General features: G+C 46.6%; 1 protein-coding gene across 1 annotated transcript; it reads left to right on the top strand.

The window, feature by feature from the left end:
- The first annotated feature begins 29,102 nt into the window (after positions 1 to 29,102).
- On the top strand, positions 29,103 to 67,089 carry LOC138276138 (zinc finger protein 605-like). The gene is made up of 3 exons (XM_069219176.1): positions 29,103 to 29,272; positions 47,164 to 47,711; positions 64,072 to 67,089. Exons 1-3 carry the CDS (start codon positions 29,103 to 29,105, stop codon positions 64,890 to 64,892), a joined length of 1,539 nt encoding a protein of 512 aa, XP_069075277.1. The 3' UTR covers positions 64,893 to 67,089.
- The last annotated feature ends 5,000 nt before the right edge of the window (positions 67,090 to 72,089 follow it).

Genomic DNA, 72,089 nt, shown 5'->3' with positions numbered 1-72,089 from the left:
GTAGATTTATAGTATAAAGGTAGGGGGCCTCTATATTGTCTACACTTGTACATTTATAGTGTAAATGTAGCGGGGCTCTATATTGTCTACACTTGTATATTTATAGTATAAAGGTAGCGGGGCTCTATATTGTCTACACTTGTATATTGATAGTATAAAGATAGCGGCTGTGAGAAGGTAGCCTCTTTCAGTCTACACTTGTATATTTATAGTATAAAGGTAGCGGGCTCTATATTGTCTACCTTGTATATTTATAGTATAAAGGTAGCGGAGCTCTATATTGTCTACACTTGTATATTTATAGTATAAAGGTAGCAGGGTTCTATATTGTCTACACTTGTATATTTATGGTATAAAGGTAGCGGGGCTCTATATTGTCTACACTTGTACATTTATAGTATAAAGGTAGCGGGCTCTATATTGTCTACCTTGTATATTGATAGTATAAAGATAGCGGGGCTCTATATTGTCTACACTTGTATATTTATAGTATAAAGGTAGCGGGCTCTATATTGTCTACACTTCTATATTTATAGTATAAAGGTAGCGGGGCTCTATATTGTCTACACTTGTACATTTATAGTATAAAGGTAGCGGGCTCTATATTGTCTACACTTGAATTTTGAGTCACGTGTATTTATAGTATAAAGGTAGCGGGGCTCTATATTGTCTACACTTCTATATTTGTAGTATAAACATAGAGGGGCTCTATATTGTTTACACCTGTGTATTTATGGTATAAAGGTAGTGTGGCTCTATATTGTCTACAGCTGTATATTTATAGTATAAAGGTAGGGGGCCTCGATATTGTCTACACTTGTACATTTATAGTGTAAATGTAGCGGGCTCTATATTGTCTACACTTGTATATTTATAGTATGAAGGTAGCGGGGCTCTATATTGTCTACACTTGTATATTCATAGTATAAAGATAGCGGGCTCTATATTGTCTACACTTCTATATTTATAGTATAAAGGTAGCGGGGCTCTATATTGTCTACACTTCTATATTTATAGTATAAAGGTAGCGGGGCTCTATATTGTCTACACTTGAATTTTGAGTCATGTGTATTTATAGTATAAAGGTAGCAGGGCTCTATATTGTCTACACTTCTATATTTGTAGTATAAACATAGAGGGGCTCTATATTGTTTACACCTGTGTATTTATGGTATAAAGGCAGTGCGGCTCTATATTGTCTACAGCTGTATATTTATAGTATAAAGGTAGGGGGCCTCTATATTGTCTACACTTGTATATTTATAGTGTAAATGTAGCGGGCTCAATATTGTCTACACTTGTATATTTATAGTATGAAGGTAGCGGGGATCTATATTGTCTACAATTGTATATTCATAGTATAAAGATAGCGGGCTCTATATTGTCTACACTTCTATATTTATAGTATAAAGGTAGCGGGGCTCTATATTGTCTACACTTCTATATTTATAGTATAAAGGTAGCGCGGCTCTATATTGCCTATACTTGTATATTTATAGTATAAACATAGAGGGGCTCTATATTGTTTACACCTGTGTATTTATAGTATAAAGGCAGTGCGGCTCTATATTGTCTACAGCTGTATATTTATAGTATAAAGGTAGGGGGCCTCTATATTGTCTACACTTGTATATTTATAGTGTAAATGTAGCGGGCTCAATATTGTCTACACTTGTATATTTATAGTATGAAGGTAGCGGGGATCTATATTGTCTACAATTGTATATTCATAGTATAAAGATAGCGGGCTCTATATTGTCTACACTTCTATATTTATAGTATAAAGGTAGCGGGGCTCTATATTGTCTACACTTGTATATTCATAGTATAAAGGTAGCGGGGCTCTATATTGTCTACACTTGTATATTCATAGTATAAAGGTAGCGGGGCTCTATATTGTCTACACTTGTATATTTATAGTATAAACGTAGAAGGTCTCTATACTGTCTTCACTTGTATATTTATATATAAAGGTAGTGGGCTGTATATTGTCTACAATTGTATATTTATAGTATAAACATAGAGGGGCTGTATATTGTTTACACTTGGATATTTATAGTATAAACGTAGTGGGGCTCTATATTGTCTACACTTGTCTATTTATTTATAGTATAATGGTAGCGGGGCTCTATATTGTTTACACATATATTTATAGTATAAAGATAGCAGGGCTCTATATTGTCTACACCTGCATATTTATAGTATAAAGGTAGCTGGGCTCTATATTGTCTAGACTTGTATATTTATAGTATAAATGTAGAGGGGCTCTCTATTGTCTACACTTGTATATTTATAGTATAAAGGTAGCGGGCTCTATATTGTCTACACTTGTATATTTATAGTGTAAATGTAGGGGGCCTCTATATTGTCTGCGCTTGTATATTTATAGTATAAAGGTAAGGGGCGTCTATATTGTCTACACTTGTATATATATATAGTGTAAATGTAGCGGGGCTCTATGTCTACACTTGTATATTTATAGTATAAAGGTAGCGGGGCTCTATATTGTCTACACTTGTATATTTATAAAATAAAGGTAGCGGGCTCTATATTGTCTTCCTTGTATATTTATAGTATAAAGGTAGCGGGGCTCTATATTGTCTACACTTCTATATTTATAGTATAAAGGTAGCGGAGCTCTATATTGTCTACACTTGTATATTTATATATAAAGGTAGCGGGGCTGTATGTTGTCTACACTTGTATATTTATAGTCTAAACATAGAGGGGCTCTATATTGTTTACACTTGGATATTTATAGTAGAAAGGTAGCAGGACTCTATATTGTTTACGCATGTGTTTATAGTATAAGGGTAGCAGGGCTCTATATTGTCTACACTTCCATATTTATAGTAGAAAGGTAGCGGGGCTCTATATTGTCTAGACTTGTATATTTATAGTATAAAGGGAGTGGGCTCTATATTGTCTACACTTGTATATTTATAGTATAAACGTAGAGGGGCTCTATATTGTCTACACTTGTATATTTATAGTATAAAGGTAGCGGGTGTAGGAGGCTGGTCTGGCTTGTAGTGAGTACCAAGGGGTACTTACACCTTGCACCAGGCCCAGGTATCCCTTATTAGTGTATAGGGGTGTCTAGCAGCTTAGGCTGATAGAAAATGGTAGCTTAGCAGAGCAGCTTAGGCTGAACTAGGAGACGAGTGAAGCGCCTACAGTACCACTAGTGTCACTTGCACAATATCATAAGAAAACACAATACACAGATATACTAAAAATAAAGGCACTTTATTTTTATGACAATATGCCAAAGTATCTCAGTGAGTACCCTCAGTATGAGGATAGCAAATATACACAAGTTATATGTACACAATACCCAAAGTATGCAGTAATAGCAATAGAAAACAGTGCAAACAATGTATAGTCACAATAGAATGCAATGGGGGCACATAGGGATAGATGCAACACAAACCATATACTCTAGAAGTGGAATGCGAACCACGAATGGACCCCAAACCTATGTGACCTTGTAGAGGGTCGCTGGGACTGTAAGAAAACAGTGAGGGTTAGAAAAATAGCCCACCCCAAGACCCTGAAAAGTGGGTGCAAAGTGCACCTAAGTTCCCCAAAGAGCACAGAAGTCGTGATAGCGGAATTCTGCAGGAAAGACCAACACCAGCAATGCAACAACGATGGATTTCCAGACGAGAGTACCTGTGGAACAAGGGGACCAAGTCCAAAAGTCACGATCAAGTCGGGAGTGAGCAGATGCCCAGGAAATGCCAGCTGTAGGTGCAAAGAAGCTGCCACAGGATGGTAGAAGCTGAGGATTTTGCATGAACGACAAGGGCTAGAAACTTCCCCTTTGGAAGATGGATGTCCTACGCCGTGAAGAGTCGTGCAGAAGTCTTTTCCCGCAGAAAGACCGCAAACAAGCCTTGCTAGCTGCAAAGCACGAGGTTAGGGTTTTTGGATGCTGCTGTGGCCCAGGAGGGACCAGGATGTCGCCAATTGCGTGAGGGGACAGAGGGGGCATCCAGCAAGACAAGGAGCCCTCTCAGAAGCAGGCAGCACCCGCAGAAGTGCCGGAACAGGCACTTCGAAGTGGAGTGAAACGGTGCTCACCCGAAGTTGCACAAGAGAGTCCCACGCCGCCGGAGGACAACTCAGGAGGTCGTGCAATGCAGGTTAGAGTGCCGTGGACCCAGGCTTGGCTGTGCACAAAGGAAATCCTGGAAAAGTGCACAGGAGCCGGAGTAGCTGCAAAACACGCGGTTCCCAGCAATGCAGTCTGGCGTGGGGAGGCAAGGACTTACCTCCACCAAACTTGGACTGAAGAGTCACTGGACTGTGGGAGTCACTTGGACAGAGTTGCTGAGTTCAAGGAACCTCGCTCGTTGTGCTGAGAGGAGACCCAGAGGACCGGTGATGCAGTTCTTTGGTGCCTGCGGTTGCAGGGGGAAGATTCCGTCGACCCACGGGAGATTTCTTCTGAGCTTCTAGTGCAGAGAGGAGGCAGACTACCCCCACAACATGCACCACCAGGAAAACAGTCGAGAAGGCAGCCGGATCAGCGTTACAGTGTCGCAGTACTCGTCTTTGCTACTTTGTTGCAGTTTTGCAGGCTTCCATCGCGGTCGGCAGTCGATTCCTTGGCAGAAGGTGAAGAGAGAGATGCAGAGGAACTCTGATGAGCTCTTGCATTCGTTATCTAAGGAATTCCCCAAAGCAGAGACCCTAAATAGCCAGAAAATAGGGTTTGGCTACTTAGGAGAGACGATAGGCTAGCAACACCTGAAGGAGCCTATCAGAAGGAGTCTCTGATGTCACCTGCTGGCACTGGCCACTCAGAGCAGTCCAGTGTGCCAGCAGCACCTCTGTTTCCAAGATGGCAGAGGTCTGGAGCACACTGGAGGAGCTCTGGGCACCTCCCACGGGAGGTGCAGGTCAGGGGAGTGGTCACTCCCCTTTCCTTTGTCCGGTTTCGCGCCAGAGCAGGGCTGAGGGGTCCCTGAACCGGTGTAGACTGGCTTATGCAGAAATGGGCACCATCTGTGCCCATGAAAGCATTTCCAGAGGCTGGGGGAGGCTACTCCTCCCCTGCCTTAACAGCTTTTTCCAAAGGGAGAGGGTGTAACACCCTCTCTCTGAGGAAGTCCTTTGTTCTGCCTTCCTGGGCCAAGCCTGGCTGGACCCCAGGAGGGCAGAAACCTGTCTGAGGGGTTGGCAGCAGCTGCAGTGAAACCCCTGAAAAGGCAGTTTGGCAGTACCCGGGTCTGTGCTAGAGACCCGGGGAATCATGGGATTGTCTCCCCTATACCAGGATGGTATTGGGGGTGCAATTCCATGATCTTAGACATGTTACATGGCCATATTCGGAGTTACCATTGTGAAGCTACATATAGGTAGTGACCTATATGTAGTGCACACGTGTAATGGTGTCCCCGCACTCACAAAGTTCAGGGAATTGGCCCTGAACAATGTGGGGGCACCTTGGCTAGTGCCAGGGTGCCCTCACACTAAGTAACTTTGCACCTAACCTTTACCAGGTAAAGGTTAGACATATAGGTGACTTATAAGTTACTTAAGTGCAGTGTAAAATGGCTGTGAAATAACGTGGACGTTATTTCACTCAGGCTGCAGTGGCAGGCCTGTGTAAGAATTGTCAGAGCTCCCTATGGGTGGCAAAAGAAATGCTGCAGCCCATAGGGATCTCCTGGAACCCCAATACCCTGGGTACCTCAGTACCATATACTAGGGAATTATAAGGGTGTTCCCGTATGCCAATTGTGAATTGGAAAAATTGGTCACTAGCCTGTTAGTGACAATTTGGAAAGCAGAGAGAGCATAACCACTGAGGTTCTGGATAGCAGAGCCTCAGTGAGACAGTTAGGCACTACACAGGTAACACAGTCAGGCACACTTATGAGCACTGGGGCCCTGGGTTACCAGGGTCCCAGTGACACATACAACTAAAACAACATATATACAGTGAAATATGGGGGTAACATGCCAGGCAAGATCGTACTTTCCTACAGCGGGGCTCTATATTGTCTACACTTCTATATTTATAGTATAAAGGTAGCGGGGCTCTATATTGTCTACACTTGTATATTTATATTATAAGCGTAGAGGGGCTCTATATTGTTTACACCTGTGTATATACAGTAAAAAGTTAGCGGGGCTCTATATTGTTTACACTTCTATATTTATAGTATACACATAGAGGGGCTCTATATTGTTTACATCTGTGTATTTATAGTATAAAGGTAGCTCAGCTCTATATTGTCTATACTTGTATATTTATAGTATAAAGGGAGCGGGCTCTATATTGTCTACACTTGAATTTTGAGTCACGTGTATTTATAGTATAAAGGTAGCGGGGCTCTATATTGTCTACACCTGTATATTTAAAGTATAAAGGTAGCAGGGCTCTATATTGTCTACACTTCTGTATTTGTAGTATAAACACAGAGGCGCTCTATATTGTTTACACATGTGTATTTATAGTATAACGGTAGTGCAGCTCTATATTGTCTACACTTGTATATTTATAGTGTAAATGTAGTGGGGCTCTATATTGTCTACACTTGTATATTTATAGTATAAAGGTAGCGGGGCTCTATATTGTCTACACTTGTATATTTATAGTATAAAGGTAGCGGGCTATATATTGTCTACCTTGTATATATATAGTATAAAGGTAGCGGGCCTCTATATTGTCTACACTTGTATATTTATAGTATAAAGGTAGTGGGGCTCTATATTGTCTACACTTGTATATTGATAGTATAAAGATAGCGGGTGTGAGAAGGTAGCCTCTTTCAGTCTACACTTGTATATTTATAGTATAAAGGTAGCGGGCTCTATATTGTCTACCTTGTATATTTATAGTATAAAGGTAGCGGAGCTCTATATTGTCTACACTTGTATATTTATAGTATAAAGGTAGCAGGGCTCTATATTGTCTACACTTCTATATTTGTAGTATAAAGGTAGCGGGGCTCTATATTTATAGTATAAATGTAGCGGGCTCTATATTGTCTACACTTGTATATTTATAGTATAAAGGTAGCGGGCTATATATTGTCTACCTTGTATATATATAGTATAAAGGTAGCAGGGCTCTATATTGTCTACACTTGTATATTTATAGTATAAAGGTAGCGGGCTCTATATTGTCTACACTTGTATATTTATATATAAAGGTAGCGGAGCTGTATATTGTATACAGTTGTATATTTATAGTATAAACATAGAGTGGCTCTATATTGTTTACACTTGGATATTTACATTATAAACGTAGTGGGGCTCTATATTGTCTACACTTGTCTATAGTAGAAAGGTAGCGGGGCTCTATATTGTTTACACATGTATTTATAGTATAAGGGTAGCAGGGCTCTATATTGTCTACACTTGTATATTGACGGTATAAAGGTAGCTGGGTTCTATATTGTCTAGACTTGTATATTTATAGTATAAAGGTAGCAGGCTCTATATTGTCTACACTTGTATATTTATAGTATAAACATAGAGGGGCTCTATATTGTTTACATCTGTGTATTTATATTATAAAGTTATCGCAGCTCCATATTGTCTATACTTGTATATTTATAGTATAAAGGTAGCGGGCTTTATATTGTCTACACTTGTATATTTATAGTGTAAATGTAGCAGGGCTCTATATTGTTTACACGTGTATTTATAGTATAAAGGTAGCAGGGCTCTTTATTTTTTACACTTGGATATTTTCAGTATAAAGGTAGTGGGGCTCTATATTGTCTACACTTGGATATTTATAGTATAAAGGACAGGGGCTCTATATTGTCTACACTTGGATATTTATAGTATAAAGGAAGAGGGGCTCTATATTGTTCACACATGTGTATGTATGTTGTTAAGAGTCAGATCCATGTTGAATTGCCCCTGGTCTGACATGGTAAAAGGGGGAGAGTATTACTTGTGTTCCTGAAGAGGAGGGTGTAACTATGAATAGTGAAGTATGGAGGGATGGAGTCGGAAATGCCTTTTAGAAAGTCTTTGGCAGTCATTATGAACATGGCTGGAAAGACCGCCGACTGCCGTGGCGGCGGTGAACAGAATCCCAGTGGCGGCGAATGAAAACCCACTATATAATGATCGAAAAACCCAACCCCGCCAAAAATTCCCAGACCACCAATCCCCGCCAGGACCCTGTCGGCAAAGAATCCCGTCCAACCCCGCCACCGCCAAGCACACCCACATCCCACCCTCCAAATAATGATGCACAAATCACCTCGGCGGACAGTGGAGGCCGGACGACCATTGGTGGCTGCGACCGCCATGGACATCAAGGGGGCCCATCAGCAACCAGTGCACACATTGGCTAGGCTTAGCACCCACACACCTGACACACATCCAGAACACCATAAAACACCCCCAGACACACCCCACAATCCCTTGCAATGAAACCAGGACCAGAAGACGGAGAGCACCAGAGCCAGACAGAGAACGGCAGCAGACAGGACACGCATAGCGACCCACACAGGAGCACCCAAACCCCGTCCCCAGTCCCGACGCCATCCACCACCCTGACCATGTCCCCCCAAAAAATCCACGCTTCACCGAAAGGGAGCTAAGGACCATGGTGGATGAGATCCTTAAAGTGGAGCCACAAATATTCGGGTCCAAGGTGCAGCACACACCCATCGCTCGGAAAATGGAGCTGTGGCAGACAATTGTGAACAGGGTGAATGCAGTGGTACACCATCCACGCACCAGGGACGACATCCGCAAGAGATGGAACGACCTGCGGGCGAAGGTCCGGGCCATAGCATCCAGGCACCACATTGCAGAGCAGAAGACTGGGGGAGGACCGCCACAAACACCACCCGACTACACAGACTGGGAGGAGAAGGTACTTACCATACTGCACCCAGAGGGACTCACTGGAGGAATGGACTCGGATAAGTCATCTATAATTACCCCATATACACCATACCTGTAATGCATGCACCTCCCCACCCCACCCAGACCCACACCCCATCCAGCCATTACCCACCACATCCACCACCCTGCATCACCCACAGCTCACTACCAGGCCCACATCACTCCCGCTGTGCACAGCCACCCACCCCTGCACATACCCACAAGGGAATAATAACCCCCACCACAATGAAACCCCACCACTGCCACTAAATGCAATGCCCACCTCACAAAGGCACCCTGGAAGGCCACTGAAAGGCACACTAGCACACAATTGCACAGTTCAGTACACCTCAAGCCCTCATGCATATGTAACATACATTTCTATGTCCCCCAACAGGCACCACCACCCATGCAACCCTAATGGTGGGGGCAAGGAGTAGACAAAAGGAGAACCCCTAGGGGCAACCCCTATAAATTGGTTAACACTCAAAACACACACCCATTAAAAAAATACACTTGTCTTTGATAAAGGAAATTAAAAAAAAGGAAGTTTAATGCAAAAATCCCATAAAATACATTTCTATAATAATTACATATCACAATACAAATCTCTTTAGAAATATCTAGTTAGACACAATAAAAATATACACACCTATATAGACCTATAGTACGCTCTATCACCCTCCTAGTACGTCCATGGGCCTCATTGTATTTCCTCTCTGCATCCGTCCTGGGATTCCTCACTGGTGTCAGGAGCCAACACAAGTTTGGATAGCCAGAATCACCTAGAGAAATAGTCAATACAGAGTTGTCATTGGAATGTCCTTAGTCAGACAGGCTGTTTTTCTGCAATGTGTAAGTTAGTGTCAGGCAACCTTACCTATGATCCACCCTCTTTCCTCTTGTAGTGGTTCCATCTTCTGTGGCACACTACTGTTCCTCAAAACAAATGAATCATGGACAGAACCCGGAAACATGGCATTCACATGGGAAATGTACTGGTCTGCAGTACATACCAATTGGATGTTCATGGAGTGAAAGTTCTTCCTGTTTCTGTACACCTGTTCACTCACTCTTGGGGGGATGATAGCTATGTGGGTGCCATTGATGGTACCTATGACATGGGGAATGTTTGCAAAGGCATAGAAGTCAGACTTGATGGCATGGGGGTCAGCACTTTGGGGGAATTGCACATAGGATTGCAGATGTTGTACAAATGCATTCAGAAATCTTGTCAGTACCTGGATGAACATTGGCTGTGAGAAACCAGCACCCATGCCCACTGTCACTTGAAAAGAGCCAGTGGCCAGGAAATGGAGTGCGGAGAGCACTTGCACCTCAGTTGGAATGGCATGCTGATTACGATTTCCGGGAGTCAGTGCAGGATCCAGTAATGCACATAGGTCCTGAATAGTTGCACGTGTGAGTCTGTAGGTGATTATGATCTGACGCTCCACCATGGTCCCTATATCCACAAGTGGTCTGTACACTGATGGTGCCCTTCTTTGCCACAAGGGTCGGTACCTATGAGGGGTAAGAAAAAGGAGTGATGTGCACACATACACTGGCATATGTGCTACATACATTCACTGCATTCTTCATAGTAGTGTCTGTACAATAACTGCAACCTGACAGATGTACATGTGCATCATTAGGAGGGAACGGAGTAAATCATGTGTGATTATATACTCAATGGATAGAGGCCTAGGTGCTTCATATGGCTAGTAGGCCCAGCATTGTGAGTATTATGAATTTAAAGATGCGTAGGTGATGGCAAAATGTCTGACCAAAGTAGTTCTGCCCCTTTATTGTGGAAGTGACCTAATACCGCTAGCGTTTGACGTCACAGCGTACAGCGATGTTGACCGCTGATCTCACCCTCATTGGATAACATGGATGCCAATGGGGAATCCTGGCGTATCATGATCGCCGCCGGTGGTGACGGTTCACACCGCCGTGGAACACACGCGCGTTCGTCATCGTTTGATCACTTAACTCCCTCATCCTGTGCGGACAAGTATTCCAATCTGTGTACTGCTGTGGCCTGCCTCTGGCTATGGATGTTCCACGTGGTGCAGGGAAAAGGGCCCTGGGCTTCACCCAGGAAGAACTGGAGAAACAGGTGGAAGGGCTCCTGCCCCTGTACGGCAGACTCTACGGACAGCCAGAGGTACATGTGAGTCTGGGTTTGGGAGGACACTGTGTGAGTGATGGATGGAGTGGATTGCACAGATGTGTGCTCCTGTGAGCCAGGATGGGCCATGGTGCATGGAATGCTGCTTGCCACTGTCCTGCATGTCTGGGAGTACTGTCTGTCCTATGTCTGATAATCTGCCAGCTGTTGCCATCATGCAGGTGCCTGACCTCTGTGTTCCATTTCTGTCTCCTTACTAGGTCAGCACCCACCAGAAGAGGGCACATTAGCAAGCCATCGCCAAGGAGGTACGGACCCTAGGGGTCTACAACCGGAGGAGCACCCACTGTCGAAAGAGGTGGGAGGACCTGCGGCGCTGGGTGCGGAAGATCACTGAGGCCCAGCTGGGGAAGTCCTCCCAACGTGGAAGGGGTGCATGTCGAGCACTGACCCCCCTCATGCGAAGGATCCTAGCGGTGGCGTACCCAGACCTGGATGGACGCTTGAAGGCTGCACAGCAGTCACAAGGGAGTGAGTACTCACAGCCCATACTTCAGCCTGGAAGGATGAGTGTGTGTGCGATAGGGCTCATGGTGCTTAGAGCAGGGATTTTGACTGGTGTCCAGCTACTGTCTGCTCCCCAAAGGGTGTAGGGGTGTCCCTGTCAGGTTTCACCTTCCTTAGCTCCAATACAGTTACAGGCTATGGGTGTAGGTCAGTATACTGCTCAGTAGTCAGGGCCATGGCCATGGGCCTAGTGCACAGTGCTGCCTGTTGGGTGTGTCTGCTGGGTAGGTTTCAGCATTCAGCTACTTACAAGTGTCTCTCCTGTTTTGTCTCCCCATCCCTGTTCTCTTGTGTTGGTTTGGTACAGCATCAGCATCAGACAAGGGAGCTGAGGCACCGGCAAGGGGGGAGGCAGCGGCCCACGGATCCTCCAAGGCAGAGACAACGGACGCCCAGGGGACCAGTGGGTGGGAGGGCGAGGGGACTTCCACAGGGGAGGCTACTACCACAGGAGGTAGTGACTCTGAGACCTCCGATGGGGGTCCTCCGGCAGTGGCGGACACTAGTGAACAAACCACGACCGTGAGATCTTCCGCCACTCCCCATACTATCAGCGCCCTCCCTTCTGCTCCCCACTGAGTTGTCCGTGCCCGCCCGCCCACCCAGAAAGGTGGGCGTCTCCTTCACCCCAGGCACCTCCTCCCCTGCCCCAGTCAGCCCTGCTGCCCTCACAGGGGAGGCTATTGACCTCCTGAGAACCATCTCTGTAGGGCAGACAACTATTGTCAATAGCATCCAGGGGCTAGCATCAGAGCACTCCTGCACTCACCACAATAGCAGACAGCCATACATGCACCCCATACACCACACCTGCACTCACCACCTCCACTGTAATTGACACATGCAGCACACTCACCCGACTTGCAGACATCCACCCAACATATATCCACACTATCTGTCTGTCTTCTCCCACTGTGTCCACCCCCCACCTCCCAAAACACTCAAACGCACCAAGACACCCACCCATCAGACATCCACCACACCACAGCATACTGTCACCTGCACCCACTACACGCACACCTACACCCCATACATCAACTCCCTCTGCCTCCACTCCCACGCCCTCATCCACGCCCACCACAATTGCTCCAAAAAAAGTTTCCTCTCCCGTGCAGACCTGTTTGAACCCACTGGCCCACCCAGTCTTGTCCCGAAACGTGCCCACTTCCTTGCCCTTTCCGCTCCTTCCACATCGCAGCCCACCCCAGTCCAGCCTTCCCATTCCTGTGACCCTTCTCCAGTGAAGAAGAAGGCCCTCTCAGAGCCTAAGGCATCCTGCTTCACCTGAGCCAAACAGCCCCCACCCCCTTCAAAGGAGAAGCCCACCCCCCCTCCAACCTCCTCACGCAAGTCAAAGTCCCACCCCTGTCGTAAATCCCCACCCCCATCTCTCCTACCCCCTTCCGTGAGGTGCCTGGATCCCCATATGGTGCCCCGTTCAGTGGAGTACCCAGCACTTGTGGGAGTCAGGTATGGCCAGTTGTGGCCAAGGACAAATGACTTTTGATGGACTGACCATTGGCCCTGTTGGCACCATTTAGCTGACTGAGCTACATAATAAAGTTTCGGTGTGGCTTGTGTTTGGGCTGCATGCAGTTACACCCTGATGTTTGTTTAAATTATTTATGGGTATGGGGCTGTTGTATGTACTATGGCCAAGTTGCAGAGGCCTCGGTCGGGTACGTCCCTCTTTATGTGGGGTGTCTGACTTGTGCTGCTGGGAAGGGTTGGGGAGTGGGTGGAGTGGGTGGGTATGTAACTTTGCCCTTTCCTCCCTTGTGTCATAGGTTGTGGTACTTACCGTCGTCGTCTTCGTCTGAGGTCTCGGATGTATGGCAAGGAGCAAGGCTGGCATGATCTGCAGCTCTCTGTCCATGGCTGCCGCTGCACTTTTGGGGAACTCCGGTGTTTCCTTCTTTTTGTTTCTTATCTGCCTGGCTTTGTGTGGTGGTGGTTCCCGGCCCGGAACTGGCGTTGGAATGGTGGTTCATAATTTGATGGGTGGGTTGGGCCTTTCCGACGGCCTGTGGGCGGACTCTGCCGTAGTCAGGGGGACTCCTTTCCTGGCGATGGGTGTTGTGCGGGATGCGTGTGTTTCGTTTGGTTCATTATTTGGCGGTCCGGACCGCTCCTCTGTTGGCGGTTTCTACCGCCACCGCCGGCGGTGCGGAACGGACCGCCATGTTCATAATGAGGGCCTTTGTGACCTTTCTAGCATAAGGTTGCTGACTGGTCTTTAATGAGCTCTCCTGTTTGGTTAATGGTGGTGAATGGGGAGTCAGCAAAGGCAAACCCTAGTGAAAGAGAGGCTCTTGGGAGAGCTGGATTCTTTGTTATCCTTTGGGTGGTCTGTGCAGGAAGGCTGCAGAGATCCAGGCTCACAGGTTCACACTTACTGTGCTCATGTTAATATTCCCGCTTGGAGCCAGTGTCGTCATTACCTGCTGTGAGGAGTAATCACCCTGCACAAAAGACCTGGCTCGGCTGCAGGGATAAATGGACTATGAAAAGAAACCAGGCCAAACCTGTTGCTAAACCCATACAGTGAATTAGGAATCCCTGTCTCAAAATACCGCAGAAAATTGGGTCACAAACATATTGACTTTGTTCTAATTCAAGCTGTTTCACTGTCCGACAAGAAGAGCCGCTGTATTCCAAGATTAGTACAGCTGACTGCCAGTTTTCGGGAGGAGAGGGCTCATTGCCTGGTTTCTGCAAGTCTTTCGGGATGAAACTGTGGCTCTGGCAGTGACCCTGCAAGCTGCCTACCTCATGAGAGGGAAGAGGGGAGAGCCTTGTCCGGCAGGAGTCTACCTGCCCATTAAGGAGGACCAGCTGCAGAGCCCATTGTGAGGAGCGGCCCAGAAGGAACAGAGGAAATGTGGTAGAGTGACATGAAGACCTGTGAAGTGCCAGGGTGTGAGCAGAGGTTGTGGCTCAGCCTGTGCCCGTCTGTGGTTCATTACAGTGGTGCACGGGCCAAGCCATAGCTGAGCAAAGCCGGAGCCAAGCCAAGGGTCCAGCCCGGCTCTTGGAGCCCATGTACGAGCCGAGCCTTGAAAATACTGGCTCTGTAAATCACACAAGAAACATGCAAACTATTTTAAAAAGTCTCTTTAGTGAACTAAGAGTCAAGATTGTGATCATGTAAACTCTGTACATGGCCCAGATTGTTATACAGCAACATTACAGTCTACTAAATTAAACACAATAGATTTTAATAGAACTGGTACTCTTAAATCACAAATTCAAAAGTACTTTCATATGCAAAAACGAAGTAAGAAGATTTGGTAAAATAAAATATTTGCATGAGTTCACACAATGTAAGCGGTAAAGCTGTGATTTATCCAGGCATTCTGGTTTCACTTTGTACTGGTTTCACTTTTGTGAAATGTGAGGACTGTATTTTCTGGCACTAATGTTATGTGCGAGTGGAGCTGTATATAGGGCAAGACAAACAGTTAAAATATAATACGGAGACAGAATAAGTGAAAGAGAAAGAGAACTTAGCCCTACAGGAATACAGTGAGTAACTTGCATAAAATAAACCTTTACTGTGGGGCTGTGACCCTGGGACCAGAGGGGGGCAGATGCCAGATTTTATAGATCCCACGCAAAGCTCAGTTTATAATGAGTGAATGTGATGTAAAAGTGAGTGGGAGTCCATCTGTCCTTCCATTGTTAGGTTAAGGCCTTGTTTTACTTTGTTGTGCATTTTTTGCCTTTTTTATATAGCGCCAGCTCACACCGAAAGTATCAAAGCACTTTACATTACTGGTGATACAGGAGCAGCAGGTGCAGTGCACCGGGACACAAGTACTGCGATACTTACATGAGCAGCAGGTGCAGTGCACCGGGACACAAGTATTGGTGATACACGAGCAGCAGGTGCAGTGCACCAGGACTCAAGTCCTGGTGATAATTACATGAGCAGGAGGTGCAGTGCACCGGAACCAAGTACTGATGATACATGAGCGGCAGGTGCAGTGCACCGGGACACAAGTACTGGTGCTACTTACATGGGCAGCAGGTGCAGTGCACGGGGACACAAGTACTGGCGATGTTAACATGAGCAGCAGGTGCAGTGCACCAGGACACAAGTACTGGCGATGTTAACATGAGCAGCAGGTGCAGTACACCAGGACACAAGTACTGGTTATACATGACCAGCAGGTGCAGTGCATCGGGACACAAATGCGGGTGATAATTACATGAGCAGGAGGTGCAGTGCACCGGAACCAAGTAATGATGATACATAAGCGACAGGTGCAGTGCACTGGGACACAGGTACTGGTGATACATGAGCAGCATGTGCAGTGCACAGAGACACAAGTACTGATGATACTTACATGAGCAGCAGGTGCAGTGCACCAGGACAAAAGTACTGATGATCTTTACATGAGCAGAAGGTGAGTGCACGAGACACAAGTACTGGTGATACATGGGCAGCAGGTGCAGTGCACCGGGACACAACTACTGGTGCTACTTACGTGAGCAGCAGGGGCAGTGCACAGGGACACAAGTACTGGTGATACATGACCAGCAGGTGCAGTGCACCAGGACACAAGTACTGGCGATGTTAACATGAGCAGCATGTGCAGTGCACTGGGACACAAGTACTGGTGATACATGAGCATCATGTGCAGTGCACCTGGACACAAGTACTGGTGATACTTACATGAGCAGCAGGCACAGTGCACCGGGACACAAGTACTGGTGATACATGAGCAGCAGGTGCAGTGCACCGGGACACAAGTACTGGTGATACATGAGCAGCAGGTGCAGTGCACAGGGACACAAGTACTGGCAATGTTAACATGAGCAGCAGATGCAGTGCACCGGGACACAAGTACTGGTGATACACGAGCAGCAGGTGCAGTGCATCAGGGCACAAGTACTGGTGATACATGAGCAGCAGGTGCAGTGCACCAAGATACAAGTACTGGTGATACACGAGCAGCATGTGCAGTGCACCGGGACACAAGTACTGGTGATGTTAACATGAGCAGCATCTGCAGTGCACCGGGACACAGGTACTGGTGCTACTTACATGAGCAGTAGGTGCAGTGCATAGGGACACAAGTACTGGCGATGTTAACATGAGCAGCATCTGCAGTGCACCGGGACACAAGTACTGGTGCTACTTACATGAGCAGTATGTGCAGTGCACCGGGACACAAGTACTGGCGATGTTAACATGAGCAGCATGTGCAGTGCACCGGGACACAAGTACTGGTGCTACTTATATGAGCAGCAGGTGCAGTGCACTGGAACCAAGTACTGATGATACATGAGCGCAAGGTGCAGTGCACCGGGACACGAGTACTGTTGCGACTTACATGAGCAGCAGGTGCAGTGCACAGGGACACAAGTACTGGCGATGCTAACACGAGAAGTAGGTGCAGTGCACCGGGACACAAGTACTGGTGATACATGACCCGCATGTGCAGTGCACCGAGACACAAGTACCGGTGATACTTACATGAGCAGCAGGCGCAGTGCTCCGGGACACAACTAATGGTGATACATGAGCAGCATGTGCAGTGCACTGGGACACAAGTACTGGTGATACATGAGCAGCATGTGCAGTGCACCGGGACACAAGTACTGGTGCTACTTACATGAGCAGTAGGTGGAGTGCACCAGGGCACAAGTACTGGTGATATTTACATGAGCAGAAGGTGAGTGCACCGGGACACAAGTACTGGTGATACATGGGCAGCAGGTGCAGTGCACCGGGACACAAGTACTGGTGGTACTTACATGAGCAGCAGGTGCAGTGCACAGGGACACAAGTACTGGTGATGTTAACATGAGCAGCATGTGCAGTACACCGGGACACAAGTACTGGTGATACATGAGCAGCAGATGCAGTGCACTAGGACACAACTACTGGCGATGCTAACACTAGCAGTAGGTGCAGTGCACCAGGAGGCAAGTACTGGTGATACATGAGCAGCATGTGCAGTACACCGAGACACATTAGTACTGGGGATACCTACATGAGCAGCAGGTGCTGTGCACCGGGACACAAGTGCTGGTGATAATTACATGAGCAGCAGGTTCAGTGCACCGGGACACAAGTACTGGCGATGTTAACATGAGCAGCAGGTGCAGTGCACCAGAACCAAGTACTAATGATGCATGAGCGGCAGGTGCAGTGCACCAGGACACAAGTACTGGTGATACATGAGCAGCAGGTGCAGTGCACTGGGACACAAGTACTGGCGATGTTACCATGAGCAGCATGTGCAGTGCACCGGGACACAAGTACTGGTGCTACTTACATGAGCAGTATGTGCAGTGCACCGGGACACAAGTACTGGCGGTGTTAACATGAGCAGCATGTGCAGTGCACCGGGACACAAGTACTGGTGCTACTTATATGAGCAGCAGGTGCAGTGCACTGGAACCAAGTACTGATGATACATGAGCGCAAGATGCAGTGCACCGGGACACAAGTACTGTTGCTACTTACAGGAGCAGCAGGTACAGTGCACAGGGACACAAGTACTGGCGATGCTAACACGAGAAGTAGTTGCAGTGCACCAGAACACAAGTACTGGTGATACATGACCCGCATGTGCAGTGCACCAAGACACAAGTACCGGTGATACTTACATGAGTAGCAGGCGCAGTGCTCCGGGACACAACTACTGGTGATACATGAGCAGCATGTGCAGTGCACTGGGACACAAGTACTGGTGATACATGAGCAGCATGTGCAGTGCACCGGGACACAAGTACTGGTGCTACTTACATGAGCAGTATGTGGAGTGCACCAGGGCACAAGTACTGGTGATATTTACATGAGCAGAAGGTGAGTGCACCGGGACACAAGTACTGGTGATACATGGGCAGCAGGTGCAGTGCACCGGGACACAAGTACTGGTGGTACTTACATGAGCAGCAGGTGCAGTGCACAGGGACACAAGTACTGGCGATGTTAACATGAGCAGCATGTGCAGTACACCGGGACACAAGTACTGGTGATACATGAGCAGTAGGTGCAGTGCACCAGGACACAACTACTGGCGATGCTAACACTAGCAGTAGGTGCAGTGCACCAGGAGGCAAGTACTGGTGATACATGAGCAGCATGTGCAGTGCACAGAGACACAAGTACTGGTGATACCTACATGAGCAGAAGGTGAGTGCACCGGGACACAAGTACTGGTGATACATGGGCAGCAGGTGCAGTGCACCGGGACACAAGTACTGGTGGTACTTACATGAGCAGCAGGTGCAGTGCACAGGGACACAAGTACTGGCGATGTTAACATGAGCAGCATGTGCAGTACACCGGGACACAAGTACTGGTGATACATGAGCAGCAGGTGCAGTGCACCAGGACACAACTACTGGCGATGCTAACACTAGCAGTAGGTGCAGTGCACCAGGAGGCAAGTACTGGTGATACATGAGCAGCATGTGCAGTGCACAGAGACACAAGTACTGGTGATACCTACATGAGCAGCAGGTGCTGTGCACCGGGACACAAGTGCTGGTGATAATTACATGAGCAGCAGGTGCAGTGCACCGGGACACAAGTACTGGCGATGTTAACATGAGCAGCAGGTGCAGTGCACCAGAACCAAGTACTAATGATGCATGAGCGGCAGGTGCAGTGCACCAGGACACAAGTACTGGTGATACATGAGCAGCAGGTGCAGTGCACCGGGACACAAGTACTGGTGGTACTTACATGAGCAGCAGGTGCAGTGCACAGGGACACAAGTACTGGCGATGTTAACATGAGCAGCATGTGCAGTACACTGGGACACAAGTACTGGTGATACATGAGCAGCAGGTGCAGTGCACCAGGACACAACTACTGGCGATGCTAACACTAGCAGTAGGTGCAGTGCACCAGGAGGCAAATACTGGTGATACATGAGCAGCATGTGCAGTGCACAGAGACACAAGTACTGGTGATACCTACATGAGCAGCAGGTGCTGTGCACCGGGACACAAGTGCTGGTGATAATTACATGAGCAGCAGGTGCAGTGCACCGGGACACAAGTACTGGCGATGTTAACATGAGCAGCAGGTGCAGTGCACCAGAACCAAGTACTAATGATGCATGAGCGGCAGGTGCAGTGCACCAGGACACAAGTACTGGTGATACATGAGCAGCAGGTGCAGTGCACTGGGACACAAGTACAGGTGATACATGAGCAGCAGGTGCAGTGCTCCGGGACACAAGTACTGGCGATACATGAGCAGCATGTGCAGTGCACCTGGACACAAGTACTGGTGATACTTACATGAGCAGCAGGCACAGGGCACCTGGACACAAGTACTGGTGATACTTACATGAGCAGCAGGCACAGTGCACCAGGACACAAGTACTGGTGATACATGAGCAGCAGGTGCAGTGCAGCGGGACACAAGTACTGGCAATACATGAGCAGCAGGTGCAGTGCACAGGGACACAAGTACTGGCGATGTTAACATGAGCAGCAGGTGCAGTGCACCAGGACACAAGTACTGGCGATACACGACCAGCAGGTGCAGTGCACCAGGACACAAGTACTAGCGATGTGAACATGAGCAGCATGTGCAGTGCACCAGGACACAAGTACTGGCGATGTTAACATGAGCAGCATGTGCAGTGCACCGGGACACAAGTACTGGTGATATATGAGCAGTATGTGCAGTGCACCAGGACACAAGTACTGGTGATACTTACATGAGCAGCAGGCACAGTGCACCGGGACACAAGTACTGGTGATACATGAGCAGCAGGTGCAGTTCAGCGGGACACAAGTACTGGCGATACATGAGCAGCAGGTGCAGTGCTCCGGGACACAACTACTGGTGATACTTACATGAGCAGCAGGTGCAGTGCACCAAGATACAAGTACTGGTGATACACGAGCAGCAGGTGCAGTGCACCGGGGCACAAGTACTGGTGATACTTACATGAGCAGCAGGTGAAGTGCACCAAGATAAAAGTACTGGTGATACACGAGCAGCAGGTGCAGTGCACCGGGGCACAAGTACTGGTGATACTTACATGAGCAGCATGTGCAGTGCACCAAGATACAAGTACTGGTGATACACGAGCAGCAGGTGCAGTGCACCGGGGCACAAGTACTGGTGATACTTACATGAGCAGCATGTGCAGTGCACCGGGACACAAGTACTGGTGATGTTAACATGAGCAGCCTGTGCAGTGCACCGGGACACAGGTACTGGTGCTACTTACATGAGCAGTAGGTGCAGTTCATAGGGACACAAGTACTGGCAATGTTAACATGAGCAACATGTGCAGTGCAGCGGGACACAAGTACTGTTGCTACTTACATGAGCAGTAGGTGCAGTGCACTGGGACACAAGTACTGGCGATGTTAACATGAGCAGCATGTGCAGTGCACTGGGACACAAGTACTGGTGCTACTTACATGAGCCGCAGGTGCAGTGCACTGGAACCAAGTACTGATGATACGTGAGCGCAAGGTGCAGTGCACCTGGACACAAGTACTGGTGCTACTTACATGAGCAGCAGGCACAGTGCACCGGGACACAAGTACTGGTGATACATGAGCAGCAGGTGCAGTTCAGCGGGACACAAGTACTGGCGATACATGAGCAGCAGGTGCAGTGCTCCGGGACACAACTACTGGTGATACTTACATGAGCAGCATGTGCAGTGCACCGGGACACAAGTACTGGCGATGTTAACATGAGCAGCATGTGCAGTGCACCGTGACACAAGTACTGGTGATACTTACATAAGCAGCAGGTGCAGTGCACCAGGACACAACTACAGGCGATGCTAACACTAGCAGTAGGTGCAGTGCACCAGGACACAAGTACTGGTGATACATGAGCAGCATGTGCAGTGCACCGAGACACAAGTACTGGTGATACTTGAGCAGCAGGTGCTGTGCACCGGGACACAAGTGCTGGTGATAATAACATGAGAAGCTGGTGCAGTGCACCAGGACACAAGTACTGGCGATGTTAACATGAGCAGCATGTGCAGTGCACCGGGACACAAGTACTGGTGATATATGAGCAGTATGTGCAGTGCACCGGGACACAAGTACTGGTGATACTTACATGAGCAGCAGGCACAGTGCACCGGGACACAAGTACTGGTGATACATGAGCAGCAGGTGCAGTTCAGCTGGACACAAGTACTGGCGATACATGAGCAGCAGGTGCAGTGCTCCGGGACACAACTACTGGTGATACTTACATGAGCAGCAGGTGCAGTGCACCAAGACACAAGTACTGGTGATACTTACATGAGCAGCAGGCACAGTGCACCAGGACACAAGTACTGGTGATACATGAGCAGCAGGTGCAGTGCAGCGGGACACAAGTACTGGCAATACATGAGCAGCAGGTGCAGTGCACAGGGACACAAGTACTGGCGATGTTAACATGAGCAGCAGGTGCAGTGCACCGGGACACAAGTACTGGCGATACACGACCAGCAGGTGCAGTGCACCAGGACACAAGTACTAGCGATGTGAACATGAGCAGCATGTGCAGTGCACCAGGACACAAGTACTGGCGATGTTAACATGAGCAGCATGTGCAGTGCACCGGGACACAAGTACTGGTGATATATGAGCAGTATGTGCAGTGCACCAGGACACAAGTACTGGTGATACTTACATGAGCAGCAGGCACAGTGCACCGGGACACAAGTACTGGTGATACATGAGCAGCAGGTGCAGTTCAGCGGGACACAAGTACTGGCGATACATGAGCAGCAGGTGCAGTGCTCCGGGACACAACTACTGGTGATACTTACATGAGCAGCAGGTGCAGTGCACCAAGATACAAGTACTGGTGATACACGAGCAGCAGGTGCAGTGCACCGGGGCACAAGTACTGGTGATACTTACATGAGCAGCAGGTGAAGTGCACCAAGATAAAAGTACTGGTGATACACGAGCAGCAGGTGCAGTGCACCGGGGCACAAGTACTGGTGATACTTACATGAGCAGCATGTGCAGTGCACCAAGATACAAGTACTGGTGATACACGAGCAGCAGGTGCAGTGCACCGGGGCACAAGTACTGGTGATACTTACAGGAGCAGCATGTGCAGTGCACCGGGACACAAGTACTGGTGATGTTAACATGAGCAGCCTGTGCAGTGCACCGGGACACAGGTACTGGTGCTACTTACATGAGCAGTAGGTGCAGTTCATAGGGACACAAGTACTGGCAATGTTGACATGAGCAACATGTGCAGTGCAGCGGGACACAAGTACTGTTGCTACTTACATGAGCAGTAGGTGCAGTGCACTGAGACACAAGTACTGGCGATGTTAACATGAGCAGCATGTGCAGTGCACTGGGACACAAGTACTGGTGCTACTTACATGAGCCGCAGGTGCAGTGCACTGGAACCAAGTACTGATGATACGTGAGCGCAAGGTGCAGTGCACCTGGACACAAGTACTGGTGCTACTTACATGAGCAGCAGGCACAGTGCACCGGGACACAAGTACTGGTGATACATGAGCAGCAGGTGCAGTTCAGTGGGACAAAAGTACTGGCGATACATGAGCAGCAGGTGCAGTGCTCCGGGACACAACTACTGGTGATACTTACATGAGCAGCATGTGCAGTGCACCGGGACACAAGTACTGGCGATGTTAACATGAGCAGCATGTGCAGTGCACCGTGACACAAGTACTGGTGATACTTACATAAGCAGCAGGTGCAGTGCACCAGGACACAACTACTGGCGATGCTAACACTAGCAGTAGGTGCAGTGCACCAGGACACAAGTACTGGTGATACATGAGCAGCATGTGCAGTGCACCGAGACACAAGTACTGGTGATACTTGAGCAGCAGGTGCTGTGCACCGGGACACAAGTGCTGGTGATAATAACATGAGAAGCCGGTGCAGTGCACCAGGACACAAGTACTGGCGATGTTAACATGAGCAGCATGTGCAGTGCACCGGGACACAAGTACTGGTGATATATGAGCAGTATGTGCAGTGCACCGGGACACAAGTACTGGTGATACTTACATGAGCAGCAGGCACAGTGCACCGGGACACAAGTACTGGTGATACATGAGCAGCAGGTGCAGTTCAGCTGGACACAAGTACTGGCGATACATGAGCAGCAGGTGCAGTGCTCCGGGACACAACTACTGGTGATACTTACATGAGCAGCAGGTGCAGTGCACCAAGACACAACTACTGGTGATACTTACATGAGCAGCAGGTGAAGTGCACCAAGATAAAAGTACTGGTGATACACGAGCAGCAGGTGCAGTGCACCGGGGCACAAGTACTGGTGATACTTACATGAGCAGCATGTGCAGTGCCCCGGGACACAAGTACTGGCGATGTTAACATGAGCAGCATGTGCAGTGCACCGTGACACAAGTACTGGTGATACTTACATAAGCAGCAGGTGCAGTGCACCAGGACACAACTACTGGCGATGCTAACACTAGCAGTAGGTGCAGTGCACCAGGACACAAGTACTGGTGATACATGAGCAGCATGTGCAGTGCACCGAGACACAAGTACTGGTGATACTTGAGCAGCAGGTGCTGTGCACCGGGACACATGTGCTGGTGATAATAACATGAGCAGCCGGTGCAGTGCACCGGGACAGAAGTACTGGCGATGTTAACATGAGCAGCAGGTGCAGTGCACTGGGACACAACTACTGGCGATGTTAACATGAGCAGCAGGTGCAGTGCACCAGAACCAAGTACTAATGAGGCATGAGCGGCAGGTGCAATGCACCAGGACACAAGTACTGGTGATACATGAGCAGCAGGTGCAGTGCACTGGGACACAAGTATAGGTGATACATGAACAGCAGGTGCAGTGCTCCGGGACACAAGTACTGGTGATACATGAGCAGGAGGTGCAGTGCACCGGGACAGAAGTACTGGTGATACTTACATGAGCAGCAGATGCAGTGCACCGTGACAGAAGTACTGGTGATACACGAGCAGCAGGTGCAGTGCACCAGCACACAAGTACTGGTGAAACTTGCACGAGCAGCAGGTGCAGTGCACTGGGACACTAGTACTGGTGATACTTACATGAGCAGCAGGTGCATTGCACAGGGAAACAAGTACTGGTGATAAATGAGCAGCATATGCAGTGCACCGGGACACAAGTACTGGCGATGTTAACATGAGCAGCATATGCAGTGCACCGGGACACAAGTACTGGAGATACACGACCAGCAGGTGCAGTGCACCAGGACACAAGGACTGGGGATGTTAACATGAGCAGCATGTGCAGTGCACCAGGACACAAGTACTGGCGATGTTAACATGAGCAGCATGTGCAGTGCACCGGGACACAAGTACTGGTGATATATGAGCAGTATGTGCAGTGCACCGGGACACAAGTACTGGTGATACTTACATGAGCAGCAGGCACAGTGCACCGGGACACAAGTACTGGTGATACATGAGCAGCAGGTGCAGTTCAGCGGGACACAAGTACTGGCGATACATGAGCAGCAGGTGCAGTGCTCCGGGACACAACTACTGGTGATACTTACATGAGCAGCAGGTGCAGTGCACCAAGACACAAGTACTGGTGATACTTACATGAGCAGCAGGTGCAGTGCACCAAGATACAAGTACTGGTGATACACGAGCAGCAGGTGCACTGCACCGGGGCACAAGTACTGGTGATACTTACATGAGCAGCAGGTGAAGTGCACCAAGATAAAAGTACTGGTGATACACGAGCAGCAGGTGCAGTGCACCGGGGCACAAGTACTGGCGATGTTAACATGAGCAGCATGTGCAGTGCACCGTGACACAAGTACTGGTGATACTTACATAAGCAGCAGGTGCAGTGCACCAGGACACAACTACTGGCGATGCTAACACTAGCAGTAGGTGCAGTGCACCAGGACACAAGTACTGGTGATACATGAGCAGCATGTGCAGTGCACCGAGACACAAGTACTGGTGATACTTGAGCAGCAGGTGCTGTGCACCGGGACACAAGTGCTGGTGATAATAACATGAGCAGCCGGTGCAGTGCACCGGGACAGAAGTACTGGCGATGTTAACATGAGCAGCAGGTGCAGTGCACTGGGACACAAGTACTGGCGATGTTAACATGAGCAGCAGGTGCAGTGCACCAGAACCAAGTACTAATGATGCATGAGCGGCAGGTGCAGTGCACCAGGACACAAGTACTGGTGATACATGAGCAGCAGGTGCAGTGCGCTGGGACACAAGTATAGGTGATACATGAACAGCAGGTGCAGTGCTCCGGGACACAAGTACTGGTGATACATGAGCAGGAGGTGCAATGCACCGGGACAGAAGTACTGGTGATACTTACATGAGCAGCAGATGCAGTGCACCGGGACAGAAGTACTGGTGATACACGAGCAGCAGGTGCAGTGCACCAGGACACAAGTACTGGTGAAACTTACACGAGCAGCAGGTGAAGTGCACCGGGACACTAGTACTGGTGATACTTACATGAGCAGCAGGTGCATTGCACAGGGAAACAAGTACTGGTGATAAATGAGCAGCATATGCAGTGCACCGGGACACAAGTACTGGCGATGTTAACATGAGCAGCATATGCAGTGCACCGGGACACAAGTACTGGTGATACTTACTTGAGCAGCAGGTGCTGTGCACCGGGACACAAGTGCTGGTGATAATAACATGAGCAGCATGTGCAGTGCACCGGGACACAAGTACTGCCGATGTTAACATGAGCAGAAGATGCAGTGCGCCAGGACACAAGTACTGGTGGTACTTACATGAGCAGCAGGTGCAGTGCACTGGGACACAAGTACTGGTGATACTTACATAAGCAGCAGGTGCAGTGCACCAGGACACAACTACTGGCGATGCTAACATTAGCAGTAGGTGCAGTGCACCAGGACACAAGTACTGGTGATACATGAGCAGCATGTGCAGTGCACTGGGACACAAGTACTGGTAATACATGAGCAGAATGTGCAGTGCACTGGGACACAAGTGCTGGTGATACATGAGCAGCATGTGCAGTGCACTGGGACACAAGTACTGATGATACATGAGCAGCATGTGCAGTGCACCTGGACACAAGTACTGGTGATACTTACATGAGCAGCAGGCACAGTGCACCTGGACACAAGTACTGGTGATACATGAGCAGCAGGTGCAGTTCAGCGGGACACAAGTACTGGCGATACATGAGCAGCAGGTGCAGTGCTCCGGGACACAACTACTGGTGATACTTACATGAGCAGCATGTGCAGTGCACCGGGACACAAGTACTGGCGATGTTAACATGAGCAGCATGTGCAGTGCACCGTGACACAAGTACTGGTGATACTTACATAAGCAGCAGGTGCAGTGCACCAGGACACAACTACTGGCGATGCTAACACTAGCAGTAGGTGCAGTGCACCAGGACACAAGTACTGGTGATACATGAGCAGCATGTGCAGTGCACCGAGACACAAGTACTGGTGATACTTGAGCAGCAGGTGCTGTGCACCGGGACACAAGTGCTGGTGATAATAACATGAGAAGCCGGTGCAGTGCACCAGGACACAAGTACTGGCGATGTTAACATGAGCAGCATGTGCAGTGCACCGGGACACAAGTACTGGTGATACACGAGCAGCAGGTGCAGTGCACCGGGACACAAGTGCTGGTGATACATGAGCAGCATGTGCAGTGCACTGGGACACAAGTACTGATGATACATGAGCAGCATGTGCAGTGCACAGAGACACAGGTACTGGTGATACTTACATGAGCAGCAGGTGCAGTGCACCTGGACACAAGTACTGACAATGTTAACATGAGCAGCAGGTGCAGTGCACCAGAACCAAGTACTAATGATGCATGAGCGGCAGGTGCAGTGCACAGAGACACAGGTACTGGTGCTACTTACATGAGCAGTAGGTGCAGTGCATAGGGACACAAGTGCTGGTGATAATTACATGAGCAGCAGGTGCAGTGCACCGGGACAGAAGTACTGGCGATGTTAACATGAGCAGCAGGTGCAGTGCACCAGAACCAAGTACTAATGATGCATGAGCGGCAGGTGCAGTGCACCAGGACACAAGTACTAATGATGCATGAGCGGAAGGTGCAGTGCACCGGGACACAAGTACAGGTGATACATGAGCAGCAGGTGCAGTGCTCTGGGACACAAGTACTGGCGATACATGAGCAGCATGTGCAGTGCACCAGGACACAACTACAGGCGATGCTAACACTAGCAGTAGGTGCAGTGCACCAGGACACAAGTACAGGTGATACATGAGCAGCAGGTGCAGTGCACCGGGACACAAGTACTGATGATACTTACTTGAGCAGCAGGTGCAGTGCACCGGGACACAAGTGCTGGTGATAATAACATGAGTAGCAGGTGCAGTGCACCGGGACAGAAGTACTGGCGATGTTAACATGAGCAGCAGGTGCAGTGCACCAGAACCAAGTACTGATGATACATGAGCAGCAGGTGCAGTGCAGCGGGACACAAGTACAGGTGATACATGAGCAGCAGGTGCAGTGCACCAGGACACAAGTACAGGTGATACATGAGCGGCAGGTGCAGTGCACCGGGACACAAGTACTGGCGATACTTGAGCAGCAGGTGCAGTGCACCGGGACACAAGTACTGGTGATACTTGAGCAGCAGGTGCAGTGCACCGGGACAGAAGTACTGGCGATGTTAACATGAGCAGCATGTGCAGTGCACTGGGACACAAGTACTGATGATACATGAGCAGCAGGTGCAGTGCACCAGCACACAAGTACTGGTGAAACTTGCACGAGCAGCAGGTGCAGTGCACCAGGACACAAGTACAGGTGATACATGAGCAGCAGGTGCAGTGCACCGGGACACAAGTACAGGTGATACATGAGCAGCAGGTGCAGTGCACCGGGACACAAGTACTGGTGATACATGAGCAGCAGGTGCAGTGCACCGGGACACAAGTACAGGTGATACATGAGCGGCAGGTGCAGTGCACCGGGACACAAGTACAGGTGATACATGAGCGGCAGGTGCAGTGCACCGGGACACAACTACTGGTGATACCATGAAGAGACCTTGGCTGCGTGTCAGCTACTGCGCATGCGCGGGAGAGAAGTGTCGCGTGCTACTGCGCGAGCCCGGGATAGCTCCGTCGTGCTTTACTGCACGTGCCCGGGAGAAAGGTGTCCTGTCTTATGACGTATTTCAAAAAGTGTAGTGTCTTTACTGCGCATCCTGGAGAGCTAAATGCCGTGTCTATAGTACGCATGCCCATTAGATAAGTGGGGGGGGTCTCTTAATTACGTAGGACCATGAGATTTGGGTCTTTGCAGCGCATGCCCGAGAGATAAGTGTTCCCGCTGCTAAGATCTTGTGTGCCAGGAGAACACAGCCGCTGATCCGAAAGTTCTCCTAATAGACAAAATAAAAACCTCACCGGAAGTGGCTGGACAGAACTGTTTGGCACATGCGCAGACTGCCCACAGGCACCAGACGTAAAGAGCAACTACTCTCGCACATGCGCAGACTGCCCCAGTTACCGAGATGAGACACTACTCTCCCGCACATGCGCAGACTGCCCACAGACATCCGACGTAACCAGGAACTACTTTCGCACATGCGCAGACTGCCCCAGTTACCGAGTGTAGACACTACTCTCCCGCACATGCGCAGACTGCCCGAGTCGCCGGAGGACGTAAAGGTGTCTTTGTTTGGGCCTCGTCGGAAACTGAAAAGGTAACAAGGGGCCCGGAATTCTGTTATTTCACCTGCGTTTCATGTAGGAGACACAAACACCAGCCCCCAGCCCCTTACACAGCTCCAGGCCGAGACAGACAGGACTGAAGGGAGCTCTGGGGGTGATGCAGCCGGGCCCCCCAAAAGAGGCAGAAACTCATTAAGCAAAACCCAACACAAAACAAACAATCTGCTCTGCTTCTCACTCACTCCCCTCCTGCACTGTCACTCACTCCCTACACTCCCTCTCACTCACTCCCCTCCTGCACTGTCACTCACTCCCTGCACTCCCTCTCACTCACTCCCCTCCTGCACTGTCACTCACTCCCTGCACTCACTCTCACTCACTCCCCTCCTGCACTGTCACTCCCCTCCTGCACTCTCACTCACTGCACTGTCACTCACTCCCTCTCACTCACTATTTGCACTGCCTCTCACTCACTCCCTTCCTGTACTGTCAATCACTCCCTGCACTGCCTCTCACTCACTGCCCTTCCATTCACTCTTTGCACTGCCTCTCACTCACTCCCCTCCTGCACTGCAACTCACTCCCTGCACTCCCTCTCACTCACTATTCCATTGCCTCTCCCTCACTCCCTGCACTGCCTCTCACTCACTGTTTGCACTGCCTCTCACTCACTGTTTGCACTGCTTCTCACTCACTCCCTTCCGGCACTGTCACTCACTCCCTGCACTGCCTCTCACTCATTGTTTGCACTGCCTCTCACTCCCTTCCTGCACTGTCACTCACTCCCCGCCTCTTAACCTCTTCCTGCAGTGCCACTGAAACCTCTTCCTTAGAGGAAGAACTCCTATTCTGTCCCCCATGATCTCCATGGATGCTTGTAGTGCTTTGTTTATCCCACTATGTTACTCATTTATGTACACAGTTTGATGTGCTCCCAAATTGATCTTCCTGTGTCGTTATCTTAGGTCTCCCTAGAGGCAACTTGCTGTTCTTGTGAACTTTAGGAATAAGGTAAAACAGACTGTTTTAATTAATATGTCTTCAGGAATCTGAATTCATCATAGCTAATGTGTCCTTGATCTTTTCATCCCACTAAATCATTAGTGAAATCTTGTTTTTCATTCAGATAATATGCCTTCTCATCTTTTTTATAGCACTCAGTATTTGAAAGTTGACTATATGATTCCTGCATATTCAGCTCAATCGGCCATAGTACTGCATTGCTGCCTTTGTCATGCACCTATCACACAATCTTTGTTATCTCTCAATTTAGTGCTGGTCTGGTTATAATTATCCACAGCACTGTTGAGATGTGGCCAATCTCTTCCTGGTTGTTTTTATTTTCAAACTGCAAAGTTCTCTAATCACTGTTTCTGAAAACACATCTATGCTATCGGGTGAAATAATGAGTACAAAGAGTGGTCCAGTGTTTTGCTTTTCACTAATGACCGAGCTGACAAAAAATCTCTGGAATGCACTTCTTAGTTCAAAGAATACATTTATTATTTCACCACAAGGTTCCTAAAAGGAGATTAGTATGTTAAAAGCACACGTTTAAAAATAGCCACAGCAATGAAAGGAAAATATACCAAAATGATTCTCCACTGCAATATGCATAGCAAATATATGTAATGCAAAGCAAATAATGAATTACAAATGCATCACCGTAGGGCCTGTCAGGTCCTTCATTTTCTCATGACAGCAAGACAATGACCCGATTCGACTGCGACAGAGATCTCTAACCTCACGGGAAAGATATCAGGCATCCCACATCTAGAAACCTGATTGAGGCCACTCACCCGCTCACTGTCGCAGTGGGTCTTTTTATATCTTAAAAAAAAACAAAAAGAGCTTTCTGGAAAAACCTTCTCGTTTTGTAATTCAAACATGCTGGCTAGTTTAGGTCAGGGTTGAAAGAAACAGGTTGGAACTGGCCAGTTTCCCAAGGTGTCTCTCCCAAGCCTAAGCCGTTCCCTGCTGTACAAAAAACATCAGTCTAATACATCCTTATCATGCTAACACCTCCTTATTATTGTAGGAAAGTACCATCTTGCCTGGCATGTTACCCCCATATTTCACTGTATATATGTTGTTTTAGTCTATGTGTCACTGGGACCCTGCCAGGCAGGGCCCCAGTGCTCATAAGTATGTGCCCTGTATGTGTTCCCTGTGTGATGACTAACTGTTTCACTGAGGCTCTGCTAACCAGAACCTCAGTGGTTATGCTCTCTCTGCTTTCCAAATTTGTCACTAACAGGCTAGTGACTAAATTTACCAATTCACATTGGCATACTGGTACACCCATATAATTCCCTAGTATATGATACTGAGGTACCCAGGGTATTGGGGTTCCAGGAGAGCCCTATGGGCTGCAGCATTTCTTTTGCCACCCGTAGGGAGCTCTGACAATTCTTACACAGGTCTGCCACTGCAGCCTGCGTGAAATAACGTCCACTTTATTTCACAGCCATTTACCACTGCACTTAAGTAACTTATAAGTCACCTATATGTCTAACCTTCACCTGGTGAAGGTTGGGTGCAAAGTTACTTAGTCTGTGGGCACCCTGGCACTAACCAAGGTGCCCCCACATCGTTCAGGGCAAATTCCCCGGACTTTGTGAGTGCGGGGACAACATTACACACGTGCACTATACATAGGTCACTACCTATGTATAGCGTCACAATGGTAACTCCGAACATGGCCATGTACATGTCTAAGATGCCCCGGGTCTCTAGCACAGAACCCGGGTACTGCCAAACTGCCTTTCCGGGGTCTCCACTGCAGCTGTTGCCAACCCCTCAGACAGGTTTCTGCCCTCCTGGGGTACAGGCAGCCCTGGCCCAGGAAGGCAGAACAAAGGACTTCCTCTGAGAGAGGGTATAACACCCTCTTCCTTTGGAAATAGGTGTGAGGGCTGGGGAGGAGTAGCCTCCCCCAGCCTCTGGAAACGCTTTGATGGGCACGGATGGTGCCAATCTCTGCATAAGCCAGTCTACACCGGTTCAGGGATCCCCCAGCCCTGCTCTGGCGCAAAACTGGACAAAGGAAAGGGGAGTGACCACTCCCCTGACCTGCACCTCTCAGGGGAGGTGCCCAGAGCTCCTCCAGTGTTTCCCAGACCTCTGCCATCTTGGAAACAGAGGTGTTGGGGGCACACTGGACTGCTCTGAGTGGCCAGTGCCAGCAGGTGACGTCAGAGGCTCCTTCTGATAGGCTTTTACCTCTCTTGGTAGCCAATCCTCCTTCCTAGGTAGCCAAACCTCCTTTTCTGGCTATTTAGGGTCTCTGCTTTGGGGATTTCACCAGATAACGAATGCAAGAGCTCATCAGAGTTCCTCTGCATCTCCCTCTTCACATTCTGCCAAAGGATCGACTGCTGACTGCTCAGGACGCCTGCAAAACCGCAACAAAGTAGCAAGACGACTACTAGCAACCTTGTATCGCCTCATCCTGCCGGCTTTCTCGACTGTTTCCAGGTGGTGCATGCTCTGGGGGTAGCCTGCCTCCTCCCTGCACCAGGAGCTCTGAAGAAATCTCCTGTGGGTCGACGGAATCTTCCCCTTGCTAACGCAGGCATCAGAAGACTGCAACACTGCAGTGCACAACCTTCTGAGTTGTCCTCCGGCGTCGTGGGACTTTGCATGGACTCTGGTTCACTCTTCTTCCAAGTGCCTGTAAGGGTACTTTTGCGGGTGCTGCCTGCTTCTGTGAGGGCTCCCTAAGTTGCTGGGCGCCCCCTCTGTCTCCTCCTCCAAGTGGTGACATCCTGGTCCCTCCTGGGCCACAGCAGCACCCAAAAACCTCTACAGCGACCCTTACAGCTAGCAAAGCTTGTTTGCGGTCTTTCTGCATGGGAACACCTCTGCAAGCTTCATCGCGACGTGGGTCATCCATCTTCCAAAGGAGAAGTCCCTAGCTCTCTTCTTTCTTGCAGAACTCCAAGCTTCTTCCATCCAGTGGCAGCTTCCTTGCATCCTCAGCTGGCATTTCCTGGGCTCCTGCCCACTCTCGACACTGTCGCGATTATTGGACTTGGTCCCTTTGTCTTACAGGTACTCAGGTCCGGAAATCCACTGTTGTTGCATTGCTGGTGTTTGTTCTTCCTGCAGAATCCCCCTATCACGACTTCTGTGCTCTCTGGTGGTAGTAGGTGCACTTGGCACTCACTTTTCAGGGTCTTGGGGTGGGCTATTTTTCTAACCCTCACTGTTTTCTTACAGTCCCAGCGACCCTCTACAAGCTCACATATGTTTGGGGTCCATTCGTGGTTTGCATTCCACTTTTGGAGTATATGGTTTGTGTTGCCCCTATACCTATGTGCTCCTATTGCAATCTACTGTAATTCTACACTGCTTGCATTACTTTTCTTGCTGTTACTTGCATAATTTTGGTTTGTGCACATATATCTTGTGTATATAACTTATCCTCATACCGAGGGTACTCACTGATATACTTTTGCCACATTGTCATAAAAATAAAGTACCTTTATTTTTAGTAATTCTGTGTATTGTGTTTTCTTATGATATTGTGCATATGACACCAGTGGTATAGTAGGAGCTTTACATGTCTCCTAGTTCAGCCTAAGCTGCTTTGCCATAGCTACCTTCTATCAGTCTAAGCTGATAGAAACACCTCTTCTACACTAATAAGGGATAACTGGACCTGGCACAAGGTGTAAGTATCTCTGGTACCCACTACAAGCCAGGCCAGCCTCCTACAATTATGTACTAGCTCTTCGGTGAGAAAGAGCTCGAAAACAAGAAAGAATGCACAGTTTACAATGTGGAAAATCACGGGCAGCTTCAACATGGCAGTGTCTAATGCTACAATAATGTCAGTAGGCAGAATTAATCTAAAGCTAAACTGAATACAAAATGTAGTCTGTAACTGGTAACACTGGACAGCTAATCCTGGTGCAAAATGGTGCAACACAAAGTCAGTGGTCAAAACACACATTTCACTACATCCAGGTCTAAATGTGGTACCTCCTTCTTCAGTAATTTATATAGTCTCACTCTGACTATAATATTTTCAGTAATACTCCCAGTGCTGCTTGCACTTTTATTCTCCAGTTCCAATAATTCTTTCATTAAGTCTAAATCTGATTTCAGCAAATTCTGTACCCAGTATTGGTGGAGTCTCAGTATTTTACACAAATTACTAACATTGTTTTTATAAACTTTCATTAGCTCGAGTTCCTACTATATTTATACAGATCTATTTTAGTCTGAATATAAGAAAATTCTGACTTTTCACAAAATGACGGTCCCAGAGTTGGTACCTTTATTTCTGTGCGTTCTTCTTCAATTATGAATGATGGAACTCTTGTTCTACTTCTGTAAATGGAGGGTGTGTGCCATAGAGAATGATGCTGAGCAAAGTTGTCTGTTGCGTTGGTGGCTGAGCGAAGTTGTGTGGTGGGATGGTGAAAGTAGTTCTGTTGATTAAGGTATACAGGTGCCATGTTGTGTAGTGACTCCAATGCATCTGTGAGAAGTTTGACCTGGCATCACTTCTGGATGGGGAGCCAGTGGAGCTGTCTGAGGTGGTGTGGTGTGGGTTCGGTGCAGGAGGTCGACTATGAGTCTGGTGGTGGCATTTTGGATGGTTTGAAGTCTGTGTGGAAGATGGGATGGGACACTAGCGTAGAGTGTGTTGCCATAGTCCAATCTGCTTGTGATTAGTGCAAACATGATGGTATGTCTGGTGCCCAGTGGGAGCCACTTGAAGTTTTTACATAACATGAAGAGGATTTGGAAACATGAGGAGGTGACACTGTTGATCTGGGACTTCATGGTGAGGTTGGTGTCGAAGATGAGGCCTAGGTTCCTAGCTTAGTCAGTTGGGATGTGTGGGGTCCACGTTCAGGGGGAGTCACCAGGTGGAGTCCTAAGGTGAGCTTTTATTCCTGAGGATTAGCACTTCAGTTTTGTTGCTGTTAAACTTGAGGCAGTTTTGTTTCATCCAATTGGCCACGTTGATCATGCATTGTTTGAAGATTGTCTTGGTGCTGATGGTTTCATCTGAAAGGGAAATAATGAGCTGGGTGTCATCAGCATAGGAGATTATATTGATTCCATGGGATCTGATGATGTTAGCCAGAGGAGTCTTGTACCTGTTGAAAAGTGCCAGGCTGAGTGATGACCCGTGTGGGACTCTGCAGATGAGGTATTTGGTTTCTGATGTGAACAGTGTGAGCTTGACTTATTGAGTTCTTATGGAGAGGAAGGAGGCTATCCATTTCAGAGTTGGGCTGTGTATTCCTGCTGCTTGTAGTCTGGTGATGAGTGTGTGGTGGTAGACTGTTTTAAGGATGACAGAGAGTTCAAAGAGGATAAAGGCGGCTAGGGTTGGTGAATTCCTTGGCAATGGTAAAAATTCCTTCTAGTTATTTGAGCTGGATTCGATTCTCAGGGTCAGAGTCTTTTCTTGGTCTATATCAATTGATGTTTTTAGCTTCTAAGAGCGGCCTTGTAGGTGTTTCCATTTATGGTAACTTGGGTAGTTCTCCTTTTCTTTTCAAGTCAGCATTGTACCAGCTAGCCTGTTAGTTGGATCTTTTGGATTTGGGTTTTTCAGGGGCACTTTGGGTACTGGCGCAGGCGGTGATCCAGTGGATGAAGTTGTTTGTGTTGTTGGTGGAGTCTGGGTAGTTTAGTTGGAGGTTGGTGAGCCATTCCATTACTGTAACTTTATTTCAGCTGCACTGTAGGGTACTGTAGGGGTGGTTGGTCGCCCTGCTATGTGGTAGTGGATGCTGGAGTGATCCGTCCATGTGAGTGGAGTGATGTGGCTGACTTTAACCTTGTCGCTGGAGGAGAAGTAGGGGTCCAGGGGGTGTCTGGCGATGTGGCAAGGGCTTATACAAGCTGGGTCAGATTGATGTTCTGTAGGCTTTCAAGCAGTTCTGTGGAGCTGGAGTACATTATGGCAGTCGCGATTAAACATATTTTTTTTTAACCATTTTTATTTGTTTTTAACAAGAAGAGCTGGCAAAAACCCTAAAACATGCAAGTTAGTAGGTTTGCAGACTCAAAGGCAATTCCAAAAGGGCATTGCCTAACACTATTTCCAGCCCCAGTTTGTAGATCTGCAGAAAGGTGTGCAAAATAAGGGAATTGCTGGAATTCAAGCTCTACTATAGTAGGAACCCTAGCATAACCATAGAGGAAAATATCATTATATTAAGAGATTGCTGCCAAAATGTGTCACTGGACTACATGGCACTAAAGGGACAAGTGGCTCTGTCTACAGGATAAGTAGATTTATGAAGCAACCTGTCCCATGGACAAGTAAATATTTCATTAAATTCCACACCCCTACCACATCTATTCTATCAATAAACACACTGACCCAAGGAACAGCTGAGACACAGCTGGGTATCAACACAGCCTTTCAAGACTTTTATAAAATGCTGTACACCACTTCGATGCCTCCTGACCCAGCAGATATTGCCTCTTTCTTCCCCCAGGTGGCATTGCCTGGGGTGCCTGCATATGATCGAGAGGCCCTTAGCGCCCCTATCTCAGCCACCCATGGAGCTCACCTTGTATAGACCATTGTCACTGCTAAACACTAAATGTAAAGTCCTAGTGCGTAGGCTGCTCCCATTGCTCCTGAGGTTATTGTAAACCGATCGATGTGGCGTCATTCCCTGGCGTAACACCTTCCTAAATATATATTGTTATTTTATATAATGGATGTCGCTCGAGAGCACTACCTATTTGCTGGCTGTCTGTCCCTGGATATCCGTCAGACCTTTGATACCCTGGGATGGGACTTCAAGATAGTTGAGCTGGCCAGATATGCAGTACACCAGCTTACCTACAGTGGGTCCAACTGTTATACACAGCACCCAAGGCCAGTGCTTGGACAGAGCCTTATATCTGGGGGTATTGCGGGTATCTCCCTTATCCTGACTAGAATAAGGGTCCCTACAGGGTGAAAACTGACTGCCAACCTAAGACCCCATTTCTACATTGGCTGTCAGGGGTGAGGATAGGACTTGCACTTAGCTTACAGTGATTGGTGTACACTATCACCATATCGCAGACCATTATGTGCCTCATACAGATTTTTTGGTTTTCGAATTTATTTCTTTGACCTATTTTGATGTTGAGTTCAAGTGAACCCCAACTACATTATGTCTCAATCAAGAGCATCTTCAGTTCCATCCCAGGATTTGATTTTTGAGGAGGATAGGTTGGAAACCTATACTGTAGAAGAGCTGAAAGCAGTTTGTAAAAACCTCAAAGTTCAGGTCAGAGGCCTCACCAAAAAGTAGGAGCTACAAAAGGCGCTGAGGGCATGGGAAGCCACCAGAGCTGCCAGTGGGCAGTCTGAGGATCCAAATGGAGATTTTTCTGACACAAATTCTAGTGAAGATGTACTGAGGGTGCAGGAGCTGCCAGGGGGGGAGGTACCCCCTGTGCCAGCAGTGGTGGATCAAAAGGCCTGACTCCCGAGGAGTTGGAGGACTGGAGATAAGCCAGGAGGCACCAAATTGAGTTGGAGAGATTAAAAATGGAGCCTCCGAGGGAGCAGGGAACCATGGAGGAAAGAAAGATGTTTTTGGACCAAAGTGAAAGAGCTGGGTGTTTGGAGCAGGTCCAGCCAGGATGGTGGCAGCAATTCATCAGTGCAGTCAGACAGAATTGTGCACATTCCTAAAAACGTAGTGAGAGAGTACAAGAAGGGAGATGACATTCAGAGGTGGTTTCAGGGCTCTGTGACATCCATCCACATGAATGGGGTCCTTGAGAAGAATTGAGGGGCAGGATTGTGGAACCACTTCACAGAGGAGGGGAGGGATACTTTGTTAGCTTTTGGTAAGGGGGTACAACCTCACCTACGCTGACATGAAGGAGGCCCTCCTCACTCGGTATGGTCTCACTCCTGACAAGTACAGGGATCAGTTTAGGCAGAGTAAGAAAACTGAATCCCAGACCTGGTTAGAATGTGTAGATTCGTTTTGCAGAGCACTGGATGGTTGGATGAAGGGCAGTAATGTGACAGATTTTCAGAGGCTGTACAACTTAATTGCGTGGGAGCATTTGTCTAGGCTGTGTTTTGCAGAGCTGCGCCATCAATTGACTGATATTAAGCTGACTGAACCCAGGAAGCTTGCTATGGAGGCGGACTGCTGGGTGAGTACCAGAGTGCACAAAAAGGTATATGGGGGAGATTCTGAAAAAGGTGGGCAGGGTTCCCAGCAGCAGAGTGGGGGGAACAAGGTAAACAAAAGGAGTTTCCCAACGTGCCCCAATCTACTAACCCAGGTAGGAAATCTCACCCCCCAGGAGATAAGAAACCATGGGCCTCTTCAGGAAAGCCTGCAGAGGCAGTGCTTTGCTTATGACCAGGAGGGTCACATGAAGGGAGATCCCAAATGTCCCAAGTGGACACCACCACCTAGCGGTGGGCAGACCAAGGGGTTGACCAGTGTAGCGCTTGGAGAGGAGGTGGTCCCAGGTGGGTGTGGGGATCCCACAAGGGACGGCGAGATGGTCCAGACAAACCTAATGCCTGATAACACTAAGAAATACAGGCAGCGGGTGACCATCAATGGGCAGAGAGTAGAAGCTCTCAGAGACACTAGAGCCAGTGTGACCATGGTCCAGTGTCACCTAGTGTCTGAAGAGCACATGGTTCCTGGTGTATTCCACCAAGTTGTTGCAGTGGACAAGTCGGAGCGCCACTGTAAGGTGGCACAGGTTCCCTTTGAGTGGGGCAGGATCTCAGGTTCCTTGAGGGTGGCTGTGAGTCCTAACATGCCAGTTGACTGTCTGCTAGGCAACGGCTTGTAGGCTTCCACCTGGAAGGAGGTGGAGCTCAGGTCGAACTTGGGGATGTTGGGGTTGCCAGAGTGAGCATGCCTGACCACTCGGTCCATGGCAGCTAGTCAGGGTGATCAGACAGACCTGGAGCCTGAAACAGTGCCCCAGATGACCACCAAGAGAAAGGGCAAAGGGCATGGGAAACCCACCCCAGAAGGTCCCACGGTCTGGGAGGAGGCTGACCTCGAGGGGGAAGCCCCAGCACCTACAGGGGAGCAAGTGGCTCATGATATGCCTTTGGCAGTACATTTGGGGCACAGCAAGACCTTTGCCAGGCTTGTTACCCACTTTCATTGGCCTCAGATGAGAAAACATTGAGACGCGTTCTGTGGATCCTGCCAGACTTGCCAAGCAAGTGGCAAAAGTGGAGGGAAATGTAACGCCCCCCACCCCCAAACATTTCCTGTTGTGAGCACCCCTTTTGCTTTGACATAGTGGGGCCTCTGGACCCCAAGACAGCCCTAGGCAACAAGTTCATCCTGGTCATGGTGGACCATGGTACCCAGTACCCGGAACCTTTCCCTCTGAGAACAGTGACAGTGCCCGTTGTGGCCAAGGCACTGATGGGGATCTTTACCTGAGTGAGTTTCCCCAAGGAGGTGGTATCTGACCGGGGTACCAACATTATGTCCATGAACATAAAGACCATGTGGAAGGAATGTGGAGTAAACTACAAATTCACCACTCCTTAACGCCCCCAAAGTAACAGGTTGGTTGAAAGATTCAAACGCACCCTGAAAGGCATGATTGGGGGTCTGTAAGACTCCATGAGGCGTAAGTGGGACGTCCTCTTACCATGCCTTCTCTTTGCCTACCAGGATGTACCACAGAAGGGGTTGGCTTTAGCCCCTTTGAACTGTTGTATGGGCACCCGGTCAAAGGACCTCTGAGTCTGGTGAAAGAGGGCTGGAAGCAAGCTCCTAGGAAGCCACCCCAGGATGTATTTAGTTACATGCTGGCCTTCCGAAACCAGACCGCCCGCTTCAGGAAGCTCGCACAAGAGAACCATGAGGCAAGCCAGGAGGATGAAACTCTGGTACGACCAGAATACCACTCTGGTTGAGTTTCAGCCTGGCCAAAAAGTGTGGGTCATGGCCCCCATAGAGCCTTGTGCTCTGCAGGACAGGTGGTCAGGGCCATTTGAGGTGAAGGAGTGCAAGAGTGACGTCACCTACTTTGTGGACTTGCAGGCTCCTAGGAACCCCCTGAGGGCTCTACATGTGAACCGCCTCAAACCTCACTTTGAGAAGTCCAAGTTAACCATGCTTCTGGCTACAGATGATGGTGCAGAAGAGGATAGTGAACCTCTCCCTGACCTCCTGTCTGCCAAGGAGCAGGATGGGTCAGTAGAAGGCATAGTCCTCTCCCCTTCTCTGACTCTAGAACAGCAGAGTGAGTGTCGCCAGTTACTAAAACACTTTGCCACTCTATTCACACTCACTTCAGGTGTCAACCATCTATGCTTGTATGATGTGGACACTGGGGACAGCCTGCCTGTGAAAAACAAAGTTTACAGGTTGGCTGATAGATTGAAAGCCAGCATCAAGGAAGATGATGACTTTAGGGGTGATTGAGCGCTCTAGCAGCCCTTGGTCCAGCCCAGTGGTCTTGGAACCCAAACCTGCTGCATCTAGTGCCACACCAGGACGTCGGTTCTGTGTGGACTACCGGGTGCTCAGTGCCGTCACCAAAACAGACACCCACCCCTTCCCAGAGCTGATGAGCTCACAGATCGGTTGGGGGCAGCCAAGTTCCTCAGCACATTTGATTTAACGTCTGGGTACTGGCAGATTGCTTTAACCGAGGGGGCCAAGGAGAGGTCAGCATTCTCAACAACAGAGGGGCACTTCCAGTTCCCGGTCAGGCCCTTCCAGAGGCTGGTCAATCAGGTCCTGGCTGGGCTTGAAAACTTCAGTGCCGCCTACCTTAACGACATTGTTGTTTTCAGCTCAAGTTGGAAGGACCACTTGCACCACCTCTGGGAAATGTTGAAGGCGCTGCAAGCTGCAGGCCTCACTATCAAGGCCAGTAAGTGCCAGATAGGGCAGGGGTCGGTGGTGTACTTAGGACACCAGGTTGAAAGTGTCCAGGAGGCACCCCTACAACCCAAAATCTATGCCATTCGGGCTTTGGCACCCCCCCAAGAACCAGATAGAGGTGAGAGCCTTCTTAGGCCTCACCGGGTACTACAGAAGGGTTGTCAAGGAATATGGCACCAGTGTTGCCCCCTTGACAGAGCTGACTTCTAAGCAGCAGCCTAGACAGGTGATCTGAACTGAGGCATGCCAGACCCCGTTTGACACCCTGAAGGAGGCCATGTGAACAGCGCCCGTCCTCCAGCCTCTAACTTCTCCAAGGAGTTTGTGGTACAGACAGATGCTTCTGCGCATGGTGTGGAAGCAGTACTTTCACTCTCTAGACCAGCCTGTAGTCTTCCTTAGCAGGAGACTACTCCCCAGGGAACAGAAGTGGAGTGCAATTGAAAGGGAAGCTTTTGCTGTGGTCTGGGCACTGAAGAAGCTAAGACCCTACTTGTTTGGGTTTCACTTCCGCGTTCAGACCGACCACAGGTCCACAGGCCCCTCAGATGGATAATGCAGATGAGGGGTGAGAACCCAAAACTGCTGAGGTGTCCATTTCCCTACAGGGGATGGACTTTACGGTGGAACACCGCCCTGGCACAGAACACGCCAACACTGATAGTGTGTCCATGTTCTTCTGCCTTAGTGACGAGGACTCCCCAGGGGTTGAGTAGTTCCCCCTACTCTCAGCTGGAGGGACATGTGTTTGACCTGGCAGCTTTTTGGCGGTCTCCCCTGTCTTTTTGCCTTCTGACCTCCTGGTTTTATGGTGTACTGGACTCTGTTTTTGCTGGTTTATTGTCTCTGCGCACTGTACCAATGCTAATCAGTGGTAAAGTGCAAGTGCTCCCCATATAAGTTGTACTGTGGATTTGGTACTAATAAGTCCCTAGTGAAGTGCACTAGAGGTGCCCAGGGCCTGTAAATCAAATGCTACTAGTGGGCCTGCAGCACTGGTTGTGCCACCCACTTTGGTTGCCCTGTAAACATGGCTCAGACCTGCCACTGCAGTGTCTGTGTTTGCCGTTTTCAACTGCTAATTCGACTTGGCAAGTGTACCCACTTGCCAGGCCTAAACCTTCCCTTTTACTACATGTAAGACACCCCTAAGGTAGGCCGTAGGCCCAGTGCATGGGCAGTGCAGGGGCCTCTGACACCCCCATTCCGCCAAACTTTCCATGGCGGGCCGACCGTCATGAAAAGGCTGGCAGAATGGAGACTCGTAATCCCCCGGGCGGTGCTGCATGCCACCCTGGTGGATTACGACCAGCGGGACCGCCAGGCTGCCGACTGGCAGCAACCTAGTGGTGTCAGTGGTCCGACTGTGGCGGCTCCGCCACGGTCTTAATGTGACTGCCGGACTTGCACGAGCGTGGAGGTCTGACCATCACCGCGGGCCTGGCAGTCCTAGGACCACAATCAATCAATCAATCAGGAATTTGTAAAGTACACTACTCACCCGTAAGGCGCTGAGGGGGGTGGGGGGGAGGTGCTGCTACTTCTCGAACAGCCAGGTCTTGAGAAGTTTCCTGAAGGTAAGGAGGTCTTTGGTCTGACGCAGGTGGGTAGGAAGAGTGTTCCACGTTTTGGCGGTGAGGTGCGAGAATGATCTACCACCGGTTGTAGTTCTGCCGACGCGTGGGATGGTTGTGAGGGCAAGGTCGGCGGAGCAGAGATGTCGGGTCGGGGTATGACCGCTAGGGTCATAATGAGGGCCATTGTGTCTAATAAAAAACTGAAGGGGCCTAACAATTAGTTAACCTTGTTGAGCTTTAACTATCACAGTTACCTTATTTTTCCAGTTTGTAAGAAAAATTAATTGATGTACTCCTTGGAGAGAACCATAGGCCTGCTTTTTGATTCCTGAGCTTTTGAATGTACTGTATGATCTTCACAGTCTCATTAAACTTTGATACAATCATCACTTATTAGATGAAATTACCAAAACTCTTTTAAAACATGTTAACATTTTAAAGAAACCACAATCAAAGCATCAATGTAAAAACGAAATAGAACGTAAGAAGGAAAGTATATAATCTGCCCATCTTGGAAGTCGTTAGACTCCGTCTGGAATGAATGTAAATGGCTGGAACTCTTCATCATTATACAGCAAAGAAACAAGAAAAGCCTTTAGGAGACAGTAAATACTAGAGATTGAAATATTTAAACTATAAAAACATTTCATGTAAAACCACATACTTGGGTAAACTGATTGACAAAGGTTTTCAATTCGCATTTTTTAGATGTTAATTTCCCTTCACATGTACGTGCGCTGGATGTAGAAACTCTTGCACATGCGCACATAGATACTGCTGAAGTCAGAATGGCACCTGCCCTTACTAGCCTTCCGGTAGATAGGTTTCAAGCTTGCCTCAAGGTTTTAGACAAAAGTTTAATTATGTTCCTCAAAAATACTTTCTCTTCAGAACTTATCCTAGATTCTTGGCGTGACTCTTTGATAGATCGATATTTAAAAAGGAAGATCAAAAAGAGATGAAAAACTATGGCCTCGTAGCCCATCTTGGTAGTGATGCTCAAATCTTTACTAAAATTGTATGAACCTAAAGAATGGTTAAAGCCACTTGGATTTCTCCCCTTTTCGCAATGACGCACCCGCCACTGACAATATATTGACTTTTGCAGTGCTGCAATGTAAATACACAAAACTCATTAAGGATGAGAAACTGTATACATGCTTTAAAGACTATTTGGCTGTATTCAATAAGGTGCTTGAGTTAAGCTTTGACAGAAACTACACAGCTGAGATATTTCTCGTTCATTGTTAATACTTCATACAGATCACAATATTGACACCTGGCAACGGGTACGAGTAGGGCTGAACGATCAACTGACCAAACATATTTACTCTATTTGTGGTGCAAAGCAGCAATTTATTCTTGCTTCATTTTTCGGCCTCTATTCTTCTGATTTGTCCAACACTCTGAAAAAAGTTGCACATTCTCTCCGTAGGTGAAGGACAAAGACATAAGAAGGTTAATGTACTGTTTGATAGGTCTTGTGAGTAAGATCAACTGGAAGAGTGTAACAAACTAAATGATTTGACAGATAATTTAACCAAAACTAATACTTTTGTGTTTGGTTCTTGATTTTCTTTTACATTCAAGTGTTTTCTGCAAACTTCATCTTTCATATATACCAGCTCTGATTCTTACCCAGCAGTGCCTCGAGCAGGGTGGATCCCTCCAGCCTGACCTCGAGTAGGGTGGATGCCTCCAGCCTGACCTTGAGTAGGGTGGATGCTCCAGCCTGAACTTGAGTAGGGTGGATTTCTTCAGCCTGACCTCAAGTAGGGTGGATCCTCCAGCCTGAACTTGAGGAGCGTGGATCCTTCCCAGCTCTTGACATGTGCTAGTAATTTTGTTGTAGTGACCAGTGTTTTAAGCTGGTAGTTGAACTATTACTGAGAGAGCTCCTAGTGCTGGGGTGGGAGGTTGGTGGGAGGTAAACGGGACTGTTACAGTGAGTTCTGCTCTCAAATAGTGTAGAGCATTAATTCAGTGTGAGGATCTGAGTGTACTATATAATAGGGCTAGGTAGCCGTATTGTGAAGTACACTCCCAGGGAGCTTTGGGAAAGAACAGTTTTATTTACTTCACCTCTAGCTCAACCCTGGGCAGCTGTGGCAGGGAGCAGTAAGGCACAGTAAACAAACTAAGTGTAAAGCATTTAACCACACGTTATATAGCGAAATAAGAAAATCACACACCAATAGACACAGCAACAATTTATAACAATAGAGTGTATTTTTATTAATTTTTGGAGTCTTTGATCATTAAAATCGTCCAGAATGTTCTAGAGTTAGAGATTTTAGAATGTTTAAATACTTTTAAGTGCAACCACAAACAAGCATTGGCAAACACAAAATACGAAAACTTTTGGGAGGTCTGGAAAATTTAGAGTGTTCTGGCCCGGCTTGGGTGACCAAATCCGATGGGGACGAGCACCAGAGGGCCAGAAAGGATACTTTGCACAGTTCGCTGCCCTCCAGGGCAATTTTTAAAGCAAGTTTCCAACTTTGAACACGACCGCCATAGGAAACAACAGAGTATTCCTGATGCTTGATACAGGCAAAGATGCTCACAAGGATGCTCCATTTGTGGTCCGGTCAATTGGGGTGTCTCTGTGGTTCTTCAGTCCATGGGTGATGTGGGGCAAACCTGGTCACGTTGATCAACGTCCCTCAAAGCCCTTTCTTTTGCAGTAGTTGCACAGGTGCTGGTGTACTACTGGGGCAGTACACCGCTGTTGGAGGCAAAACCTTGGGCTGGGACTTGTCCCCTTGTAATCCAACGAATCTAGTCACTGATAGCTCTCCCGGGTCTAGCAGTCTTTGTTCTATCTCTGATTCCTTTGTTGGTGCGCCCAGGGACAGGTAGTAGGGAAACTTCCACAGAGGCTACCAATTTGTCTATTTGGGCCCTTTCAATTCTTGTGTCCCTTATGTCAGTTCAAGGACCAGCCACCTGATCCTTGGAGTCACTGGAGTTGGTGAAGTTTGGAAATCAAGTTTTCCAGAGGTCAAGAGCCACAGGCAGGATCCCAGCTCACTAGCCCAAAAGTGCAGCAGATGCAGTCCTTTCAGCGGTGCAGCTTCTCTTTGCACAATCGAAAGCCAGCAGGATAAGCCTTCTCCTGTACTTTCTTCTTTTCCAGTGGTGAACTAAGGGTGCCAGGGTTGCCCATTTTATCTCAGAAACATGCCTTTAGAGGACCACGCGATCACTGTCCAGTCAGCTATTGGGTCCCCTCCTCTCTGTTGATGCAGTTCCTGTGATGTGTGGCACCATGCTATCCCAGAAGTGCCCCTTCTTTCCCCTTCCAAAATGGCATGACCCTTCCTTGGTTTTGAGGAGCAGGGTACCCACCCTCTGGGTGTGGCTACCGGTGGGCTACATGCCCATATCAAATCTGGTTCTAACCGTGGTCTCTCCCTCTTGGCCCTGTCTCCTAAATGTCTGCAGAAACAAAAGGCATACTGCTCAGGAGTGTTGTTCCCAGCAACCCTTCAAAGGCGCTTCGCCTGAAGCTCAACTTTTACGCTAACACCCTTTGCACCCTTCCTGGGGAGGAGGTCACACCTCGCTCCAGGGCCTTTGTTCCCAGGTAAGGGAGTCATTCACACATCTCACCAGGCGGCTAGAAACCCTGTCCGTATAAATGGCCGTTTTGAGCCCATATACTAACTAAAGTGCAAGGTAGCAACTTTCTTAAAGTTGCATAAAATTAATAGTGACATTAAATCTGATCTGACCATCAGATCGGATTTAATTTCACCATTCATTTGATGCCTTACTTGACCTGGTTAGGTGGTCCCCTTCAGGAATTAGACGTGTTTAAGGGTAAACCATTTAACCCTGTGTTAGCCAATGGGGCTTCTAATTTTCCCCAGCAAAATGACAATTTGGAAGTGTTGCTGGAAAGATATATAAAAACATATGCTTCATTCACAAATATATTGCTCCCTGCCATATGGCTTTTTAGCCCTGCTTTAAAAGAGTCTGACACTGCCCTTTCAAGTATTCCGTGGCACCCCGGAGTGTCTTTCACGATTTGTGCACGTAGTCTGGCACAAACAGTGCTGCGGTCCTGTGTGGACACACTGCCTTTTTTGCCCTAGGTACCATATATTAGGGACTTAAAAGTAAGGCAGTGCTTGCCAATTGGGGGGTAGCCAAAGAAACATACGTTTGTATAGAGTTAATCACTGGCACTGAGGTATGGTTAGCAGGCCTCAGAGAACTCTTAAAGTAAAACAAGCAGCATTAGTTCCAAAAAGTGGTGGTGAACATGCAAAAGGATGCATTTCCTTACATTTAGATTTTAGTAATCTGAAAAGGGCAGCATATAGCATTAAAAATAATGAATCATATGTTTACTTAAAGCTGAAACTGAGAACACAGGGGCTTGGCAAGACAGGATGGAGTATTGTGACTTAATTATCATGTGATGATGTGTTTTTCTGTTCTCTCTTCTTCCTTTCACAGGCACTTGAATATCAGAATGGGGAGAAGAGCAGCTCCAGGAAAAAAAAGAAAAGTACATTGTTCACCTGAACCTATAAGAGCCACACTTCCATCTTCTCCTGTCCATAATGTGTCAGCTTCAAGATCCCAAAATAATGCTGAGAGGAACCATCAGCTGGAGCCTCTATCTGGGAACCTGTCCAATGTGATCCTTTTATCTATGCTAGAGAAGTTGGATGCCAAATTGGATAACTTACAGAATACCCTAGAGGATGTACCGTCTAGGGTCGCTGGACTTACGGAACAAATCTGGATAGCACGGGGTCAATATCACCTTGACAATGATAGTGTGTCTTCGGAGGTGGTCAGTCCGGTGAGGGATGGAGAATATTCTGTCAGTAGGTCAGATGAGAAGGAACCAGATGAACAAGAGCTGTTGTGGTTTGATCGCGAGGGTCCACAGCAAAACCACTGCATACATCCAGCATTTCAGGGTGGAGCTATCACCACAGATCCATCAGAGAGAGGAAATATGGAATCAGATGTATTGCTGTTCAAAGCCATTCCAGGTATTTGTTTTGTAACAAGTGGGTACTAACCTGTGTAGTTCTGAATGAATTTAACATAAAATTCTCCCAAGTGGATGTTTCCAGATTTTTAGTAACACCTGAAGTGGGCTTAATCTGAGTTGCGTGGAGCGGTATCTTTGGGGGGGCCGTGATTTGGGTGAACCATCACAATTTAGGAATACACCTGAAGTGGTTTTGTACCTGGTATTTCCTCTATTTCCACAATGGAGCTGTTCCATACTCTTCAGAACTAGGCTGAGAATTGGGACTCTGCATTTGAAAAACGATCAGCATTCTGGTCCATGCATAATAGTCCACATTCCGGTCTCAGGAGCTCTGAGGAATTAGTGGCAGAATCTGGGATTTCACCCCAAGCACCTTCGTACTCCTTGTTCTTTAAGTGTCAGATGCGAGCGAGATGTTAATCACTGAGAGTAAAAGACAGCTTCCTTTTTTCTTGCTAGTGCATACTAAACATATTAAAGGTGGCTCAGGACAGGAGGGGAGGAAGACCGTGTGTAGAGGAGAAGGTGATGTGTAGGTCAGGCTTGGTCTGTAGTGATGGAATGGATAGGGCAAGGGCCATGGCATCTACAGTGTTTTCTTAAACATTGACTGTTTTACTGTATTGTGTAAGGACATGTGCGTAGAACTGGTGGACCTGCAGGTCAGAGAGAGCTGGTTGTATACTGTATCATGTAGAACAACATATCAGTTCAAGGGGGTTTGAAGATTAATTAGGGTCTGTGATGCTGTAGTCTGTAGGCTTATGCACACAGTATAAGGTGGTCTGAAGGTCCAGCTTGTTTAGTTGTATTGTAGTATACAGGCTTAGGTCATATATTTGCTAACATTTATTTTATCTGAAATGGGCACCATTATAATGCCTCTGCTGTGCCTGCAGGTATATCTCCCTTTACATTTCTGTCACTTTTTCCTACCACTAAGTCACCAATATCAGCAATACCAGTAACTCTGCTGCGGGGTGGTTGAAGTTAATGGTGATTGTTCTGAGATATGTAGAATAACTGGGGAAATTTGACATCTGCTTCCCCCAGTAATTCTAGAGTAGGATGATTGCTGAAGAAATTGTTGGCTCTATGACCATGTCTGTGCGAACAATAGCTTTGCAAATTAACATGCATTTTTTAGAGTCGATTCATATTTTCGCCATCTTTAGATGGCTAATGTATATTGGCGCCTGTGTAGACTATCCAATGTACATTACGTTGAATGCACTAAATGGTGCAGTACCATGTGTTAGGATAATCCCAAAGCATAGTCCTCCACTTTGATATCTGCCACCAAAGAACCTCTGATACACTCACTGACTACTCTGTTCATCCTCTCTGTTTGCCCATTACTCTTTGGGTGATAAAGACTAGTACATTTATGGCTGATAACAGTTCCACCAAAAAAAAAACTCCATCTCCCCCAAGACAATTTGTATAACTTTATCCAGTACCAATTCACCGAAAACCTACTTTGGCACATACAAACCTCACTTCCAACCACCTTGGCATGTAGTCCACAAGCACAATGGCAAATTTCTGATGCACATGAAGCATCTGAAACAGATACAAAAAATCAGTGCAATTGTCTTGGACTTGTTGCTGGCAACCAACCCAAAGGGAACCTGTGAGAGGAATGTAAAAATAAAAACAGTGAGCACAAGTTATAACCCATTTCCAGGGCTCAGCCATTTGCTCTAAATAGCATCTTATACATATAGAATGACCCTGGGCAGAAGGGAACCATATCTCAGCGGGGATCATTATGTTATGCATCCTGCAATGCAACACGGCGACTGTATAGCTCAAAACGTAAAACATGTAATGACCATGATAGAGAATACATTTAGCAGTTGAAGATAAAACCCAATAGGTTCCCATAGTATTATGTTAAGTGCTTTTAGGCTAGTCAGTTCAAGAATGTCGAAGCACAGTTGGTATGATGCCGTCAAGTCACCTGAATATCACCATGTATGAACAGCTTTATATTAGACATATATTGACAGGCAACACAATTTCCACATTTATAATGACCCTTAACAGGATCCAGACCAAGTAAAGGAAATATGGTCATATCCGTTTTTTGAATCCTGGGGTCTGCACATACTAAGTGATCTTTTAGGTTTCTACAACTTTTATAGGAGAAAAGAAGAGTCTCTCGAATGGGGTCCACATTTCTGATGATGGACCAGTGCTTTTTGGTAATTTTAATAATCGTGTTTGTGTATGGCCAAAATGTAGTCACACAGACAATCTTATCCAATGGAGCCCTTTCTTTAGTCTGTAGAATTACTTCCCTTGGACTGCACCATGCTCTTTTGAGGGAATTCCTAATCAGTATTTTGCGATATCCTCTGTCCTGCAATTTTTGGCTAAGAATAGCTCCTTCTCCAAAATAATGAATCTTCGGGTGCAATTTATTTGTAGGCGAAGGATTTGGCCCTAGGGCAAGCCCTCTTTAAGACCCCTATGATAGAAGCTGACATTATGCAGTAATGCATCGCGTTCAATTGGTTTGCTGAAAGGTGTGACAAGTTGATTGTCATTTTTGATCAGGAAATCGAAGAAGGATATCCTTGTATTTGTCTACATTAAATGTGATTGATTGATTGGTTGTTTATTGTTTCAGTTGATTAAAACCATAACAATTTTGCCAGATTACATGGTAAAACATTCTAAAGAAAGGAAGAAATTAAAATTGTAATACAAAGAAATAAAATGTAGGTTGAAAGTTAAAAGTTAAGCAAATAAATAAATCTTTAAAAGGTTTAGCTGGGGGAAACAGCGTGTATGGCGTGTTTCAAGAACACAGTAAAATCAATAGGGTACTCAAATATATACCTGCTCCGGTTCCCAACCTCTCAGAAGAAACATGTATAGCCTTACGAGAACTTCAGAATAATAAGGAAATCACTGTTAAACCTTGTGACAAAGGAGGAGGCATTGTGATGATGAAGACTGAAAACTATATACAAAAGATGAGAACTATGTTAGCAGTGTCAGCCCACTATCAGAAAATAAGAACCAATCCCAGCACATACATTAGCTCTAGGATTAGAGCTATATGTACCAGCGGCATCCTTAGTGGTGCCATAACTAAAGCCCAAGAGGGATATCTGCTTGCCAGCAAACCTAGATTACCCACCATCTATGGAGTACCTAAAACTCATTAACATACCCAGGATCCTCCTTTGAGACCCATTGTCTCTACTATTGGATCCGCGATTGAACCAATATCTAAATATGTTGACTTTGTTCTTAAACCCTTGGTTATCAAGTTCCCTTCCTACATAAAAGACACAGGACACATGATTACTAGAACTGAGGGGATAGAGTTGAATCCTAATAGGGCCTTCCTAGTTACATTGGACATTGAAGCACTTTATACTAACATCCCTCAACAAGCAGCCTACAATGCTGTCAGGCAGGTACTCATGGAAGAAACCAATGATGCTCCAGTAGAGTTTATTCTGCGCTGTCTGGATATAGTGTTAACAAACAACTTTTGTGAATTCGAAGGTGAAATATTCAAACAGATCCAGGGTGTCCGCATGGTAGCCGCTTGCGTTCCTAGTGTGGCAGACATATACATGGGCCTTTTTGAGAGGCAACACATATATAATGAAATTGCCCCTTTCTTTGAGAATATCACAAACTGGAGGCGATATATTGATGAAATCTTTTTCATATGGGAAGGAAAAGAAGAGCAACTTTTGGAGTTCAAAAAATGGCTTAACCTTTGTGACATTAATCTTAAATTTACTTCCAACTATAGCAATCATATGATAGAGTTTTGGGATATTTTGATCTTTGAAGAAAACAAACATCTGCAAGTAACTTTGTACACTAAACCGACGGCCAAGAATACGCTACTGCATTTCAATAGTTATCATCCCATGAGCCAAAGACAAAGCATCCCTTTTGGTCAATTTCTCAGAATCCGAAGAAATTGCAGTAACTTAATTGAATATGATAAGAATGCAGCCAAAATGAAAGAACATTTTCTTCAGAGAGGGTATCCCTACAGGGTAGTAAGTATTATAATCGTGAAAACTTGCTAGAAACCCTTTACAAACGACAGAAAGAACAAAACAAGATGGTGTGTGTCATCAGACACTCTAACATAAACAATAAGATACAAGGAATAATCAACACCAGTTGGAGTTTTTTTAATACTAACAATGGGGATTCTCCTCTTCCAAGACCTATGTTTGCATTCAGAAGAAACTCTAATTTTAGAGACAAACTGGTACAAGCTTGTGTTCACTGTCAAAATACATTCATTCAAAAGAGTATTACAGGGACTCAACCGGCATTGGGCAACCACTGTTGTGGCACTTGCCATGCTTGTGCCCAAGCTATAGTCTCTGATGTATTTAAATACAACAACAATACAATAAGTCTAAAGAACCTGACAAATTGTTTAAGCAGTAATATCATTTACTGTATCCTATGTCCATGCCATCTAGGATACATAGGGGAAACGGGGCGCCAGTTTAGAGTGCGTTTCAGTGAGCATAATTCAGCAATGTATCACTGTATGGAAGAACAACATCAGGAAAGCAAACTACAGTGGACTATACTAGAAAAAATTAATTTCACATATGAGGATCAAGAGAAATATAGGAAGAAAAGGGAAGTCTTTTGGATCTACTTTTTTGATACGGTACATAAAGGTCTTAATGAACGTATTCCATGGGAGACACTTTCCTGTAAAATGGGGCTAGCATCCTTAAACACAAGTTTTACATGTTATTTTTCTCTATCCTTTTAATAACACTAAAATAAACTTCTTTAGGAGGCCCTCATAGAACCTCGGTTTATTTTCACATATATATTTACATATGCTGTGTCCCCTTGTGAGTTCAATAGTAAGCCAGGATTATGCATTATTACATTTTTTGCTTTTCTCTGAGAATCCATTCAGAATAATCATATTATTTTTCTGTTATTTCTGTTTAGTTTTGGGTATACATATGAAGCTTTTATTCTTGAATTTTTACTGTTTTTCCTAAGATGATGCTAGTTAGGTTCCGGTTTAGGACTCAATACAAGGAAATGGTGGCTACCCATGTATTTCCGATATACATTCCAAGATGGCACCCACGTTTTCCTTCTGAGTTACCTTTTTAGGTATTCTAGTCCCTTGTTTGTGTTTGTTATACTATCATTGAATGTATATTATTGGGACCATGGCGCGGTATTCGCGTCCATAAGCACTATGGGTTCCTCGTCAGTCAGGATTGCGTCCTTCCTCCTGATGAGATTTTTTGTTGCTTTGACGACCATGCACATTTTAAGAGCGTGCTGAGCCCACAATTGTATAATTCTGGAGTGGGTTACGCTATCGGACGTTTCTCCGCATGCCCAGTGTGTCGGGGAGATCGGAGTTGGCCCGTCCACAGATGTAGGAGACTGCTGATCCTCCAGTCCATCGTGAGATACAGCAGGTAGGACATGGGACAGTTTGTCCATGTTTTCTGATATGCCGAAGTACAACAATTGAAGGAGACGTTTCAGCGCATGAGCTCTCATGCTCATGGTGGTATTGCAGATATTCATTTCCGTTAGGAGATAAATACTCTACATACTATTTTCTATTTATTGCAGATACCGGTTCACAGAGGAAATAAGATTTGGCTAGTAGTGAGCCCATTCCCCTTATGGCATCATTTTCATGTGGTACACATCTAGATATCGGTACCTTTTTTATAGTACTTACTTTATAGAGCACTTGGGGTCATAAGGAAGAGAGTATTTGGGTGCACTATACTTGAGTTGTGCAGCACATTGTTGGATATATTTATTTGCTTCATGCTTACCTCACAGAGATATATAAGTATCTCAAAGGTTTCTTCTCTGTAAGGATTTTTGGACCTAGGCACCATTTTCTTCATCCTTCCTTATTCTCCTCTTTTATTTTGTTTTCTTCTTTTTGTGTCATGGTTTGTTTCTCGTCTTTGTATTATCTGTTTTGTGAGATCTCATGATTACAGCCACATTTATTTTATGTTCTATATTTCAGGATCAGGTATGTAACAAATTGTTCTCTGGAATTGTTTAGACACATATAAAGGCCTGTGCCCTGAGGAAGGTGGGCGACCTTTTCTAGGCCGCTGGTCACCGAAACGTACGTCGGCACCATTCTTCACGAACAAGACACTTGCTGTGGCTCACATGGATATTTCTTTGGAATCCACAATCAACTTATTCATTTAACATGAGGAAAGTTCAAATATTATATTCGACTAATTAAGAAGGACTTTTGCAGTCTGAAAGTAGAACTGTTAAGAAATATATAATAGACATTGAGGATTCCTTTTGTTGGGCCTACCTATACCACGATATTACGACATTATTGGACTACTACTTGTGTATGTTATCACTGATGAAAACTCAGTGGCCCGTCAGGCATGTTAATACTTTGCAGCCTTTGTGGCTTTATCCGTGTTGGTCTTAATGCATTTAATTGAGTCCTTACACATTTTTTAACATGGTATGAATGAAGTAGTATGATTGTGATTTTTTGGTTTTAGTATTTCTATTCTTTCCAGGGTCCATTTTTAGGATGTTCATTATAGTGTTTATTAGGTCCTAGTAATTGCTTATATAGATTATGAAACTATGATTATATATAATCTAATTTTGTATTGTGTATGTTTAATTTTCATCAGTTCAAGCTTTTTTCTTTTTTGTGGTTTGTTATCCTGAGATCTCTTCTTTAAGACGCACCTGAGATTCCGTATTTGGTACCCAAGGTGTCCTTGGGACATTCATTTTCATTTTGGGTGTTTCAAGAACTTGCCAAGCTTGCAGTTTAGCTGGGGGTCGTGCGGATTGAAGCAGGCTACTATGGCTCCCCTGCAGGCCCTTATGGGTCTGTCTGTGAATATCCTCTTAAGAAATCTCTTTTGGAGATCTAGCAGGCCCGGACAGATGCAGATTGTGTGTATTAGATCTTCCTTTTGGCATGCACAGTGTCTGCACTGCTGCGAGGTGATGTTCTTCCAGGACGGAGCATTGGCCAGGGTTGGCAGGCTGCCTAGTCTCATTGTCATAAGATTATGTTTCATGTGCGGTGTAAACATTGTGGAGAGATAGGCAGCCGGTTCAAGTTTGGCATAGTGTTTTGTGGTCATCCATGCGTGTGCCCGGGTGCTGAATTTGTCTTTGTCTTCTGTGAACGAAAGGATTTTAATGGCCTTAGAAGCCCCTCTTGAGAAAAAATTGTATGTCGGGTTGCCTCCCACAGATCTTTAAGTCGTAATTTGACAATTGATGAACAAAGGTACTTATGGTGGGCTGAATGCTGGTCATATTCTAGGGCCTGCCAAAGACCCTCGTTCAGTTTGACTGCAGAGCAACTGATTTTGTACCATATTTTAACCGCCTCTGCTCTTGCGGCCAAGTCTTGCCGTACAAGTCAGAATTCAAGACGGAGCTCATATTTAGATTATTGATAATACTCCAGAATTCCCTGGGATTTTTCCCTTTAGCGGCATGTGTTATTTTTAGTCAAAAGGAGCTCGTGACTTTGGCCTTGTCTTTATGTATTTGTCTTTTGTACGCTTTCTTTGAGTTCTTAAGTTGTTCCCAGAGTAGCAGGTTGCCTAGGCGGACCTTCAGAAGTCTCGCAAGCTTCCTTTGAACTTTTTTGAGGAGTTGAGCTTGTTTTGAGAGGTGGGCCGGAGTGACTTGACGAGTTGGCCGTGATGGGTTGTGATGGGAATAATGGTCCAGTATTTTCATGTGGAAGTCCTTCCAGGCATCCATTATGCGTTCGCGGGTTTTAAGGTTCTCCAGCATCTGCAATTTTGCGGATAAAGATAAGGCTTCTATTGTGGCAGATGACCAGCGTAGTCTCTTCAAGCTCGTTGACTCTATTGGCCCCATTTGTGGTAGGGCAGGTTCGTGAACAGGCAAGGAGGACCTTGGGGTCAGGATTTGATACGAATGGTCACTGAAAGTGGTATATTTTATTTGAAATTGCTGTATCAATGGGATCAGGCATAGCGTGACTAGGGTGTAGTCTAGAATAGACTGTGAATTAGGGACGTGGAAGGTGTCGTTCAGGGGAGGGTCACCAGTGAGTCTCTCGTTTAATACCTATAGTTTGAGGTATTCCAGTGACGTCACCAACTGTGCTCCCTGTTGATCACGGTGAGTAAACGTCGATGACACCTGTGTCGGGACGTTCCAGTAGGAATTGTCGGCGCTTAGTATTACTTCTTCCTCTTGAGCCTTGAATAGATTTGAGTTGAAGTCTCCTCTCAAAATGATGTCCCAACCAGGGTAGGTCTGGAGGTGGTACGTAAGGATGGCTGTTAGGCTTTTTAATGCAGCTCGTTTGCTGTAAGAGCCGGGTGTACATCATTAACCAATAACACCGGTGGCCTACTTTGGGAATTCCAGTTGCAGAGTTTGAGCACTTGGCAGTCTTTGTCTTCTTGTGGCAGTTCTTCTATGTCCATTTTCAGGGTTAGTGAGAGGCAGACTGCTAGACCCCCCCTTTCTTTCCCATGCTGCTTGTGCTTAACTGTGGATTTTTTTTAAGGACGTGAAACCCAATAGCGGAAAGACCTGTTGTGACCAGGTTTCCAGGAGTGCAATTAAATCCATGTTGTGCCAAGCTTTTGGTGGCAAGCCTGTTTTCAACAATGATTGGGCACCTGATATGTTCCAGGATAGCAGCCTTAGGTGCTCCTGGTCTGGATGTGCCCGTGATGGTTGTGATTCTCATGCGAGGCGGGGGCATTTAGGGCTCCCGGCAGCCACTTCCAGCTGGCTTCGGCGAGCAGAGTTTGGGTTTGACATTAAATGTGAATTTCAAGTGAGGCTGGCAATTGTTGAGACAGTCAGTGAAAAGTTTCAGTGTACCTTCTGTGCCTACCCGATCAAAAAGATGTCATCTGTGTACCGTTTCCAACAGCGTATATTGCTGAAGAAAGGATTACGGTCCGTACTGATCAACATACACTCCAGGTGGCCAGCATCCAAATCATGGGCTACTAGTTAACCTTGATAATGCATCCTTTTTTACCAATATTCCCCAAAAAGACAGTATTGAAGCCCTGAATAGGATCCTTGGCCAGTGGTACATCTTTCCCATCCACTCACACGCACACCACGTTATTTAGCCGGGTGGCAACCCTTTGTCTGTCTTCACCACCACCATATTGACCACCTTCTTTCTAGTACTATTCCTGCATATTCTACCCAAAGTCCCTAACAAATTACATTTAACACATTCTTCCCTTCTAGGAAGATACTGTTAGATGCATCTACATGAAATTTAGATTCACATCTGAAACAAAAATTATCCATGTTGAAAAATGTTCTCCTTGGAGGTGATGGTTTTGCTTCAACTTTACCAGATGTTTCCTCAATTCCGTTGTTTAATTCTATGGCATACTTTTTTTAATCTTATATGCTGTTTCTTCGACTGCTTTTTCTAATGATAGATCTTTACATGTATTCTATTATTTTAGCTCCTTGTCACCAGTGTGTATCCAGTTTGTAGCTGAGCATGTTACCTCTGGTATAATATGCTCTACTCTTAGTATGAAAATCATAAAATTGGATTTTATGTAATTTGTGTAATTGAAACTATCCATGAAGTTGATAAAGCTCTTCAAAATGTGCTGCAGTACTAGAAATCAAGATAGCTTCATTAGCATACAGTGAAACTGATACTGACTGGCAGCCTACCTTAAAAAGTTCGCGATCTACCGTTCAAAGAACCTTATTCAAATTATTGATATACAGTACAAAACCAGTAAAATAGGCCTTGATATACAGCCTTGCTTGACTTCCCTATTCAAGGCAAATTTTGAAGTACACTCACCTGAAGACCCATAATGAACAGTAGCAGTGAGATCAGAGTGAAGCTCACTAAGAAATCCCATAGTGGACCTGTCAACACCCATGGCCAGCATCATTTTCCACAGTTTGGATCTGCTGACCCTATCAAAATCAGAGGTTAGGTCCATGAAGCCTAGATGAAGTGTACCCACCTTAGAGATTTAAGCCTTGGTCCACCATACCCTTGCCAGCCTGAAAACCATATTGTACCTCCGACAGAATCTGCTGCTTGTTAGCCCACTTGGTTAACCTACCTAACAGATTTATCCCCATCACCTTTACAGTGGAAACAATCAAAGAGATGGGGCCACAACACCGAGGGTCATTTTTTTCACCCTCAGGAACAATGACAGAATTTGACCATGAGGACGGAAGTTGTTGTCTAATGGCTAGATTGATATAAAGAGTTACAAAGGGTGTTTAGTGAAAAAGAGGGGTCCTCCACCATGTAGTTGTCATGGAAAAAGTTTTTTTAGATCCAGCAAAATAGCGATTGAGAAAAGAGCACAGAAAGCACTTCCTTCCTCATTAGCAACCAGCTCTAGCTGCCTCGTGGTCACCCCGCAGCCGCATTCCAATCGCGACTTTCTTGGGAACCCTAAATACGTGTCATAATACGTAAACCCTAGAGCAGGGTACCCAAAGGTCAACATTTGATTTAAAAGCAATGGGTGGTACAGCATCAGAGCTGGGGCTTTATTCTTTGGGAGATCAGTAATGGAAACCCTAACTTCTTCTCAATTGAACACTAACAAAGACCAAAGAAAGGGACGTAGACTTATCCAGCTGCACATCTGTGCCGCCATCAGGGGCAGGGACATCCTAAATGGTAGCATAGCGCTTAAGCCATGACTATACAGAAATAACCTGAGAAATAACACTCCTCGAAGAACAAGTTAAAGGAGGACGATTAATTATTTCCCAGCATTTCAAACATTCTTTGGAATTACATGAGCTCACCAAATCTTCTCAGACTTCTTGCCTTAATATCAACTTCCTACTCCTAATGGCAGAATGATAATCGCAACAAGATTTGACTTTAGTTTTTTGTTTCTGGGCTTCTCCTTTAAGGCTTCCATGGGCTTTTTGTGAGTTAGTGAACAAGAATGGTCAAATCATCTAGGAGTTAGAAGACTAGTCCTACTGGTCATAATGATGGATTTCACCTCAGTGCAGATAGTAGTAATAGAGGTTGAAATCTACTGGTCTTCGTAAAAGCAAGTAGAAAAATCCTTGATAGAGTTGACTGGGAATAACTTTGTCCCAGCTAATTCCCCATCCCTGATCTTTAATAGAAACTGGCTCGCACAAATCGTGATTGAAGGGTACAGAATTATTTGCCCAGCTGAAAGTAGCATTAAGGGATTATGGTCGCTTCAAGAGTCCCAAAACACCTCAAAGTTCAATAAAGAAAGAGCCAATCCCAAGGAAACAAAAATAAAATAAATTACAGACAAATAGCTTCTCCTGAAGAAGGTGCGCCCACTCGGAGAAAGACACATGAATGAGCTAGGATCTTCAAGCAAGACCAGGTTGAAGTTGCTAAAAATTGATTTTAAAAGTTCACCATCGGCAGAGAGACTAAAATGGTGCGCAACTGGGGGAGAGGAGACCACTTGCAATCATCCTGAATGGGACCGGGCTCACACTGGTGAGTGTTAAAATCACCCAGAAGCACTGTGGAAAGTAATGCTTATCCAACAAATCTCTTAGCTTGAGTGCATTGTCATCTGGGATAGGGACGGGTTTGCGTTTATAAAACTAACAAGCAAATTATTTCCATAATACCGAAATGAGAAGCAAACAGCATGCAAATTCAGGGAACTAGTATCCATTTGCTTAGCATCGGAGGTCGGGCTTAGAGAAATAAAAACTAAGAGACCCTTTTTAGCTCTACCCGAGCCAAAACCTGTCACCTGGACTACAAAACCCTTGTAACCCTCCAGTAACAAACAGTTCGATGCCCCCCAAGTTTCATGTAAGAAAAACACTTTGTGCTTCCTCAGCAAAGAGACCCACCCAGCATTATTAGCATTTTGGGATACCCCAGCCTTATTCCAACTTAGAATAACCGGTTGACCTTAAGCAAACTTTTCCAGAATCCTGTCACTGTGGTGACGCTGTCGTCAGAGGGCGTGCCACGGGAAAGTCATTCATTGTCATTGAGCCAACTCAAAGGGCCAAACCTATTTTGGGTAGAAACGCCTTGAGTAAGGTCTCTAACTGCAGCTCCAGCATGAGTAATTAAGGGTATTTGATGGCGCATTTTAGGAGCAGAGGATTTAATTGTAGGTCTATAAAAATAACACAAAGGGCGTGACGGCTTAGTGGCATGGGTCATACACGGATGTGAGAGCTCCATCAACAAATGGCCAGCAATACTAGGATTATTAAAGTTCACAACAATACAGCCCCGTCCATATTTTAGGGAGCCTGCCTAACCAGCTTACCTTTCGTGCCATAATAATAGAATTATACAAATGTAGATTTTTTTTTCTTAACTGCCCCTCTAACCAATGAATAACTTCGTTTTATTTTAACTGTGGGAAACCTTTGACTGGAGCTAATCAACTAGATGAGCTGGGATGGTATGCTGATCACCTGTTTCTGATGATTTTAAGTCCCGGGACCGTACTGTTGAAATAATACCAGACAACAGAACCCCTAACGCAGGCGACTGAGTAGGTGGTAATGTCTCCACTCGATCGACAAAGCAAACTTTCCCTTAGCCAACCAATCATTACAAGCTGGAAAATTGGATTGTAGTGCCTTTTGCAGTTCATTAAAGTGATTTACATGCATGTCACCCACAAATTCCGGTGACACCACAACATTGCTATGGTGCCCCGACTTTTGCAACTTTCTTTCTTTTCCGAAGAGGCTGAGGGGTGGTGATGGTAGAACAGAACCCTCTGCAGGTGGCTGGTGGCCTCAACCAAATGTACATTGCCCGCTGTGGGTGAACTGGAGACCTCACCTGTGGAAGGAACACCCCCTGCAGGTGAAGGCCTACAGCCAGTGATACGATTGTTATGTATGGCAGCAGATGCGCCTAGACCTTCTTCTACTGAGATGATTTCGTTAGTTATTGCGTCAACAGCAGAAGTCCGAAACTGTTAGAATACTGGAACCCCTGCACTGTTGTTTTCGGTCCCAGGGTGCAGGAGGTTGTTTAGGGTTTCCCTTGACACCAGCTAGTGCTGAAAACACATAGAGACTACGGAACTGCCCAGTTGCGTCTGGAGTTCATGGTGAGCAATGAAGGCAAACAGGGGGGAGTCGGTAATAAAAAGACAGTGAATGTTAGAGGGGTGGCTCAGCCCAGCCTCCACTGGACTCGGACAGGAGTGGATGGCCTGTCCTTGTCCCAGGCTTCGGCTGCGTGCCTCCAACGCTGCAGGACAGTGGAAAGCGCTGTTTATAGCTCAGGCTCTTCTTGTCTTAGTCATCTGGGGCAGCGCTTAGGATCCTGGGATAGGTAGTCCCTGATGCTGGCGTTGATCTGTGTGATCTCATGAGTGAATGTTAGGTTCAGATCATGTTTAGTCAGTCTCTGGATGAAGCTTTCAGCTATTTCCTACGTTCTTCCCACATTACTTTTGTGATGTCCAGACCACCTGCTTCTCTCGTCAGCCCTTGAATAAACGTGCACAGTTGGGGAAAGCAGGTGCCATTGCTGTACCAGAGGTTTGCCTGTAATACATACTTTTAAATATGAAAATACTGTTGTGTAGGCAAAAGTCTAAACATCAATGTATATTCATTTTGAGATATTGTTTTATTCCAAAACAAGTGTTTGCATGCGCTTAAACCTTACGTGTGCTATTTACATATATTTAGTGAAATCACATCCTAGATAATGATCAAATTATTGTTTGTTGTTACTGTTGAGTCGCAACAGTGCAAAACACAACAAGTCCGTATTTTCTACTCCATCCTTATACAGTGCTTGGCAAGAGATTTTATCCCACATCCCACCTTATCGGAGGACTTTATGATAATGCTGTTGTCATTGCGTAATGTGTTAAAGATATCCAGATTGTCATGAGGCAGTGAGGAGTTATATGTGGGTTTCCTTTTGAACCCACATAGGATCCCCTGATCTACCTGTACCCCCGTTCTAGCATGGCTTCCCACTCTTCTGTTGCACATGTATTTCCATTATCCTGCCCCAATGATGTTTTAAAGTATTAGTGTCACTTGAACACATTTCTGTTTTGGGCTCCTCTAGTCTCCTGTTCATTGGCTTAGGCCTGATTTTATGTGCCTCAACCAGCTTTAGGTCTCTTAGAAACAGAAATAGGTCAATTCTACATGGACTGTAATCAAAGTGCCTACGGGGGCAGGAATATAAGCCAAGGTTCAGGAGATCTTGTTCATCCATTGTCAGATTGATAATAGAGAGTTTATTCCCACCTATGGTCATGCCTCGACTTGCTCATCACCTTTATCTTCCTGTGAGGCGAGTTGTCTTTTTGTCTTCCAGCTGCTCCTTCTTCTCTTCCTCTGTTGGTGCCACTTTTGTTGTGTCTTCCCTCTTTTATGACTTTCCACTGTCCACCCCAGTCTGAGTACCTGTACTCGGCTAATGAAAGTTGCAGTTAGGGTTTCTTCTTCTAGGGGAGTACCAGCAGAATCTCCTGAGTCCGAGTGACCTTCTGAGCTGGACTCCACTGCCAGAAGCTCCTGTTGTCTTTGTGTCAGTGTCATTTTTTACCTCTCTCCTTACTTCATCGTATTGTGTTGCAAAGGTTAAGACTCTTCCCGGTCTGTACTCTTGCTTTTCCGGTTACAAATGGCTTCTTTTTTTAGCCTTCCCCCTTTCCTCCTATTTTGTCAGTCTAGCTGTCATCCCTTTTATGAAGTTAATCACTGGTTTGTCATTCTTATTCCCTTAAGACCAGCTCTTATTTTCAAACACAACAAATGCATTGGAGAACTCCAATAGACTGCAGACTTACAAGTGTAACAAAGAAAACAACATGTTAGCAGGCCTTTTCCATCTATGGACAAATGATCAGGAACAAAATCCTCATATCCATCAGGACCGTCCCAGGGCTGGTCCATTTTAGGACAGAGTTGAGGACTCACCTCTTTAAACAAACTCTGTGCTTGTCTTTGTCCCTGTACAGTGCTCTGCAGCCTTTAGGATAGGCTTGCACCATAGAAATCATATACAAATATACATAAAGAAGCTGGCCTCGCCTACACTTACGTTTGAGTACATTTGACAAAACTCTAGTTAAAACGTTCGTGGAAGGGTTGAGGAGGCTTATTGCCACCTAGAGGACTCTGGCTCCCAGTTGAGATTTGAATGCATTCAGAATGTGATGGTGGTGGCGTGGTGTGTAAAATAACGACTAATTACCAATGAGATTAATTCAAGCATTCCATCCATCACTTTATGTAAACTTTAATATGTCACACTAAGTGGGAAGGGTGTGCTCAGATGTGGGTAAGGTGTACACTGTGTCACTGGAACCAAGCTATACCCAGCCGATGAGCCCTTAACAAGGGTGAAAACAGCCTTGGATTGTCTGTGTTCGGTTCAGGGAAGACCTGGCTTGACAGTTCTGGCTGGACTGTTCCCATTGGAGCATGGTCAGGACCGATTTGCATATAGCTTGGTTCAAACTGAGGTGGTATGGTGTGCGAAAGTAACGAAGGACTGGGATGTCCCCCCAAGTAATTACCAAGGGCTGAGATTAACTCAAGCAATTAATCCATCACTTTTTGCTCACCTTGGCACTAGGTTTGACACTCGCGCAGAGACCCCCAAAATAAACCACAGGCTCGTTCCACAGGCAGAAAAGGTGCCAAATGGATTTACTAAGCAACATACCTATAGTAGATAGTTGTAAAGCAGCAACATGAGGTTCTGTGCATTCACTCATAAAGTAATTCTGGGTGGGCATCTATGCAAGCAAAGAAACCCAAATGTGCCTAATTGTTCTGAAACCATTAGTCACACAAATACCTCTTTTTCCCTCCTCCCCAAATGTAAAGATTTTTCTAAGTTGTTGCACACCATGGTGCAAATGGAAAATATTACTTGTAATGTTGTATGGTCACATGCGCCAACTACTTGCTGTGTGGGTGGAAAGTATATAGGTTACTCATTTTCACTAAGCAGTTTATTTTCTATATTCCACATGTAAACAGATGTCTGTTTATGGAGAAAACATACAATAATTTAAGTTTGAGTCTGCGTGCTGAAGCATTCTGCATTTCAGCTACAGGATCACGGGTCATCCTCCAAATCGAAACTCAATGTTTGAACTAAACATGTTTTTTCAGAGCCCGGAATGTGATGGCAGGATAGTGCACCACATGTGATCTGCAGTACGACAAGCAGCAAACGATTGGTTACAGGTAGTAGGTTTCCCCTTCTTTCCTAGATATTAGTCCACCTTTCACGTATTATAACAGTGTATTTGTTTCAAGAAATATTTCCTGTGTTAACTTTCCGTGTTGTTTTCACTCCACAGCACCACAGTCTCGGAGAGAAAGTCTGAATGGTAAAGAGATACAGCACGCTTCTGCTGGAAGGAAGAATTTTGCTCACAGAATGAATGAAAAGAAACACCAAAGGTCACACAAGAGTGAGAGTTCTAACAATGATGCACTTCTAGGGCCCAAAAGAAAACAGAGCGGCCCAGGAGCGTATCCGTGTGCTGAGTGTACGAAGACATTTACTGGAAAGACGCATCTTTTACAGCACGAAAAAACACACACCGGACTAAGACAGTGTCCCTACCCTGAGCAGGAAACCAGGTCTGCTGACGAGGCAACTCTTATACACCATGAAATAACTCACAAAGGAGTGAGGCCCTTTCACTGCAATATTTGTGAGAAAAGCTTTACTCAGAAGGGAAATCTTCAAAGACATCACAGAACACATACAGGAGAGAAACCTTATCAGTGCAGTCTGTGTTTTATGAGGTTTGCTTCTAAGGAAAGCCTTGTATTCCATCACACTATACACACAAGGGTGAAGCCTTATCACTGCCCTGTGTGTGGCAAAGGCTTTGACCGCAAGGAACGCCTTGCAGGGCATCAAAGTACACACCCAGGAGAGAAGCCTTATCAATGCAGTGTGTGTGCAAAGAGGTTTAATCATAAGAAAACCCTTGCACACCATCAAATCACACACAGAAGGCCTTTTCACTGCAGTGAGTGTCCCAAGAGCTTTGATTGTAAAGACCGACTTTTAGGACATCAGAGAATACACACAGGAAAACGCTATGTTGCTGCACAGGGTATGAAAACAGGTTTAAAAAAAAGGCGGCTCCTCAGCAACATCAAGTAACACATAAAAGACAGAAGCCTTTCCAAAGCACTGCCAAAACAGCATCATTTACAAAAAGAAAGCTGATCTTTTACGTTATCTAAGAATGTATAGATGAAATTAGGCAATCTACAGCATCTAAGGATCCATCAGGGCTGGGGTTCTCACTTTCTCAGAGTAGAGACTGTGCAGTCCCTCCGATGTGAGGCAATCAAGTGTGTAGATAGTACCTTCACTGTGTTTTTAGAGTAGCCCAAGTGTTACAAGTACAGTTTGCACCATTGATGTTTCCGAAGACAACTTATGGAGTTTAATAGAGTAATTGTTTTGGAAGCACATTTGTCGCTTGGTCTTTTGTATTCACTGAGCTTATTGTTTGGATTAATATAGACTGATTACTCTGGGCCCTATGCCATCAGTGAGTGCACAAGGCCTTCCTTCAAACCTTTACGTTGAAGCAATTGTTCTAGTGTATGGAGTCATGAAGCATACTGGTGAAGGTTGTCTCCTCTCCCATTCCCCCTCTGCCACCCCACAAAAAAGATCCAGCCACATTCATCTGTGGCCTTGAAGCATCGAACCTACAGATACCCGGTATTAGGCCTTGTGTGAGGCTGCTCTGGAGTCACGCAGACACCAGTGTCCAACTCAACACCCACAGCTGGGCGTGTGTGAGTCTGCTCTGGAGTCACGCAGACACCGGTGTCCAGTTCACCACCCACAGCTGGGCGTGTGTGAGGCTGCTCTGGAGTCACGCAGACACCGGTGTCCAGCTCACCACCCACAGCTGGGCGTGTGTGAGGCTGCTCTGGAGTCACGCAGACACCGGTGTCCAGCTCACCACCCACAGCTGGGCGTGTGTGAGGCTGCTCTGGAGTCACGCAGACACCGGTGTCCAGCTCACCACCCACAGCTGGGCGTGTGTGAGGCTGCTCTGGAGTCACACAGACACCGGTGTCCAGCTCACCACCCACAGCTGGGCGTGTGTGAGGCTGCTCTGGAGTCACGCAGACACCGGTGTCCAGCTCACCACCCACAGCTGGGCGTGTGTGAGGCTGCTCTGGAGTCACGCAGACACCGGTGTCCAGCTCACCACCCACAGCTGGGCGTGTGTGAGGCTGCTCTGGAGTCACGCAGACACCGGTGTCCAGCTCACCACCCACATCTGGGCGTGTGTGAGGCTGCTCTGGAGTCACGCAGACACCAGTGTCCAGCTCACCACCCACAGCTGGGCGTGTGTGAGGCTGCTCTGGAGTCACGCAGACACCAGTGTCCAGCTCACCACCCACAGCTGGGCGTGTGTGAGGCTGCACTGGAGTCACGCAGACACCAGTGTCCAGCTCACCACCCACAGCTGGGCGTGTGTGGGGAGGGGGCTGTTGCTTGTAGCAAGACCTGGATCTGAAGCTGTAGTGGATCCTATTAGTTTTTATCGGGAATCAGGAGTTCAGTTTAGCCTTTAGGCTTGCAGGTCTGTGTCCCGTCACCTAGTGACTTTTAACCTACGTGGGCTGCTCTGTTTTAGCACCTTTATTTAATTATTTCTTCAAACATGGCTGCCATGTTTATAGTTAGGACGATGTTTATATTATACATTATCAGTGCTACTTCGTAAAGACATCCTTATCAGTGTCAGAAGAAGTTACGTAGGTATTCACATTAGGTACTTTCCTACTTATGTGTGACAGTCACCAGAATGAACTTTTCAAGGAATTGTTTATAGAATTGCCATCCAAGTATTCCTTCTTATCTGTTGTTTGAGAACACACCTGCGTCAGGAGTCCCACCAGATCTGTATACATACATCTCACACAGACAAGGCCATCAGAGGGATTCCTACCGATGCCATCAACGCTATCTATGCTACACGTTGCTTTGATGCAGACCCAGCCTTCGTGTCCTCACGGAGTCTGATCTAGAAACCTCATTCCAAGGTAATGAGGGTTGGGGGCGCTTTCCATGGACATGGCAGTGGCAGTTTAGGTTTATCATACCTAGCTCTCTTCTAGGTTAGGGGTTAGGTTTTCCATGCTAGGGTACTAGGCCTATTTCACAACTATTCATACTTCATGTAATTGCAAGATGGTGGGGATTTTGTGTTTATGACTCTCGTTTTTACCATTCTGTTCCTTGCGTTGTTCATTATCCTAATTATTGCAGCTCATGCACTCTATAGCAGTTCGCAGTATTGTTGAAATAAAACCTATTGTAAACTTCACTGCATCTCCTTCATTGCCTGTGTATGAATGAGACTTATTGCTCATGCCAGAAAACGGTAATCTCCGTTTAACCACAACCTCCCTGAGATGTCGTCTTATTGAGTCCAATAACCTCAACCTCCCTGAGATGTCGTCTTATTGAGTCCAAGCGTAAAGGTTGGTACAAATCACCTTTTACTGTTGTGTTTGGTGAGGTAATGCTTGTGAGCTGGGAGGATTGGGATGACAGTTGTGACTTGTTGTAGGATAGGCATAGTCGCCTACAAACAAAAAAGTGCTGTTGACCTTAAATCAACAGTCTTGCCTAGAGCAAGAGTAAAACTACGACACAGCGAAGTCAAAGAAAAAGGATGTAAGAGTAACAGGAAAAAACACGTAAAATGTGGCCACTGGATTGAGTCATAAGGAAGCAGCCCCCTGAGTGAAACAAAAGAAACAAATAACGGGGGAAGAGCACATGCTTCTTGTGTGTAGGACAGAGGCCGTAGCCTAGGACATGTCACCAGTTTCCTTGTCTAGCTAGTCACTGGCGTCACTCAGTCCACTCTATAGAAACAATGTAGTTTTAAGATGGCAAACTTGAACTGGGTGCCCACACAGAATACCATAGACATAGGGCTGATCTTGGTATGTATCTGCTTAGGTTGCAATTATCACGCAGAAACCTAGGTGGAAACAGATACAGAGTAAGGGAAGAAGCTCAGATACCAACCTCCAGCCAAGAGCTAAGATACCAAGCTACAGACTGGTTACAATATGGTCCGAGCTATAGGTTCTAAAGACCTTCTGGCAGCACAGATCGAGGCAACATGCTAAAATATAAATAGAGAACTAGGTGAACAGTAAAGCACAAAGCCCCTTTATTTCCTTTAGGGTGCCATTCTGATTTTCTGAAATACATGAAGTAGTTCTCCACAAAACCATGCTTGGTGCCCTTCATAGCCCAACAGGAGTTCTAAGTTGCAATAAGATTCATAATTAGTAGGTAAAGCAGCGCTCTGTATGTACAAACATTTTCTGTGTTTGGGTCTACAGGACTGAAGTGTAGACATGAGTGACACGTATAGTCTCCTCCTATGTTAAGGACACCCCTCGCCATAAGGTTTGTGTTACTGGTGCTCTAAAGTTTACTGCTAAAGTGATATGTTGTGCTGTTACAGATCAAATTGAACCTGACAATGAACTAGGGAATAACTTTTACTATTCAAGTGCCTGTCTGTAGGAAAGTACCATCTTGCCTGGCATGTTACCCCCATTTTTTCACTGTATATATGTTGTTTTAGTTGTATGTGTCACTGGGACCCTGGTAACCCAGGGCCCCAGTGCTCATAAGTGTGCCTGAATGTGTTACCTGTGTAGTGACTAACTGTCTCACTGAGGCTCTGCTAACCAGAACCTCAGTGGTTATGCTCTCTCATTTCTTTCCAAATTGTCACTGACAGGCTAGTGACCATTTTTACCAATTTACATTGGCTTACTGGAACACCCTTATAATTCCCTAGTATATGGTACTGAGGTACCCAGGGTATTGGGGTTCCAGGAGATCCCTATGGGCTGCAGCATTTCTTTTGCCACCCATAGGGAGCTCTGACAATTCTTACACAGGCCTGCCACTGCAGCCTGAGTGAAATAACGTCCACGTTATTTCACAGCCATTTTACACTGCACTTAAGTAACTTATAAGTCACCTATATGTCTAACCTTTACCTGGTAAAGGTTAGGTGCAAAGTTACTTAGTGTGAGGGCACCCTGGCACTAGCCAAGGTGCCCCCACATTGTTCAGAGCCAATTCCCTGAACTTTGTGAGTGCGGGGACACCATTACACGCGTGCACTACATATAGGTCACTACCTATATGTAGCTTCACAATGGTAACTCCGAATATGGCCATGTAACATGTCTATGATCATGGAATTGCCCCCTCTATACCATCCTGGCATAGTTGGCACAATCCCATGATCCCAGTGGTCTGTAGCACAGTCCCTGGTACTGCCAAACTGCCCTTCCTGGGGTTTCACTGCAGCTGCTGCTGCTGCCAACCCCTCAGACAGGCATCTGCCCTCCTGGGGTCCAGCCAGGCCTGGCCCAGGATGGCAGAACAAAGAACTTCCTCTGAGAGAGGGTGTGACACCCTCTCCCTTTGGAAAATGGTGTGAAGGCAGGGGAGGAGTAGCCTCCCCCAGCCTCTGGAAATGCTTTGTTGGGCACAGATGTGCCCAATTCTGCATAAGCCAGTCTACACCGGTTCAGGGGACCCCTTAGCCCTGCTCTGGCGCAAAACTGGACAAAGGAAAGGGGAGTGACCACTCCCCTGACCTGCACCTCCCCTGGGAGGTGTCCAGAGCTCCTCCAGTGTGCTCCAGACCTCTGCCATCTTGGAAACAGAGGTGTTGCTGGCACACTGGACAGCTCTGAGTGGCCAGTGCCACCAGGTGACGTCAGAGACTCCTGCTGATAGGCTCCTTCAGGTGTTAGTAGCCTATCCTCTCTCCTAGGTAGCCAAACCCTCTTTTCTGGCTATTTAGGGTCTCTGTCTCTGGGGAAACTTTAGATAACGAATGCAAGAGCTCATCCGAGTTCCTCTGCATCTCTCTCTTCACCTTCTGATAAGGAATCGACTGCTGACCGCGCTGGAAGCCTGCAAACCTGCAACATAGTAGCAAAGACGACTACTGCAACTCTGTAACGCTGATCCTGCCGCCTTCTCGACTGTTTTCCTGCTTGTGCATGCTGTGGGGGTAGTCTGCCTCCTCTCTGCACCAGAAGCTCCGAAGAAATCTCCCGTGGGTCGACGGAATCTTCCCCCTGCAACCGCAGGCACCAAAAAGCTGCATTACCGGTCCCTTGGGTCTCCTCTCAGCACGACGAGCGAGGTCCCTCGAATCCAGCGACTCTGTCCAAGTGACCCCCACAGTCCAGTGACTCTTCAGTCCAAGTTTGGTGGAGGTAAGTCCTTGCCTCACCTCGCTGGGCTGCATTGCTGGGAACCGCGACTTTGCAGCTACTCCGGCCCCTGTGCACTTCCGGCGGAAATCCTTTGTGCACAGCCAAGCCTGGGTCCACGGCACTCTAACCTGCATTGCACGACTTTCTAAGTTGGTCTCCGGCGACGTGGGACTCCTTTGTGCAACTTCGGCGAGCACCGTTTCACGCATCCTCGTAGTGCCTGTTTCTGGCACTTCTCCGGGTGCTACCTGCTTCAGAGAGGGCTCCTTGTCTTGCTCGACGTCCCCTCTCTCTGCTGGTCCAATTTGCGACCTCCTGGTCCCTCCTGGGCCTCAGCAGCGTCCAAAAACGCTAACCGCACGATTTGCAGCTAGCAAGGCTTGTTGGCGTTCTTTCGGCGGGAAAACACTTCTGCACGACTCTCCACGGCGAGAGGGATCCGTCCACCAAAGGTGAAGTCTCTAGCCCTTTTCGTTCCTGCAGAAACCTCAGCTTCTTCTGTCCAGTAGAAGCTTCTTTGCACCCGCAGCTGGCATTTCCTGGGCATCTGCCCATCTCCGACTTGCTTGTGACTTTTGGACTTGGTCCCCTTGTTCCACAGGTACCCTAGATTGGAAATCCACAGTTTTGCATTGCTGGTTTGTGTCTTTCATGCATTATTCCTCTAACACGACTTCTTTGTCCTTAGGGGAACTTTAGTGCACTTTGCACTCACTTTTCAGGGTCTTGGGGAGGGTTATTTTTCTAACTCTCACTATTTTCTAATAGTCCCAGCGACCCTCTACAAGGTCACATAGGTTTGGGGTCCATTCGTGGTTCGCATTCCACTTTTGGAGTATATGGTTTGTGTTGCCCCTATCCCTATGTTTCCCCATTGCATCCTATTGTAACTATACATTGTTTGCACTGTTTTCTAAGACTATACTGCATATTTTTGCTATTGTGTATATATATCTTGTGTATATTTCCTATCCTCTCACTGAGGGTACACTCTAAGATACTTTGGCATATTGTCATAAAAATAAAGTACCTTTATTTTTAGTATAACTGTGTATTGTGTTTTCTTATGATATTGTGCATATGACACTAAGTGGTACTGTAGTAGCTTCACACGTCTCCTAGTTCAGCCTAAGCTGCTCTGCTAAGCTACCATTATCTATCAGCCTAAGCTGCTAGACACCCTATACACTAATAAGGGATAACTGGGCCTGGTGCAAGGTGCAAGTACCCCTTGGTACTCACTACAAGCCAGTCCAGCCTCCTACATTGGTTGTGCAGTGGTGGGATAAGTGCTTTGAGACTACTTACCACTCTTGTCATTGTACTTTTCATAAGAGAAAAATATACAAAACAAGGTCAGTGTATATACACATAGCCAAAAAGTTATGCATTTCCTCTTTTCACTCTTTTCTAAGTGCTGAAAAGTACTTCTAACTTTCTAAAAAGTTCTTAAAAGTTTAAAAAAGTTTTTTTCTGTCTTTCCAAAAAGTTCTGAAAACTTTTTTCTCTTTTTCTATCACTTTAACTCTCTCTAAAAATGTCTGGCACAGGCCAAAATGTTGATCTGTCCAAACTTGCATATGACAACCTTAGCTGGAAAAGAGCAAGGAGTCTCTGTATAGAGAGAGGTTTGAGTGTAGGGAAGAATCCTTCCTTGGAACTGTTACTTAACATGCTTAGAGAACAGGATAAGGCCATAGGTGCCTCATCTGTTGAAAAAGTACCTAATAGTTCTCAATCTGATTCAGGGACTCCCCCAGGAAAAGATTCAGGAAAGAAACTTCCTAGCCTGCCCATTACTAGACAGTCTAGCATAGTTGGTAATGATGATGAGCCACACCATACAAATAGTGTTGTCTCACATCATAGCAAAAGCATTTATTCTCACCATACTGGTAGTAATGTTTCTGTTAACCAAGCTGTTAGGGTGGCTTCTGTAAGGGACAGGTCTCCTTCTGTTCATTCCCATCATACCTCTGTATCTAGGAATGTCCCTCCCACCAACCCTGACGACAGAATGTTAGAGAGGGAACTCAATAAGTTGAGGGTGGAA

This window comes from Pleurodeles waltl, unplaced genomic scaffold, assembly GCF_031143425.1.
Source record: "Pleurodeles waltl isolate 20211129_DDA unplaced genomic scaffold, aPleWal1.hap1.20221129 scaffold_37, whole genome shotgun sequence".
Lineage (NCBI taxonomy): Eukaryota > Metazoa > Chordata > Amphibia > Caudata > Salamandridae > Pleurodeles > Pleurodeles waltl.
This window is presented reverse-complemented; position numbering and strand designations above follow the sequence as displayed.

Coding starts and splice junctions, on each gene's coding strand:
- LOC138276138 (XM_069219176.1), top strand. CDS start 29,103: ATGCGCAGACTGCCCACAGACATCCGACGTAACCAGGAACTACTTTCG. Junction 29,273..47,163: donor CCTCGTCGGAAACTGAAAAG/GTAACAAGGGGC, acceptor TTCCTTTCACAG/GCACTTGAATATCAGAATGG. Junction 47,712..64,071: donor GCTGTTCAAAGCCATTCCAG/GTATTTGTTTTG, acceptor TTCACTCCACAG/CACCACAGTCTCGGAGAGAA.